At 44.7% G+C, this 71182-nt stretch overlaps 3 protein-coding genes across 4 annotated transcripts; all 3 read right to left on the reverse strand.

Annotated features, from left to right (window-relative positions):
* Positions 1–13394: 13394 nt before the first annotated feature.
* Positions 13395–18375, reverse strand: LOC124013652. Its single transcript, XM_046328021.1, has 17 exons — positions 18280–18375; positions 17927–18054; positions 17582–17725; positions 17428–17496; positions 17154–17330; positions 16827–16923; positions 16400–16623; positions 16069–16222; positions 15773–15984; positions 15464–15581; positions 15086–15291; positions 14872–14989; positions 14596–14765; positions 14058–14155; positions 13830–13945; positions 13559–13749; positions 13395–13484 (listed from the first exon to the last, which is right to left on the reverse strand). The coding sequence occupies exons 2-16, from the start codon at positions 17999–18001 to the stop codon at positions 13589–13591; spliced, it is 2139 nt and encodes a 712-aa protein (XP_046183977.1). The 5' UTR covers positions 18002–18054; positions 18280–18375; the 3' UTR covers positions 13395–13484; positions 13559–13588.
* Positions 18376–23309: 4934 nt separating this feature from the next.
* Positions 23310–28791, reverse strand: LOC124013651. 2 transcript variants are annotated; one of them, XM_046328020.1, is made up of 19 exons: positions 28634–28791; positions 28504–28559; positions 28294–28383; positions 27942–28069; positions 27594–27737; positions 27441–27509; positions 27167–27343; positions 26839–26935; positions 26414–26637; positions 26083–26236; positions 25789–26000; positions 25353–25470; positions 24994–25199; positions 24786–24903; positions 24510–24679; positions 23980–24077; positions 23750–23865; positions 23474–23667; positions 23310–23399 (listed from the first exon to the last, which is right to left on the reverse strand). In XM_046328020.1, the coding sequence occupies exons 1-18, from the start codon at positions 28654–28656 to the stop codon at positions 23504–23506; spliced, it is 2364 nt and encodes a 787-aa protein (XP_046183976.1). In that variant the 5' UTR covers positions 28657–28791; the 3' UTR covers positions 23310–23399; positions 23474–23503. The 2 variants fall into 2 exon arrangements, with proteins under 2 accessions (XP_046183976.1, XP_046183975.1); XM_046328019.1 differs by having other exon boundaries at positions 23310–23667.
* A 4517-nt stretch (positions 28792–33308) lies between these two features.
* On the reverse strand, positions 33309–58725 carry LOC124013855. The gene is made up of 14 exons (XM_046328410.1): positions 58654–58725; positions 57147–57272; positions 54251–54394; positions 54095–54163; positions 53824–53997; positions 53497–53593; positions 53096–53319; positions 52765–52936; positions 52468–52679; positions 46028–46114; positions 45730–45897; positions 45518–45635; positions 45272–45413; positions 33309–33753 (listed from the first exon to the last, which is right to left on the reverse strand). The coding sequence occupies exons 1-14, from the start codon at positions 58723–58725 to the stop codon at positions 33309–33311; spliced, it is 2250 nt and encodes a 749-aa protein (XP_046184366.1).
* Positions 58726–71182: the final 12457 nt, after the last annotated feature.

Raw genomic sequence — 71182 nt, forward strand, 5'->3', positions numbered from 1 at the left:
GTTGTGTGGGGGAATGAGTTTGTACGGTATTGCCGACTGATTGGAATGGACTATGTGCTTTAGTACATTTAGGAAGGCCTTTTACACTCATACAACACCAAGACATGAAGTTAGCAAAACGAGAGAGAAGAGATGCTCCATCTGGGTCTTTTGACGACATATATTGATAACATTGGGGTGCCACGAGGTGTGCTGGATGAGTTCAAGGCAAGAAATCAGATACTAGCAGGATTAGAGTCAAGCATTTTTTAGAGTCAAGCAATGTAGACTGGATTAATTATATTTATTATAATCAACAGCGCTTTATCAATTATTCCAGAGATGCGATTAAAGGTTTGGCAGAACAGACTGAAGCAACCAGCCTGATGGCTTGGCAGAATAGAATTGCATTGGATATGTTATTGGCTGAAAAGGAAGGGGTATGTGTGACCTTTGGGAACATGTGTTGTACTTTCATCCCGAATGGCACAGCTCCGGACGAATCAGTGTCCGAAGCCTCAGCTGTTTTGACCACCCTGGCTCACGGGTTGGCAGAAACTCTGGGGTGGATATTTCTCTGAATTAAATTGGGTTGACAGTATTTATGGAAAAATGTAGTGTTATGGGCCACCTTAACCTGTGTGACTGTGTTAGTCTTGTATGTACGTGGTTGATTGCGTGTATGTATGAAAGTTATTGTTTCCAGGACTATAGAGAGATCAATGACACTACAGATGGGGCCGTTATGGGCCAATTCCAGGTTCCGACCCGTGGCATATCTACAGAGGAAGTGGACGAATCTGGATCTGTCATTTGTGGGGAATTTATGTTTGATGAGGCTAGTGTTGAGATGAAGGGGAATTAGATTGTAATTTGTTTCCATGATTAAACTGTTTTTAATGAAGGTCGTGACGAAAATCCAGAAGGAAGAGTTATGATTCTGATGTAGGTTTAAAAACAGTTGGAGTTAAGGTTAGAATTGATTAATGAAATGTGACGAGTTGGATAAACATTTATAATTGATTTGTTGATTATTTGTCTATTCATATGATAATCTGATAAACCTATATAAAAAGGTTAGTTAAATTCGTTTATACTTATATTTTTATGATTAAATAAAACTAGATGTAGAATTGAATGTATAATATTTGATCAAAGGGAGGATTGATAGTGGAAAATATAGTTTAGATGATCAATTATGTATTCGTTAATGATTAGAAACCATTTATTCTAATACTATTATGTTATGATATGAAAAGTAAAGGTTATTGGTTAAGCTGTTACTGAAAATGTAAGCAGAACTAATTTGATTGTCTGTGCCTCTTGGGAAGGTCAAGGGGGAGAAAAAGCTTTTCAGACAAGATAAGAATGTTTGGGTTTTATTCCATTGTTGAGAGAAATCTGTATCTTTTAGACAGGTTGTAATGTCTGGTTTATGAGGGGAGTAGAAAGCATCTCCGGACCTAAACAAAAAAACAACGGGGCTATCGTGGGAAACTGATGATGTCATTTTGAGTTTATAACCTGTGGAAATCTGTGTATGGGCCAGTACTCTCTGGAATTAAAACGCTCTTTAACCTGGCTTTTAAGACTGGTCTCAATCTACTTCATGCATAATTAATGAACTTACAACTCATTAAATGAATTAGAAATGAGTGCTAATTGGTATTGAGTTCTAAATTGAGCAGCTGCTGAAAAATGAGCTCCTGTATTTATTGAGATTTAAATGTTTTTTTTTAGAGTGAAGTACATCGAAAAAATCAAGAGAAAACTGCAAGACTCAATAGAAGACAAAACAAGGAACAAACTAAACAAGACAGGCTTTTGAAAAATTTACTATTTTTTTCATAAAATTGTACAGTTATCTTAGCTAGGTGAATTGCTAGCAGAATTGTTTACTTGTTGCTAAGCAGTTGCTAGGGACTCTCCTGGAAGAAGCTAGCTAGCTTACAAAGAATAACAACAAAAAATATCTAGTTAACAGAAGAAAGGAAGACAAAATAAGGACAAAAGAAGGACAGAAGAAAAAGGAAAAGAAAGAGGACAACAAAGTGAAACAGTCAGCACTTCTATTGCAACTTCGTATTTCGTCGTCCTAACGTAGTCTACACTGCTATCTGCCCAGCAGCTAGCCAGCTAGCAAACGTCCACCGTCTACCGAATAGCAGCACTGTAGAAACTATTACACTCAACTGAACGACTTGATTAGTGTAGTGTTAGCTAGCTACATAGTTGTCTTTGCTGTCTTCGTATCCAAAATAATTGTGTAGTTTAGAGCGTGTAGTCTTAGAGTGATTATCTTAATTTACCGAGGTTAGCTAGCCAGCTATTTGTCGTCCTTAACGTAGGAGACTCTGCTAGCTAGCCAACAGCTAGCCAACGTCTACTGAATAGAACTTCCGCACTCAACAACCCGGTCGCATTCCGCTTCGCTCCACAGGTAGTATCACATTTTTCATTTCATTTCATTACAGCACAACGGTTTGATTTGTTTGATCGTAGCTAGCTACATAGCTAGCTACATAGCCGTCTGTGTATCAAAGATAATTGTGTAGTCTAGAGCGATTTTCTAGGTTAGCTAGCCAGCTATTGTCGTTCTTTTAACGCAACGTAACGTAATCAACACTGCTAGCTAGCCAGCTAGCCCCCAAATAGCAGCACTGTAGAAACTACTACACTCAACGGAACGACTTGATTAGTGTAGTGTCAACAACGCAGCCACTGTCAGCTAGCCTACAAAGTCAACAACGCAGCCACTGCCAGCTAGCCTACTTCAGCAGTACTGTATCATTTTTAATAATTTTAGTCAATAAGATTCTTGCTACGTAAGCTTAACTTTCTGAACATTCGAGACGTGTAGTCCACTTGTCATCCCAATCTCCTTGCATTAGCGTAGCCTCTTCTGTAGCCTGTCAACTATGTGTCTGTCTATCCCTGTTCTCTCCTCTCTGCACAGACCATACAAACGCTCCACACCGCGTGGCCGCTGCCACCCTAATCTGGTGGTCCCAGCGCACGACCCACGTGGAGTTCCAGGTCTCCGGTAGCCTCTGGAACTGCCGATCTGCAGCCAACAAGGCAGAGTTCATCTCAGCCTATGCCTCCCTCCAGTCCCTCGACTTCTTGGCACTGACAGAAACATGGATCACCACAGATAACACTGCTACTCCTACTGCTCTCTCTTCGTCCGCCCACGTGTTCTCGCACACCCCGAGAGCTTCTGGTCAGCGGGGTGGTGGCATAGGGATCCTTATCTCTCCCATGTGGTCATTCTCTCTTTCTCCCCTTACCCATCTGTCTATCGCCTCCTTTGAATTTCATGCTGTCACAGTTACCAGCCCTTTCAAGCTTAACATCCTTATCATTTATCGCCCTCCAGGTCCCCTCGGAGAGTTCATCAATGAGCTTGATGCCTTGATAAGCTCCTTTCCTGAGGACGGCTCACCTCTCACAGTTCTGGGCGACTTTAACCTCCCCACGTCTACCTTTGACTCATTCCTCTCTGCCTCCTTCTTTCCACTCCTCTCCTCTTTTGACCTCACCCTCTCACCTTCCCCCCTACTCACAAGGCAGGCAATACGCTCGACCTCATCTTTACTAGATGCTGTTCTTCCACTAACCTCATTGCAACTCCCCTCCAAGTCTCCGACCACTACCTTGTATCCTTTTCCCTCTCGCTCTCATCCAACACTTCCCACACTGCCCCTACTCGGATGGTATCGCGCCGTCCCAACCTTCGCTCTCTCTCCCCCGCTACTCTCTCCTCTTCCATCCTATCATCTCTTCCCTCTGCTCAAACCTTCTCCAACCTATCTCCTGATTCTGCCTCCTCAACCCTCCTCTCCTCCCTTTCTGCATCCTTTGACTCTCTATGTCCCCTATCTTCCAGGCCGGCTCGGTCCTCCCCTCCCGCTCCGTGGCTTGACGACTCAATGCGAGCTCACAGAACAGGGCTCCGGAAGGCCGAGCGGAAATGGAGGAAAACTCGCCTCCCTGCGGACCTGGCATCCGTTCACTCCCTCCTCTCTACATTTTCCTCCTCTGTCTCTGCTGCTAAAGCCACTTTTTACCACTCTAAATTCCAAGCATCTGCCTCTAACCCTAGGAAGCTCTTTGCCACATTCTCCTCCCTCCTGAATCCTCCTCCCCTCCCCCCTCCTCCCTCTCTGCAGATGACTTTGTCAACCATTTTGAAAAGAAGATCGACGACATCCGATCCTCGTTTGCTAAGTCAAACAACACCGCTGGTTCTGCTCACACTGCCCTACCCTGTGCTCTGACCTCTTTCTCCCCTCTCTCTCCAGATGAAATCTCGCGTCTTGTGACGGCCGGCCGCCCAACAACCTGCCCGTTCGACCCTATCCCCTCCTCTCTTCTCCAGACCATTTCCGGAGACCTTCTCCCTTACCTCACCTCGCTCATCAACTTATCCCTGACCGCTGGCTACGTCCCTTCCGTCTTCAAGAGAGCGAGAGTTGCACCCCTTCTGAAAAAACCTACACTCGATCCCTCCGATGTCAACAACTACAGACCAGTATCCCTTCTTTCTTTTCTCTCCAAAACTCTTGAACGTGCCGTCCTTGGTCAGCTCTCCCGCTATCTCTCTCAGAATGACCTTCTTGATCCAAATCAGTCAGGTTTCAAGACTAGTCATTCAACTGAGACTGCTCTTCTCTGTATCACGGAGGCGCTCCGCACCGCTAAAGCTAACTCTCTCTCCTCTGCTCTCATCCTTCTAGACCTATCGGCTGCCTTCGATACTGTGAACCATCAGATCCTCCTCTCCACCCTCTCCGAGTTGGGCATCTCCGGCGCGGCCCACGCTTGGATTGCGTCCTACCTGACAGGTCGCTCCTACCAGGTGGCGTGGCGAGAATCTGTCTCCTCACCACGCGCTCTTACCACTGGTGTCCCCCAGGGCTCTGTTCTAGGCCCTCTCCTATTCTCGCTATACACCAAGTCACTTGGCTCTGTCATAACCTCACATGGTCTCTCCTATCATTGCTATGCAGACGACACACAATTAATCTTCTCCTTTCCCCCTTCTGATGACCAGGTGGCGAATCGCATCTCTGCATGTCTGGCAGACATATCAGTGTGGATGACGGATCACCACCTCAAGCTGAACTCCGGCAAGACGGAGCTGCTCTTCCTCCCGGGAAGGACTGCCCGTTCCATGATCTCGCCATCACGGTTGACAACTCCATTGTGTCCTCCTCCCAGAGCGCTAAGAACCTTGGCGTGATCCTGGACAACAAACTGTCGTTCTCAACTAACATCAAGGCGGTGGCCCGTTCCTGTAGGTTCATGCTCTACAACATCCGCAGAGTACGACCCTGCCTCACACAGGAAGCGGCGCAGGTCCTAATCCAGGCACTTGTCATCTCCGTCTGGATTACTGCAACTCGCTGTTGGCTGGGCTCCCTGCCTGTGCCATTAAACCCCTACAACTCATCCAGAACGCCGCAGCCCGTCTAGTGTTCAACCTTCCCAAGTTCTCTCACGTCACCCCGCTCCTCCGCTCTCTCCACTGGCTTCCAGTTGAAGCTCGCATCCGCTACAAGACCATGGTGCTTGCCTACGGAGCTGTGAGGGGAACGGCACCTCAGTACCTCCAGGCTCTGATCAGGCCCTACACCCAAATAAGGGCACTGCGTTCATCCACCTCTGGCCTGCTCGCCTCCCTACCACTGAGGAAGTACAGTTCCCGCTCAGCTCAGTCAAAACTGTTCGCTGCTCTGGCTCCCCAATGGTGGAACAAACTCCCTCATGACGCCAGGACAGCGGAGTCAATCACCACCTTCCGGAGACACCTGAAACCCCACCTCTTTAAGGAATACCTAGGATAGGATAAAGTAATCCTTCTCACCCCCCCCTTAAAATATTTAGATGCACTATTGTAAAGTGGTTGTTCCACTGGATGTCATAAGGTGAATGCACCAATTTGTAAGTCGCTCTGGATAAGAGCGTCTGCTAAATGACTTAAATGTAAATGTAATGTAATGTATTGGCAATTAAAACATTAAAGGAATTTAGAATTCCTCTATCAGGCATCAAACCCCTCTAATCCTGATAAAGGAACCTCGCCCAGTTAGAGGGACATTTCTCCCTCCCTGGGTGAGGTTAGGAATATCTGAACCACTGTTTGTGATATTCCTACTGATATTTGGGGTGTCCCTGGGCACTTTCACATGGTTAATAGAACAACAAACACATACTAAAGCATCAACCCCTCTCACCCCAACCCCTATCCCTGATACATTCCTAGCACCACTCCCTTCAATCTCACACGCACCAAACATAGCACGACACCTACAGACCCACCATGCACACCAGACAAGGTTAGAAGCACCACCTTATGTATGTCCTTGCTTATTTGCCTAGCTTCGCTGCATACTAGAGGGGGACTCAAAAATTTGGTTCCTACCAAATTGTTTGGTTGCTTCATATTTTATTTATATTGTTCACGTCTAATAAGACGATAAGATTTGTTATATAAATAATCTAATATAAAGCGTTACTAGCTGACCAAAGCTCTGGTTAAACCGGATGCCCTCAGATAACTCTGGGCCCAGTGTCCTCAGTCAAGTTTAGAGCCTACGTGTAATAACATGATTATCCGAAGGACACACAGCTGCCATCACGCAAATATACTCCCCTGTAAACTACAAAGAGCAGCTTGCAACACTAACGAGCTTAGAAGTGCCAAGCTATCTCACTGACATTGACCCTTGCATGCACTCCTGCAAAGACAGGAAACACCTGAGCCTAAAGCAGACATTACCAATATCCATGCTTCCTTGACACACATACATTTCATGAGCACTGTTCACTCACACTCTACCCCCTACTGGTCGGGTGCCAAGAGCAAAGGACTTTGCTGTGCACCAATGGGGCTCCTGCTCTGGCTAGAGCAGGGCCCGCCTCCAACTCTTCAGGACCAGTCAGAAGACCAACACGACGAGACTCCACCTACATTATTCTGTGTATACATTCTGCTGTAAACTCTGGCTGAGCAGCCTAATTATTCTGACTCTTCACAGAGTCGCATTGCTTAGGTCCGTGCACGATAAACGGCAGGACAAGATATCTTTGACCAATAAACCGCCTTTTTCATACACCTGATTCCACTCTGTCCAGCGTCGTTGATTTGCAGTCCCTCTCCAGTATGAAACACTAACAAAGGCTTGGCATCATCTGTCTAACGATAACCCGATGACTCACTCCAATAGCGGTGCCATAGTCGATACATGGATTTCCATAGCCGACTATGCTCCAGCCAAGATCTGTTCTCTGAGCGAAAGGCTGATTTCCCTTACCAGACACAATTTCTCTTGGAAGGAGAGCCTGGGAGCAGTTGTAGCCAATTAAGAGACCGACATCACAGCTCTGTTGAGGAGCAATCTCCTCTGCATTGTGTTCAAGATGAGACCATGCTCTTGCAGTCTCTGGAGTAGGAATATGATCTCTGTTTGCATGAATAAACTCTCTCGAGTAGGTTTTGGCAGAGGGATTTTCTTCTCCAAGTAAAACCCTCCAACCTGCAAACCAGACAGCTTCTGGCAGGGCACAATGGTATTCCTTGAAGCCATTGTATAGAGTTTCAGTTGGACTGGGTCCTTCCTTGTATTGAGAGCCATTGTTGTCTCTTCAAGGATAAAAGTGGTGTCGCTCTGGGTGTCAAGAAGTGCATACACTGCCTTCAACAGCCAAAGCACAATTTATTCTCTTGAACAAACTTATGTCGCTCTGAGGCGGGCTTATCCGTGAACTTTTGTGGACACTGTGACCTCACTTCTCGCAGAAGACACAACTAGTAACAATAACTTTCTCATCAGAGTTAGTTGCTAATACCCTTGCTCCGGGGCTTTGAATCCTTGGTGTCTTAGGTTTTCCATCTTCGCATGGTTTCTTGCTCATACACTTGCATCCGCACCTTGGCAGCATTTAGTTTCTTGAGCACTTCTAGGTGCTCTACCTCTCTACGCTTGTCTTCTAGTGTCCTTCGTCTGGCAGCATTTTCTACCTCTAACTTGACTCGCAGCCTAGCTTCTTCTAAGCTGCGTTTCACAGCCTCAGCTTCTTGCTCCGCTGTCCTCTTCTTATCTTCATCTTCGAGTCTCTGAAGCTCTTCTAGTTGGCGTTGTTGCTTAACCATTACTTCTAAAGCTGCTTGGTTAGTAGAAACTTCCGCCGCAGCCTCTTGTCTCTTGACAGATGACACGCTTGAACGTCTGGAGTTGACCTTTGAGTTGCTTAGAGACTGGGAGGAAGCACTTGAGGGCTGATAGTTGATACTTGACTTATGTGAGAGTTCAGACATGCACAAGGAATTGCTGTCCTTCCAGTGCAGCTCTACCTGGTTACTTTGACCTTCTTCCCTGCCTTTTAAATTACACCTTACAGTCTTGATAATAGACATTGTCGCTGCTTCACAAGTATCAACTCTGCATCGTATATCATTGTCGGGAATGTCAATTTGACCCAAATTTACGTAGACAAGGTTTAGCTCTGTAGAGGTATGGCTAATCTTGATTAAGAGGTCTTCTAGTAGGTCTTCAGAGCAACAGCCTGTCGGTGACAGTTTTGCTTCCTTTACCAGAGCCTTCCACTTCTCATAGCTGACCCTGAAACGATGTTCGAGCTGTCTCCATCTTTCGTCGCTCAGTTCACTGCCCTTTTCAGTTAACCTCTCACCTTTTCGTGGCTCTTGTTGTGATATCTCATCAGCAGCCTCTGTATCATCATTCGCTGGCAGAAGTGACTCCACACCAGTCTGGGCCTCTTCCTGCTGCTCTGTTTGTTCTGATGAAGGCTTAAAGTTTGTGAGGTGTTCCTGCAGATGCTCAACTTGACCCACCCCATCTCTATCACCTATAGTGAAACTACCTCTTTCTGACATTCTAAATCAAATCAAATCAATTCTAGGTAAGGTTTGGATAAGTGAGTAGGTAATTTATTCTCTAATTCACTGTAATTTAAACCTTAGTACTGTAACGTCGGTATAGTGATTGGTGTGGAGTCAGACGCAGAGAGCAGAAGGTAGACAGGAAAAAACGCTTTAATGTCCTCAAGGAGAGTAACAGGGACAAACATGGGTGAAGCCCAAAACACAGGTGCAACAAAACCCAAAACCACTGTTACCAAAATACCGGACAGCGAAAACCCAAAAGAAAACAAACACCACAAATAATAAAGTAGAATAACCACAAGCCCGCACAAACACCAGCAGGCTAAACGAACTTAAATAACACCCATCCCAAAACCCCAACAAGGAACAGGTGAAAACAATTAGACAAAAACGAAAAGGAAAAAGGGATCGGTGGCAGCTAGTAGACCGGCGAAGACCACCGCCGAGCGCCACCCAAACAGGAAGGGGAGCCACCTTCGGTGGTATTCGTGACAAGTATGTGGTATAAACATGTATAATGCTTGTAACAAAGGCTTGAACAAACACCTCATTGGTTGCTTATTACAAAAGGGAGGAAATCAAACTTCACATTTATTATTCCTGGCATGAATTCACACTTCATCCTTAATTATTATAACGTTACCATCCTAACATACACGCTTCAACCTTTATGAACTACACCCGATGACATGAAAATTTAGCTAACACAGCGCGGGATTACCTTCCCTCCAAAAGTGTGTTGCTACAATAAGGATCCCGCTACAACAGAATTAGCTATGTAGTTCCGCTTGTCTTATCATTTCCCCCACACAGCGGACACGTAAACAATTCAAACAAAGGACAACGGCATAGACTTACAGGATAACTGTCAGTTACAAGTAGTGCACAGCGCTGCACCAGATCTTCAGTTTCTTGGCAATTTCTCACATGGAATAGCCTTCATTTCTCAGAACAAGAATAGACTGATGAGTTTCAGAAGAAAGTTATCCTGTAATCGAACCCACAAATGCTGAAGACCCAGATACTCAACGAGTCCAAAGAAGAGCAGTTTTATTGCTTCTTTAATCAGGATTTTTTTAAACAGTTTTCAGCTGTGCTAACATAATTGCAAAATGGTTTTCAAATGATAAATTAGCCTTTTAAAATGATAAACCTGGATTAGCTAACACAACGTGCCATTGGAACACAGAAGTGATGGTTGCTGATAATGGGCCTCTGTACACCTATGTAGATATTCCTTTAAAAATCAGCCGTTTCCAGACACAGTAGTCATTTACAACGTCTACCCTGTATTTCTGATCAATTTTATGTTATTTTAATGGACAAAAAAATATTTGATTTTCTTTCAAAAACAAGGACATTTCTATGTGACCCCAAATCTTTGAACGGCAGTGTATATATTGTGTATAGTTTTGTTGAGGTGTGGTTTTCTATAAGCCCATGGGCTTCCAACCACACCATTAAAAACATGCTTTTCTACCCTCTTAGGAGGACAAGGTGTTCACCTTTAACTTCAACTTGTTCATGACTAACAACAGTGGAGACAAGTTACACCATATCTAACACCTGGTCTCCTCTGCCCTAATCTCCAGAGAAGTTAGCTGTGAGCACATCACAGAGGTACTGATCTATGGTTCTATACTGAACCAAAATATAAACGCAACATGCAACGATTTCAAAGATTTTACTTAGTTAGTTTTTAAAAACCATTTTATTTTTACCTTTATTTAACTAGGCAAGTCAGTTAAGACAAATTCTTATTTTCAATGACGGCCTACCAGGGAACAGTGGGTTATAACTGCCTGTTCAGGGGCAGAAGGACAGATTTGTACCTTGTCAGCTCGGGGATTTGAACGTGCAACCTTTCAGTTACTAGTCCAATGCTGGAACCACTAGGCTACCCTGCCGCCCCATTTAAGGAATCCAGTCCATTGAAATAAATTCATTAGGCCCTAATTTATGGATTTCACATGAGTTCAGATATCCATCTGTTGTTCAGAGATGCCTTTAAAAAAAAGTAGGAGCGTGAATCAGCAAACCCATCAGTTTCTGGTGTGACCACCATATGCCTCAGTTGATCTGGCTGTTGATTGTGGCCTGTGGAATGTTGTCCCACTCCTCTACAATGGCCGTGCGAAGTTGCTGGATATTGGAGGGAACTGAAACACGCTGTCGTACACGTCGATCCAGAGCATCCCAAACATGCTCAATGGGTGACGTGTCTGGTGAGTATGCAGGCCAAGAAAGAAATGGGACATTTTCAGCTTCCATGAATTGTCTACAGATCCTTGCGACATTGGGCCGTGCATGACCATGCTGAAACACGGGGGGATGGCGGCTGATGAATGGCACAACAATGGGCCTCGGGAGCTCGTCACAGTATCTCTGCACATTCAAATTACCATTGATATCATACAATTGTGTTCATTGTCCGTAGTTTATGCCTGCCCATACCATAACCCCACGGCCACTCTGTTCACAACGTTGACATCAGCAAACCGCTCACCCACAAGATGTCTAACCATCTGCCCGGTTCATTTGAAACCTGGATTAATCCTTGTAAAGCACATCTCCAGCATGCCAGTGGTCATTGAAAGTGAGCATTTGCCCACTGGAGTTGGTTACAATGCCAAACTGCAGCCAGGTCAAGACCCTGGTGAGGACTACAAGCATACAGATGATCTTCCCTGAGATTGTATCTGACAGTTTGTGCAGAAATTCTTCAGTTGTCTTCAGGTTACACGTGGTCTGCGGTTGTGAGCCCGGTTGGACGAACTGCCAAATTCTGTAAAACGACATTGAACGCGGCTTATGGTAGAGACATGAAAATGTAATTGTCTGGCAACAGCTCTGGTGGAAGTTCCAGCAATCATTCAAATTGCACACTCCCTCATAACTTGAGACATTGTGGCATTGTGTTGACAAAACTGCACTATTTAGTGGCCTTTATCCCCAGCGGTTTAATCAGATTCTTGACATGCCACACCTGTTAGGTGGATGGATTCTCTCAAAGTTAAAATGCTCACTAACTGGTAAGATACATTTGTGCACAAAACGTGAGAAATAAGTTGTGTAAGGAACATTTCAGGGATCTTTTATTTCAGCTCATGAAACTTGGGACCAACACTTTACATGTTATATTTTATTTGAGTTTCAGTTCCTATATCCACAATGTATTTGTCTGAAAGTGGGTAAACTGCCTACCCTCTCAGCAGAGGCAATTCCACACAAACACATGCAAAACAGGTCACCTACATGAAATATGATACGAGTTCAATTAAAACAGACACCCTAGCTCATGAGCTGTCAATAAGTTGAATGCTTGGACTTCAGTCATGCGACAGAACACTTTCCTTACATTTGTAATAAAGCGTTTGAATTAGAAAATTGAGCTTACGATTCCTGGATCTCTGAAGCACCTAAATGCCTACGTTCTCATTGGTATCGCTTTAGGAATAGTTGTGCACACAAAATAAATAATGAAGCCTACGCCATTGCATAATCAAATGCTTCTAACCAAAAGCCAACTATAGGCCTACCATTGTTGGATGATCATTGGCATCTAGCTGAAGACTAGGTGTCTGGAGCAATTTGACCAGTCAAATGTGATTCTGATTATCAAATAAACTAAGCTGACACTGAAATAGCCTGTTAATGACACTTCCATCAATGAACAAGCTGGACCACCGTCAACTTTAAAGATTTTAAGTGGCTGAATCACTTCTACCAGGATATGACTTGTGCCAACTATTGTAGTGCAATCTAGACCTATGTCACGTTCTGATGGGACCAGTTACAATTTAGCATTTCAATAACATGCAACTTGACACTGGCTGATGCAGTGTGTTGTGTACGGTCAGAATTGGGGTACCTGTTAACAGCCTTAAAGCATCCAGGTAAAATGTGTATAACTTGTGTATGAGCCTTAAATTCAAGGCATAACTAAGTGGTCAGACATACTCATGACAAGTCAACTTAAATCTACCAACACCCTTTGCAGTTACATAAGACTGTGTTTCTATAGCATGTCATTGTTCTCTATAGCATATGTGCTCAGCTATGCAGGGTGTGCCATTTCAAGTGATGTACTACAAAGCTTGTCTACAGAGGCTTTATAAGTTATGGAACGATAAAGGGGAATCTGTAGTAGAGCCATTAATTTTGGAATACAACTTGCCTCGAGCTTGATTGACGCAATATCTAGTAACACTAGCCTCAACATGGTTAATTCTTTTTGATCTCATGGTCACGCCTTGCTACCAAAAAGCAGTCTATGAAGCTGAGTGCTTAAATTAGTCACGCCACATCCTGCAGCAGTTAACTGAAAGTGGCCACAGTTAGAACTGCTGATCACCCCTTAAAGGCCAACATGAGTCTCAAGTGACATTAAAGCGTCGCACACAAAGACTTTACCTAGCCAACTTAGTTACCAAACAGAGTCCTCACTTGTGATATAATCCCCAAACTGGATGCAGCCACATCCCATAACAATCAGGACAAGGTACAGAGTGTAAGAAACATTTATTAAGAAACAGACTTAATTATATTCACAAACACCAAACACTCCTGATTCAGTCAGTGGTTTCATTTGTTCCTGTGGAGAGAATAAAATGAAGCTAGATCTCATCTAGGAATATGACATATAGAACAGATCTTTCCATCTCATACCATTGTATGGAGAGTGACTGGGGTCTGGGCCTAAGTGGTTCCTTTAGGTTGGTTCATTTGCCAGCTGAAGACTTTGACGTATTTAGCCCTAGGGTTGATGCCAGGCATTTCCCTCCCAGGACTAAGGCCTGTGTTGGAAGTAGTTGTGGAGGTCAACGGTCTTCTGGTGGTGAGGGTAGTGGGCTGAAATGCTATGATTGGACAGAGAGTCAGGTGTAAAACGCTGTAGCAGTTACCACCCTCTTTAGCTGCACAACTACCGAACACTTACTTGTTACAGGAACTCTAGTTAAGATGGTGCCAACTCCTGGAGAGTCTGCATCAAACCGCCAATATGCAAACAGCTTGTATAGGTCACTCAATGGATAGACACACCGTACTGTAATCCTAAAAAGAGAGCTGAACATTAAAACCACAAGTGCCTGTAGTGAGAGTTAATGACTGACGTGAATATTTGTTTTAACCAATGAGGCAGTAGATTATTAGTGAAGTCACGTACACAGAGGCAGTATCCCTGGTTTTGACTGGTGCGTCCACCGATTGGCTCTTGTGCTCAACATTGATCTCATTTTCATAGGTAACATGTTGATGGTCAACCTAGATGACAAGAGGACATCACAAGCCTGAACATAATTCAATGAAAATCAAACTATTGCAAGCCATGTCTATAAACTAAATGGTTGTTCCCTTGTCAGGCCTCATTAAAAATATAGACACCTGTCAGTAAAAGTGAATATTAATTTAAATATTCAGCCTGTATGCCGACTGAGATTGAGGCTTGCTAATCTCGTGGACCGATCCTGCAACTGAACCAATGACAGGATGCATTGATAACAGCAGTTCCTGCGTTTATTTGGACACATCAGGATTGGGCAAATTCTAAGACATAAGTAACCAGAACTAAGTCATGCAGCTGAACAAATTAAGCAAGATGAGTTCTGGGTTACCAGATTAGATGCTGACAAACTTATTTGAAGTAGTCACTGGTAGGGCCAGTCACTTGAATGAGTCAAATTGTATGGGTTGGACAGTTATACCTGGACCCTGGTACCACAGGCGTGGAGTCCAAAGCTAAAGAGAACCCTGGTGCCATCTGTCTCTTGAGGCCTGCAGGTAGAGTCTAGGAGAAAGGTGCTGTTGGGTTCAGCTCCAGGGATGGCCAGAGTCACATCAGTAACCACTGTCACCACCCCTTCAGTGGAACACACTAGAGAAAGTTGTGTTAGAGCTGGGCTAGAACAAAGGGAATGATCAACACTAAACAGTCAGGCAATAAATTAAGTTGCAGGCAAAGATGAGGCACTAGTAGTTACCTATGACCTCAGTAGTCTGGAAGAGACAAGCTTTGGCCAAGGAGCTCTTGACCTCCAAGGTCTTAGGAAGTCGTGAGTGAATTTCAAATGAGCCGTAGAACTGCTTCAAATTGATGTCCTGGGAAAAAAAAGAGAAGGTACATTTTAAATAATTATAACTCCTACTTGAGCCAACGACAAGACAATTTAAGTACTTGACCAATGAGCATCTCACCTTATAAGTGTAGCCAACAGAGAAGAGGGGCACTTCCAGGGTCAGACTCTTGCTGTCATTCTGCATGATGTAGCCCCGCTTGGCTGCCAGATTTGAGTTCAGAATGTAAGGGCCAACACCCACCTCCCACAGGTAGTCAAATGGCTTATGGACCATCTGGAAACTGATGCTTTCCTCATTGCAGACGCCTTTGAAGACCGGAGGAACTGACGAAGAGAAAAATCGGCCCAATAGTTTAGTCAATAGTGCCAAGATGACATCAGGGGTAGATCGCTGGGCTGCGTCCACGTTAGGCAGTGGTCAGAACCTGAAGACTCGGAAGACAATCTTGAGAAATAGAATTCCATCCCAGGTCTCTTATAGTTCAAGTCAACTTACAGACATCATTGAACTGAGCCACGACTGAGGCCAGGTAGTAGTAAGGCTCCTCGTGAGGCATGATGACCAACGTGTAGTTGATGTCCATCGAGAACTGAAGAAGCCCCTCTGGAGAGTACTATGGATATGAACACTCATTGAGAAGCAAAATCTTATATCCACAAACTAGGGGTGAATCTCAGGTCCCCAAAACCAATTGGAGAAAGTTAAGGGGAGGAACCTTGGATATCCTCCAATGAAAGTCACGAGGAAATACTGAGAAAAACCACAGTAGTTCATTAAAGAGTAAACATATATATTTCTCTTTACCAGCTTGTGAACAGCAGCATCCTCAAATGGCAGCCTGAGAATGTAGGCATGAAGGTAACCATTGGGCTGGGGGACCTTGGTAATGACGAGGCCACTTTTAGTCGCCTCTAGTATGGTGAAGTTGTGACCATTGAGCGTCACAGCCACCAGGTCAACATCATAGTAGAGGTTCCCCAGGTAAACAGTAAACACACGATCCTCAAGGACTGTTTCTGTGGTGGGAGAAGGACAACAGGGTCATTAGCAATCATGACCATGAGCTGAAGAGCCACTTCGGATAGGCTAGTAGAACTTACGGTTAATGATGGTGAGGTGCTGGATCAGAAGGGGTGTGTTCATGGGCCTGTGGAGGCGGAGTCTGGTCTCCACACCACAGTCATCAAGAAAGATTTGTTCGTAGTAGAGATGGACCACATAAAACTCATGGTACATGTTACCCATCACAAAGCTCTGGAAGAGTTGAAACAGTTGTGAAGCATCTGCCATTAGGTTATATGGTACAAAGTAGAATATTCAAGGTGTACAGAGGACATGAGTGACTGAAGCCATTTGCAGCTGCTCTACATCAGAATACAAGGTAAGCGTCTCCATGTGAATGGTCAGATGGCGGCCTAGTACGTTACTGACTTTTCTGTATCCTCCGGCAGCGTTGAAAGGGATGCTTATCTGGACAGTGGTGTCACTGATGTCCAGGCTGTAGCCTCGCTCTGCTGTGATGGGCTCATCCAGGAGCTGCCCATCCACCCCCATTGAAATCTTGATGCTCTCCAACCCAGAGAGGCCAGAGACCAGCGGGGACAGCAGAGTGGGGGTCTGCCAGACCAGCCCCGCCCCATCATACATCCCTTCACCTGGAAAGAGATTACAAGTGTTAAGACCCTATGGGCAATTCTTCCTCTGCAACTGAGTGATCAAAACATTTCCCAGATCTGAAATAACTTCATAGGTGAAAGTATTATTTGCTTAACTGTGCCATCACTATTGCTTAAGACAAGCCAGTCCCTTCAGGTCTGAACAATGATAATGTGGAACCTGATAGTGCACTGGAACTTACTTGTGCTGCACGCAACAATCCAGTCCACCATCATAACCACCCATCTCTGCCTGGAGAACAGTATGGGATGGACCACCTCAACCACTGAACCATTGATCTGGAATTGAATAAAGGATGAAGTGTACTTGCCAACAGTACAAAAGGGGCATTTCAGTAGTCTAAATAAGTGGCTTCCTTCCCATCCTGCATAACCCTGGTTTTAAACAGTACGCAAAGTAAGACCCTCTTGGAATACAGCCACCAGTGTAGGTCGTTAATGTCAAATTAAGCAAGCCTGAAGACGACCAAGATAAAAGAAGCCATTGAACAGGACATTTAAATCCTCACCATGGAGACAGACCCCATGACAGACCGTGGTGTGTAGGGTGAGCGGAACACCAGTCTCCCCTGGGTGAGGTGGAACACGTAGCCCAGCTCCCGAGCCTCTGAGAATGACATGGGAATCAGCTGCTGCCCCTCCTGCTGGAACATCACCTGCCAGGTAGACGTGGCAGAGCTGTGGGCCTGATGGGGAACAAGAGACAGGGCATGCATGGTGGTATTGGGGACAAACTGGTGGAGCGCATCTAATTGACAATTTGCCAAATAGCCTTTAGCTTACTTTAGCAAGGGCAGCAGTCCAGGCATCCGTTGTACCAGACAGACAGGAAACGTCACTCCTCATTGACACCTACAGGGTAACACAACACTCTCCTATAAAAACACAAGCCCACCTCCACGAGCCCTGGATACAGTCTAGATCCATGCATAAGTACCTCCATATAGTTCTCCTCACAGCTGACTTCTCTGGGGGACCAGGGTAGAGGGAGGAAGCAGGTTGCATTCACAGTGTAGGTGGTTTCCACTCCACTTGCAGCAGTTGTGATCAAATTAAAGCTAAAAGTGAACACCTCATCGTCCTAAAACACAAAAGCAAGACCAACTGAGATACCTGGTAGTAATTTAACTAGAAAATATAGTTTAAAAGCCCTTCCCATGGGCACAGATATCAACTCAATGGCTACTCCACATTGGTTCAATGTAATTGAAATGTGGATTTAACCAGTGTGCCCATGGGTTGTGGCTTTGAAAAGACCACAATACACAGAAAATATATGAACCTGGTTGTCAGTGTGGCAGGAGAAGTAGGAGGCTCTGAGTTCAGCATGGCCAGGCAGAGGGAGGATACTGAACATGTAGCCACACTCTGACCCATACTGCTTAGTGATGGGGTGAACGCCATTAGCATCTGGATAGGGGTAAAGAACTGGGTCAAATACTAAATAAAAATCAGTTTATTCTCAAGTTGTCCAACAGGCACAGTGAGAGACTGAAAAATACTGCAGGGAGAGACTTCCTGTCAGCACCAGCTACCAAACCCTGGCCAAGACATGTTAATATGCCAAGTTCATGAGCTGACCAACCTGGTTTCAGACCCATTTTGCATCAGAATTAAGGTTAAAAGCCTACTTACCAACCGCTTCAAAGCGAGGTTCGTTCCCAGCAAATGAGAGTTGGGTTGTTACCAACAGGTATCGATCCCGGCATGCAGTCTCAATGGCCCCTATATAGACACAAGGTGAGAATGTGAAGGGTGGAAACTAAAAGATTCTGACCAACAATTCATACTAGTGTTCTACAGCTTGTATAAAGGCTAATCTGACTAAATTTAAGTTTCTTACCTGTTGGAAGGTCAGAACAGCTTACACTAGGCCATACAGACAGCAGCACTAATACTCTGTAAGAAAAACAATAGCACAGGTCAATAAAGGTTGCCAGCATCAAAACACTTACTCAAAACATTTAAGCCCACCACCAAACTTACCCCAACAAAAACCCAAAAGCCATTGCCACTGAGCAGTAAATGTGTCTAACCAGGAACAGCTAGTAAACTACACCTGCTAGTTAACACAACATCAACTATCACGTACTGACAATATCCTAGTCAAAACAGCAGTTGATGCGTAGTATGTTCTCTTTCTGGCACTTTTATATGGGGGTGGTGCTGTGATTGAGGTAATTAATTAGCTAATCGGGTCACATGGTTGGCCAGCGTGCCAGAGCCTAGGGGCGCAGCTAAATAGTCTGAAGTGGATTCCTCTACGCATCTCCTCTCCTTCCCCCTTTCTTAGGATGTTTTCCATCTCCACTGAAAAACAATATAAACGGATCATGTAAAGTGTTGGTTCCATGTTTCATGAGCAGAAATAAAAGATCCCAGACATTTTCTATCAAACTTTGTGCACAAATTTGTTTACATCCCTGTAAGTAAGCATTTCTCCTTTGAAAAGATAATCCATCCACTTGACAGCTGTGGTATATCACGAAGCTGATTAAACAGCATGATCATTACACAGGTACACTTTGTGCTGGGGACAATAAAAGGTCACTCTAAAATTTGTCACTCAACACAATGCCACAGATATCTCAAGTTTTGAAGGAGTGCAATTGGCATGCTGACTGCAAGAATGTCCACCAGAGCTGTTGCCAGAGAATTGAATGTTAATTTCTCTACCATAATCCGCATCCATCTGGCCTCACAACCACAGATCATGAGTAAGGCGTTGTGTGGGTGAGTGGTTTGCTGAACCGAGTGCCCATGGTGGCGGTGGGGTTATGGTATGGGCGGCATAAGCTACGGACAATGAAGACAATTGCATTTTATCTATGGCAATTTGAACCCACTCCGGGATGCTGTCCTTCTAGGCAGAGTTTCAAAGGATTAGCCATGTCTCATACTAGCCAATAAAAATAAAAGGTTAAGATGGGCAAAAGAACACAGACACTGGACAGAAGAACTCTGCCTAGAAGGCCAGCATCCCGGAGTCGCCTCTTCACTGTTGAGACTGGTGTTTTGCGGGTACAATTTAATGAAGCTGCCAGTTGAGGACTTGTGAGGTGTCTGTTTCTCAAACTATACACTATAATGTACTGTACTTGTCCTCTTGCTCAGTTGTGCACCGGGGCCTCCCACTCCTGTTTCTATTCTGGTTAGTGCCAGTTTGCGCTGTTTTGTGAAAGGAGTAGTGCACAGCGTTGCACCAGATATTCAGTTTCTTGGCAATTCCTCACATGGCATAGCCTTCATGTCTCAGAACAAGAATAGACTGATGAGTTTCAGAAGAAAGTTATTTGTTTCTGTCCATTTTGAGCCTGTAATCGAACCCACAAATGCTGATGCTCCAGATACTCAACCAGTCCAAAGAAGAGCAGTTTTATTGCTTCTTTAATCAGCATTTTTCTAAAACAGTTTTCAGCTGTGCTAACATAATTGCAAAAGGGTTTTCAAATGATCAATTAGCCTTTTAAAATAATAAACTTGGATTAGCTAACACAACGTGCCATTGGAACACAGGAGTGATGGTTGCTGATAATGGGCCTCTATGTAGATATTCCTTTAAAAATCAGCTGTTTCCAGACACAGTAGTCATTTACAACACCTATACTGTATTTCTGATCAATTTTATGTTATTTTAATGGACAAAAAATGTGCTTTTCTTTCAAAAACAAGGACATTTCTATATGACCCCAAATCTTTAAACGGTAGTGTATATATTGTGTATAGTTCTTTTGAGGTGTGGTTTTCTATAAGCCCATGGGCTTCCAACCACACCATTTAAATGTTTTATTTTAAATATATATTTTAATCTCCATTGTTGTTTATTTTCTTTGGTGCAAGTTGCTCAATGCTTTTCTACCCTCTTAGGAGGACACGGTGTTCACCTTTAACTTCAACTTGTTCATGACTAACAACAGTGGAGACAAGTTACACCATATCTAACACCTGGTCTCTTCTGCCCTAATCTCCAGAGAAGTTAGCTGTGAGCACATCACAGAGGTACTGATCTATGGTTCTATACTTTCAGTTCTAGTCCAACGCTGGAACTACTAGGCTACCCTGCCACCCCATTTAAGGAATCCAGTCCATTGAAATGAATTCATTAGGCCCTAATCTATGGATTTCACATGAATTCAGATATCCATCTGTTGTTCAGAGATGCCTTCAAAAAAAGTAGGAGCGTGAATCAGCAAACCCATCAGTTTCTGCTGTGACCACCATATGCCTCATGCGGTGCGACACATCTCATAGAGTTGATCTGGCTGTTGATTGTGGCCTGTGGAATGTTGTCCCACTCCTCTACAATGGCTGTGCGAAGTTGCTGAATATTGGAGGGAACTGAAACGCGCTGTCGTACACGTCGATCCAGAGCATCCCAAACACGCTCAATGGGTGACATGTCTGGTGAGTATGCAGGCCAAGGAAGAAATGGGACATTTTCAGCTTCCATGAATTGTCTACAGATCCTTGCGACATTGGGCCGTGCATGACCATGCTGAAACACGGGGGGATGGCGGCTGATGAATGGCACGACAATGGGCCTCAGGAGCTCGTCACAGTATCTCTGCACATTCAAATTACCGTTGATATAATACAATTGTGTTCATTGTCCGTAGCTTATGCCTGCCCATACCATAACCCCACAGCCACTCTGTTGACATCAGCAAACCGCTCACCCACAAGATGTCTACCATCTGCCCGGTTCATTTGAAACCTGGATGAATCCTTGTAAAGCACACATCTCCAGCATGCCAGTGGCCATTGAAGGTGAGCATTTTCCCACTGAAGTTGGTTACAATGCCAAACTGCAGCCAGGTCAAGACCCTGGTGAGGACTACAAGCATACAGATGATCTTCCCTGAGATTGAATTTCTGCACAAACTGTCAGATACATCAATTGCCTAAACCCACAGTTTCATCAGCTGTCCGGGTAGCTGGTCTCAGATGATCCCGCAGATGAAGAAGCCGGAGGTCATGGGCTGGCGTGGTTACACGTGGTCTGCGGTTGTGAAGCCGGTTGAACAAACTGCCAAATTCTGTAATGGTAGAGAAATTAAAATGTAATCGTCTGGCAACAGCTCTGGTGGACGTTCCTGCAATCATGCAAATTGCACACTCCCTCATAACTTGAGACATCTGTGGCATTGTGTTGTGACAAAACATCACCATTTAGTGGCCTTTTATCCCCAGTGGTTTAATCAGCTTCTTGACATGCCACACCTGTCAGGTGGATGGATTATCTCAGCAAAGTTGAAATGCTCACTAACAGGTATGTAAATAATTTGTGCACATAACATGAAATAAGATTTGTGTGGAACATTTCAGGGATCTTCTATTTCAGCTCATGAAACATGGGACCAACACTTAACGTTATCTATACTTTTGTTCATTTTCAGTCCCTATATCCATAATGTATTTGTCTGATAAAGTGGGTAAACTGCCCTCTGAGGCAATTTTACACAAACACATGCAAAACAAGTAGCCGACATTAAATATACGAGTTCAAACGTCGACACCCTAGTTCATGAGCTGTCCATTAGTCATGAGTTGAATGCGTGGCATTTTCACCGATCATGTGACAACCTTTCATTACATTGTTTTGTAATTAAATTTAGAATTAGGAAATATAACTTACGATTCCTGGATCTCTGAAAATACATACGGTCACATGTCTCACTGTGAGAATAGTTGTGTACACAAATCCAAAAATATAGGCCTATGCCATTGCATAATCAAATGCTTCCAACCAAAAGTAAACTATAGGCCTACAATTGTTGGATGAGCATTGGTATCTAGCTGAAGGCTAGTTGTCTGGAGCAATTTGACCAGTCAAATGTGATCCCTGATTATCAAATCAACTAAGCTGACACTGAAATAGCCTGTTAATGACACAGCCATCAATGAACAAGCTGGACCGCCGCCAACTTTAAAGATTAATTGGCTGAATCACTTCTACCAGGATATGACTTGTGCCAACTGTCGTAGTGCAATCTAGACCTGTCACGTTCTGATGGGACTAATTACAATTTAGCATTTCAGTCACACAACTTGACACTGGCTGATGCAGTGTGTTGTGTAAGGTCAGAATTGGGGTACATGTTAACAGCCTTAAAAGCATCCAGGTAAAATGTATATAACTCTACTGTATGAGCCTTAAATTCTAGGCATAACCAAGTGGTCAGACACTCATTCTAACACCCTTTGAAGTCAGACATTCAAACAGCATGGTAAAAAAAGCAGCAATAGCCTTATATTGTTCTGTCTACAGAGGCTTTAAGTTCTAGGATGAGTAGGAGTCATCTGTAGTTACCCATTGATTTGGACTAATATAGCTTAATACCACGAGCTTGCTCTACTCCATTTCTAGTAAAACTAGCCTCAACATGGTCACACCTTGCTGCCAAAATGCAGTTTATGGATCCGTGTGCTTAGATTCAGGCCCCATCCTGCAGCAGTTGACCAAAAGTGGCAGGGTGGCCACAGTTAGAAATGCTGATCACCCCTTAAAGGCCAACATGTGTCGTAAGTGACTGAGATGAAAGATTCAAATGCGTCACACAAAGACTTTACCTAGCCAACTTAGTTACCAAACAAAGTCCTCACTTGTGATATAATCCCCAAACTGGATGCAGCCACATCCCATAACAATCAGGACAAGGTACAGCTTGTAAGAAATTTGTTTATTAAGAACCAGACTTATTTATATTAAAAAACACCACAAACACTCCTGATTCAGTCAGTGGTTTCATTTGTTCCTGTGGAGAGAATAAAATGAAGCTAGATCTCATCTAGGAATATGACATGTAGAACAGATCTCTCCATCTCATACCATTGTATGGAGAGTGACTGGCGTCTGGGCCTAAGTGGTTCCTTTAGGTTGGTTCATTTGCCAGCTGAAGACTTTGACGTATTTAGCCCTAGGGTGGATGCCAGGCATTTCCCTCCCAGGACTAAGGCCCGTGTTGGAAGTAGTTGTGGAGGTCAACGGTCTTCTGATGGTGGGTGGAAAGGTGGGCTGAAATGCTATGATTGGACAGAGAGTCAGGTTTAAAAAGCTGTAGCAGTTTTACCACCCTCTTTAGCTGCACAACTACCGAACACTTACTTTTTACAGCTTCTCTAGTCAAGATGGTGCCAACTCCTGGAGAGTCTGCCTCAAACCGCCAATATGCAAACAGCTTGTATAGGTCACTCAGTGGATAGACACACCGAACTGTCACCCTAAAAAGAGAACTGAACATTAAAGCCACAAGTGCCTGTAGTGGGAGTTAATGGCTGACGTAAATATTTTTAATTCAACCAATGAGGTAGTACATTATCAGTGAAGTCACGTACACAGAGGCAGTATCCCTGGTTTTGACTGGTGCGTTCACAGATTGGCTCTTGTGCTCAACGTTGATATCATTTTCGTAGGTAACATGCTGATGGTCAACCTAGATGACAAGAAAACGTCACAAGCCTGAACATGATTCATTGAATATCAAACTGTTGCAAAAAACGAAAGTCGTTCCCTTGTCAGGCCTCATGAGAACTATAGACACCTGTCAGTCAAAGTCTGAATATTCATTTAAATATTCAGCCTGTATGCTGATGGTTTGAGATGGAGGCTTGCTGATCTCGTGGACCGATTCTGAGTCTGAACCAATGACTACAGCAGTAGTTCCAGCGTTTATTTGGACACATCAGGATTGGGCAAATTCTAAGACACATGTAACCAGAACTAAGTCATGCAGCTGAACAAATTAAGCAAGATGAGTTCTGGGTTACCAGGTTAGATGCTGACAAACTTATTTGAAGTAGTCACTGGTAGGGCCGGTCACTTGATCATTTGAACGATTCAAATTCTATGGGTTGGACAGTTATACCTGGACCCTGGTACCACAGGTGTGGAGTCCAAAGCTAAAGAGAGCCCTGGTGTCATCAGTCTCTTGAGGCCTGCAGGTGGAGTCCAGGAGAAAGGTTCCATTGGGTTCAGCACCAGGTATGGCCAGAGTCACATCAGTAACCACTGTCACCACCCCTTCAGTGGAACACACTAGAGAAAGTTGTGTTAGAGCTGGGCTAGAACAAAGTGAATGATCAACACTAAACAGTCAGGCAATAAATTAAGTTGCAGTCAAAGATGAGGCACTAGTAGTTACCTATGACCTCAGTAGTCTGGAAGAGACAAGCTTTGGCCAAGGAACTCTTGACCTCCAAGGTCTTAGGAAGTCGTGAGTGAATTTCAAATGAGCCGTAGAACTGCTTCAAATTGATGTCCTTGGAAAATAAGAGGGTACATTTGAAATAATTAGAACTCCTACTTGAGCCAAAGAGCCAATTTAAGTACTTGACCAATGAGCATCTCACCTTATAAGTGTAGCCAACAGAGAAGAGAGGCACTTCCAGGGTCAGACTCTTGCTGTCATTCTGCATGATGTAGCTCCGCTTGGCTGCCAGATTTGTGGTCAGAATGTAGGGGCCAACACCCACCTCCCACAGGTAGTCAAATGGCTTATGGTCCATCTGGAATCTGATGCTTTTCTCATTGCAGACGCCTTTGAAGACCGGAGGAACTGACGGAGAGAAGATCGGCCCAATAGTTTAGACAGTGGTAGATCACTGGGTTGCGTCCACGTTAGGCAGTGATCAGAACCAGAAGGCTCGGAAGCCCACCTTGAGAATTATCACTTCCAGCCCCGGTCTCCTAATAAAGTTAGTCAACTTACAGACATCATTGAACTGAGCCACGACTGAGGACAGGTAGTAGAAGGGCTCCTTTTGAGGCATGATGACCAACGTGTAGTTTATGTCCATCGAGAACTGAAGAAGCCCCTCTGGAGAGTACTATGGATATGAACTCATTTAGAGGGGGGGTGGGAAACACTTCCTCCCTTCCTTGGTTTCACAGTACTAACACATGTGTTGTCAGTTCCTCTTTATCACACAAACAATGTTCACACTGTCTCACAATATTGTAGTATTATGTCTAAACACATCGTCAAAGCTTCTGTAATTGTTAGGGTGAAATACTTCAGTCAGAACTGTTAATGTCATTCAGATTCTCTTATTACTTTAAACATAAATTCCCTTATCAAGAAGTCATGAGGAAATACTGAGAAACCACAGTAGTTCATTAGAGAGTAAAAATAAGTATCTCTTTACCAGCTTGTGAACAACTGCATCCTCAAATGGCACCCTGAGAATGTAGGCATGTAGGCTACTATTGGGCTGGGGGACCATGGTTATGACGAGGCCACTTTTATTCGCATCTAGTATGGTGAAGTTGTGACCATTGAGCGTCACAGCCACCAGGTCAACATCGTAGGAGAGGTTCCCCAGGTAAACAGTAAACACACGATCCTCAAGGACCGTTTCTGTGGTGGGAGAAGGACAACAGGGTTAGCAATCATGACCATGGAGCTGAAGAGCCACTTCGGATAGGTTAGTAGAACGTACGGTTAATGATGGTTAGGTGCTGGATCAGAAGGGGTGTGTTCATGGGCCTGTGGAGGCGGAGTCTGGTCTCTACACCACAGTCATCAAGAAAGATTTGTTCATAGTAGAGATGGACCACATAGAACTCATGGTACATGTTGCCCATCACAAAGCTCTGGAAGAGTTGAAACCGTTATGAAGAATCTGCCATTAGGTTATATAGTACAAAGTAGAATATTCAAGGTGTACAGAGGACATGAGTGACTGAAGCCATTCGCAGCTTCTCTGCATCAGAATACAAGGTAAACGTCTCCATGTGAATGGTCAGATGCCAGCCTAGTACGCTACTGACTTTTCTGTATCCTCCGGCAGCGTTGAAAGGGATGCTGATCTGGACAGTGGTGTCACTTATGTCCAGGCTGTAGCCTCGCTCTGCTGTGATGGGCTCATCCAGGAGCTGCCCATCCACCCCCATTGAGATCTTGCTGCTCTCCAACCCAGAGAGGCCAGAGACCAACGGGGACAGCAGAGTGGGGGTCTGCCAGACCAGCCCTGCCCCATCATACATCCCTTCATCTGGAAAGAGATTACAAGTGTTAAGACCCTGAGCAATTCTTCCTCTGCAACTGAGTGATCAAAACATCTCCCAGATCTGAAATAATACTTCCACCTATGAAGTTATTTGCTTAACTGAGCCATCACTATTGCTTAAGACAATCCAGTCCCTTCAGGTCTGAACCATGATAAAGTAGAAAGTGATATTGCACTGGAACTTACTTGTGCTGCACGCAACAATCCAGTCCACCATCATAACCACCCATCTCTGCCTGGAGAACAGTATGGGATGGACCACCTCCACCACTGAACCACTGATCTGGAATTGAATAAAGGATGAAGTGTACTTCCCAACAGTACAAAAAGAGGCATTTCAGTAGTCTAAATAAGTGGCTTCCTTCCCATCCTGCATAACCCTGGGTTTAAACATTACGCAATGTAAGACCATCTTGGAATACAGCCACCAGTGTAGGTCGTTAATGTCGAATTAAGCAAGCCTGAAGACAACCAAGATAAAGGAAGCCATTGAACAGGACATTTAAATCCTCACCATGGAGACAGACCCCATGACAGACCGTGGTGTGTAGGGTGAGCGGAACACCAGTCTCCCCTGGGTGAGGTGGAACACGTAGCCCAGCTCCCGAGCCTCTGAGAATGACATGGGAATCAGCTGCTGCCCCTCCTGCTGGAACATCACCTGCCAGGTAGACGTGGCAGAGCTGTGGGCCTGATGGGGAACAAGAGACAGGGCATGCATGGTGGTATTGGGGACAAACTGGTGGAGCTCATCTAATTGACAATTTGCCAAATAGCCTTTAGCTTACTTTAGCAAGGGCAGCAGTCCAGGCATCAGTTGTACCAGACAGACAGGAAACGTCACTCCTCATTGACACCTACAGGGTAACATAACACTCTCCTATAAAAATACACAAGCCCACCTCCACGAGCCCTGATGCATGGATCTAGACTATCAGTACCTCCATATAGTTCTCCTCACAGCTGACTTCTCTGGGGGACCAGGGTAGAGGGAGGAAGCAGGTTGCATTCACAGAGTAGGTGGCTTCCACTCCATTCGCATCAATTGTGATCAAGTTAAAGCTAAAAGTGAACACCTCATCGTCCTAAGATACCAAAACAAGACCGTCAACTGAGATACCTGGTAGTAATTTAACTAGAAAATATAGTTTAAAAGCCCTTCCCATGGGCACAGATATCAACTCAATGGCAACTCCACATTTGTTCAATGTAATTGAAATGTTGATTTAACCAGTGTGCCCATGGGTTGTGGCTTTTAAAAAACCACAATGCACAGAAAATATATGAACCTGGTTGTCAGTGTGGCAGGAGAAGTAGGAGGCTCTGAGTTCAGCATGGCCAGGCAGAGGGAGGATACTGAACATGTAGCCACACTCTGACCCATACTGCTTAGTGATGGGGTGAACGCCATTAGCATCTGGATAGGGGTAAAGAACTGGGTCAAATACTAAATAAAAATCTGTTTATTCTTAAGTGGTCCAACAGGCACAGAGAGACTGAAAAATACTGCAGGGAGAGACTTCCTGTCAGCACCAGCTACCAAACCCTGGCCAAGACATGTTAATATGCCAAGTTCATGAGCTGACCAAACCTGGTTTCAGACCCATTTTGCATCAGAATTAAGGTTAAAAGCCTACTTACCAACCGCTTCAAAGCGAGGTTCGTTCCCAGCAAATGAGTGTTGGGTTGTTACCAACAGGTATCGATCCCGGCATGCAGTCTCAATTGCCCCTATATAGACACACAAGGTGAGAATCTGAAGGGTGGAAAATAATTGATTCTGACCAACAATTTATACCAGTGTTCTACAGCTTGTATAAAGGCTCATCTGACTCAATTTAAGTTTCTTACCTCTTGGAAGGTCAGAACATCTTACACTAGGCCATACAGACAGGAGTACAAATACTCTGTAAGAAAAACAATAGCACAGGTCAATAAAGGTTGCCAGCATCAAAACACTTAAGCCCACCACCAAACTTACCCCACCCAACACCCAAAAGCCATTGCTCCGTAGAAGTGTCTAACCCTAGCCAGGAACAGCTAGTAAACTACACCTGCTAGTTAACACAACATCAACTATCACGTACTGACAATATCCTAGTCAAAAGAACAGTGGATAAGTAGCATGTTCTCTGGCACTTTTATATGGGGGTGGTGCTGTGATTGAGGTAATTAATTAGCTAATTGGGTCACATGGTTGGTCATCTTGCCAGAGCCTAGGGGCACAGCTAAATAGTCTGAAGTGGATTCGTCTCCTCATCTCTTCTCCTTCCCCCTTTCTTCGGATGTGTTTTCCATCTCCACTGAATAACAATATAAACGGGTCATGTAAAGTGTTGGTTCCATGTTTCATGAGCAGAAATAAAAGATCCCAGACATTTTCCATACGAACGAAAAGCTTTCTATGTGCACAAATTTGTTTACATCCCTGCTAGTGAGCATTTCTCCTTTGCCAAGATAATCCATCCACTTGACAGCTGTGGCATATCAAGAAGCTGATTAAACAGCATGGTCATTACACAGGTACACCTTGTGCTGGGGACAATGAAAGGCCACTCTAAAATGTGTCACACAACACAATGCCACAGATATCTCAAGTTTTGAAGGTGAGTGCAATTGGCATGCTGACTGCAAGAATGTCCACCAGAGCTGTTGCCAGAGAATTGAATGTTCCTTTCTCTACCATAAGCCGCATCCATCCGGCCTCACAACCACAGACCATGAGTATGGCGTTGTGTGGGCGAGTGGTTTGCTGATGTTAACGTTGTGAACCGAGTGCCCATGGTGGCGGTGGGGTTATGGTATGGGCGGCATAAGCTACGGACAACGAACACAATTGCATTTTATCTATGGCAATTTGACCCCACTCCGAGATGCTGTCCTTCTAGGCAGAGTTTCAAAGGAAAAGCCATATCTCAGACTGGCCAATAAAAAGAAAAGATTAAGATGGGCAAAAGTACACAGACACTGGACAGAAGAACTCTGCCTAGAAGGCCAGCATCCCGGAGTCGCCTCTTCACTGTTGAGACTGGTGTTTTGCTGGTACTATTTAATGAAGCTGCCAGTTGAGGACTTGTGAGGTGTCTGTTTCTCAAACTATACACTCTAATGTACTGTACTTGTCCTCTTGCTCAGTTGTGCACCGGGGCCTCCCACTCCTGTTTCTATTCTGGTTAATGCCAGTTTGCGCTGTTTTGTGAAGGGAGTAGTGTAGTTCCCTACGGTAACCACAAGCACAACCGCTCCTTGATTTTAACTGGCCGCTTTATCCTGTAGATTTAGTCAGAATTATCACCTTCCGTGAGAACTATAAAGTAAATGAAAAATACAGTTAAGCACACTCTTACATCCTCCTTATCTTACGAGTGACATATTAGCTTGGTATAACTCTGAAGTGCTTACATACATAAATAGTTTAGCCGGTGCTATAACAGTATCAGATTAAACACATGAATAATGGTAAAATACCTCATTGGCTGCTTATTACAGAAGGGAGGAATCAAACTTCACATTTATTATTCCTGGCATTAATTCACACTTCATCCTTAATTATTATAATGTTACCATCCTCACATACACGCTTCAACCTTTATGAACTACACCCGATGACATGAAAACTTAGCTAACACAGTGCGGGATTGCCTTCCCTCCAAAAGTGTGTTGCTACAATAAGGATCCCCGTTACAACAGTATTAGCTATGTAGTTCCGCTTGTGTTATCATTTCCCACACACAGCGGACACGTAAACAATTCAAACAAAGGACAACGACATAGACTTAAGGGTTAACTGTCAGTTACACTCCCACCAATCACTGGTGATTTCTGTGAAAGGGGTCTGCATGTTTCTTGATCGGCTTCCAGGAGGGTGACTGTCTTATGGACGGGCCTCTCCAGATAGGCTGGTTTGGTGATGTGTTTACCTCTCTCATCCAGGGTTGAGGCACTGATCAGTAACTTGAATCGTCTCACCCGTCCATCCTGTCCCGGGTACACTTCTGTAACGTTTGCCAATTTCCACTGGTTGCGTGTTACAATATCATCTTGCAAGATGACAATGTCATTAATCCTTGCGGTTCTTCTCTCTTTATTCCATTTCTGTCTGTGTTGGAGGTTTAGGAGGTACTCTTTCTTCCACCTTGTCCAGAATTCATTGGCTAAGGATTGTACTCTGCACCATCTCTTGCGGAGATAAAGATCTTCCTTGATGAACTGTCCAGGTGGCGGTAAGATAACTGTGGTCTTCATTGTCAAGATATGATTTGGTGAGAGGTTCTGGACCTAATGGATCATTCAGATATACCCTAGTTAGGAGTCTACTATTTAAAATTGCCATGACTTCATAGAGAAAGATACGCAGAGAAGCGCTGTCAAGTCTTCCGTCTGACTGATCAAGAATGGATGTTAAGACACTTCGTATCGTGCGGATTTGTCTTTCCCAAACACTTGTGACTTAATGATAGGGTGTTCATGATAAACTCACATCCAAGTTCCTTCAGTCCTGTTTGATCCATTTCTTTCAGGGCGTCCACAAACTCGCGTCTTGCACCAATGGAGTTGCTGCCTTGATCACGTCTGATTTGACGAACATTACCACGTATGAATGAACACAGGGAATTGATAAAAGCGTCGGTGGTTAAGTCATCAAGCAGGAGTAGGAGCCCATAACGCTTTAACTCTCTTCTTCCGTCCTTGGCATAGAAAGGTCCAAAGCAGTCCATCCAGCAGTATGTGAAGATCTACCATCCTTTGCCCTTCTGTACATCATCTGAATTTCCTACATTTCACACATTTGTAGATGTGAGAGGAAACTGCATTGCTGCATCCTCGGATCCATCGCAGCTCATTGATAGTCATTCCACGTCATTGGTGTCGTACTCTTTCATGATAGCCACTTGTCAGTGCTGCTCGTCAAGCACTATCTCTTGGCAGGATTGCAAGATGCTTCACATGGGAATGAAGAGTTGCATGAGCCAAGCGACCTCCCACCCTGAGGATACCTTGCTCATCCAGAAATGCAACTTGCTTGCTTTGGTCTTGATGTCTTTCTGGTGCCTAAGGTTGTGTATCTTATGGGAGAAGGCTGCTTCTTGAACCATCTTTATAATGGTGAGCTCTGCCTCTCTCCTTTCTTCTATGCTTGTAGCTTCACTGGACCTCAATTTTAAGCCCATGGCTTCTTTGACACGTCGTTTGAGCCTGGCAATAGCTTTTACCACTCTTGCCCAGTCTGAGAACATGTGAAGGTGATCTAGTAAGGATCTTTCTTCCTTTGCCTGGGTATCATGGACCAGGGATTTCTGCAGCTCTGGATCATTGTCTGAGAACTCTTCCCCCTTGACTTGTCCTTTTGGAAGTTCTTCTTGTCAAAGAAAGTCTGGACCTGTGAACCAGTTGGAAGCCATGAGCTGTTCTGATGTGAGACCTCTGGAAGCATGATCCGCAGGATTCTCTTCAGAGGTCACATATCTCCATTGTTTGGGATCTATGCTTTGCTTAATGCATTGAATATGGTTAGCTACAAAGACGTGGAATCCTCTGGCTTCATTGTTGATGTAGCCAAGAACTACCTTCGAGTCTGTCCAGAAGTATTCCTGTAGACCTTGTATATCTAGCTCCCTTTTGAGCATGTCACTTTTTCGAACAGCTACCGCCGCTGCTGAAAGTTACAGTCGTGGTATGATCGTAACCTTGGAAGGGGCGACTCTCGACTTCCCCATAACTAGGGAGCAATGAACTTCTCCTGCTGTGCTGATTGTTCTGAGGTATGAGCACTCTCCATAACTTGAGGTACTAGCGTCGGAGAAGTGATGGAGCTCATTACTCTGCACCTCCTTGAAAATTGATGGCAAGTAGCCTCGTTGGATCCTTACTTCAGACAAGTTTTGTAGACCTTGGAGCCAGAATTCCCACTGGGAACTGGGGTCATCCCGGTCAATCTTGTCACGACACATCTGCTGCAAGATCTGCTTCCCTGCCAGAATAAAGGGTGCCACAAAGCCAAGTGGATCATATACAGAGGCTACTGTAGACAACACTCCTCTTCTTGTGAGTGGGCGTTCCTTGACAACTACTCTAAACTGGGACTTGTCTGATGTGACACACCACAGTACACCAAGCGCTCTCTCCTTATGTGTGGTTCACCCAGGTCTTCGGCACCCTCGGCACGTTCTTCCTTGGGAATTATGGCTATAACTTCCTTGCTGTTAGAGATAAACTTGTGCAACCGAAGTTTGCAGATGCTGCAAAGCTCTCTTGCTTCTTTCACCAGCTGGGCCGCTTCAGCTTCAGACGATACGCTTGTCAACCCATCATCAACATAAAAGTTCCTTTCTATGAACTGGATAGACTTCTCGCTGAAGCTTCCTCGTCCTTCGGCAGCAAGATGTTTGAGACCATAGTTGGCGCAACCAGGAGATGAAGCTGTGCCGAATAAGTGGACCTTCATACGATACACTGTGTGTTGAGACTCGATCTCCGTTGTCCCACCAAAGGAACCATAGATAATCTTGGTCTTCTGCTTTCACATAAAACTGGTGGAAAATGTGCTCTACGTCACACATGATTGCAACTGAACCCTTACGAAAATGACAAAGGACGCCCAGCAATGTGTTTGTCAACTCTGGACCGCTAAGGAGATGGTCATTCAAGGACGTCTCTCAAAACTTAGCTGAGCAGTCAAAGACGACTCGTATCTTCCCAGGCTTTTGTGGGTGATAAACCCCATGGTGCGGGATGTACCATGCTGGATGCTTGTTAATTTCCTCTTTGGAGACATTCTCAGCATCTCCACAAGCTATGGTCTCTTCCATGAATGCTGTGTAGTCCTTGTAGCACTGCTTGTTTCTCCTTAGCCTCCTTTCCAGGCACTTGAGACGGTGAACTGCACATGTTTTATTGTTCGGCAGGTTGGGTCTTTCTTCCTTAAACGGCAGCGGTATTTCATAATGTCCATTGTCCTTGCGTCTGATGCCCGCTTTCATTTTTGTCAGGAACCGGATATCCTCTTGAGATATGAGGTCCTCTTCTGCAGCGCTCTCGTTGAAGTCAGATTCAAGCGTCTTGATAATGTCCAGTGCTGTGATTACCTCTCTTACACGTGTACTACAAACATAGTGTACTTGATTTGTGAGGTTGGAAGAAGATTGAACGCTTGGCATCATCTGTCTAACGATAACCCGATGACTCACTCCAATAGCGTCGCCATAGTCGATACATGGATTTCCATAGCCGACTATGCTCCAGCCAAGATCTGTTCTCTGAGCGAAAGGCTGATTTCCCTTACCAGACACAATTTCTCTTGGAAGGAGAGCCTGGGAGCAGTTGTAGCCAATTAAGAGACCGAAATCACAGCTCTGTTGAGGAGCAATCTCCTCTGCAATGTGTTCAAGATGAGACCATGCTCTTGCAGTCTCTGGAGTAGGAATATGATCTCTTTTTGCAGGAATAAACTCTCTCGAGTAGGTTGTTGGCAGAGGGATTTTCTTCTCCAAGTAAAACCCTCTAACCTGCAAACCAGACAGCTTCTGGCAGGGCACAATGGTATTGCTTGAAGCCATTGTAGAGAGTTTCAGTTGGACTGGATCGTTCCTTGTGTTGAGAGCCTTTGTTGTCTCTTCAAGGATAAAAGTGGTGTCGCTCTGGGTGTCAAGAAGTGCATACACAAGAACTTCACGATCTTGCTCACTTGTGGTTGACACCCATACTGGAATGATTGTGGAGGTGTGAGTGTTGTTAATGTCCCTTACAACTCTGTTAGATATGGCCTCAATTGACACTCTTGTCCCCTTATCTTGTGGGGGCTCTGTCTTCCTATCCCTTAACCTTTCTTTAGTACGATCTTCATGCAGGCAGAATGGATGCCTTCTCTGACACGTGTCGCAGGTTTTCCTGTTTTCACAATCTTTCGAGCGACGCCCAGGCCTTAAACAGCCAAAGCACAATTTATTCTCTTGAACAAACTTATGTCGCTCTGCGGTGGGCTTATCCGTGAACTTTTGTGGAGACTGTGACCTCACTTCTCACAGAAGACACAACTAGTAACAGTAACTTTCTCATCAGAGTTAGTTGATAATACCCTTGCTCCGGGGCTTTGAATCCTTGGCGTCTTAGGTTTTCCATCTTCGCTTGGTTTCAAAGCATGAAGGGATGTCACAGGATTGCAAGCGATCTGTCATGTTTGTCATTTATTATCATGTCTTGTCCCTGTGCTCCCCATGCTATTCGTTTCCCTCTGCTGGTCTTATTTGGTTCTTTCCCTCCTATCCCTCTCTCTCCCCCTCCCTCTCTCACTCTCTCGCTCTCTCTTCTCTCTATCGTTCCGTTCCTGCTCCCAGCTGTTCCGATTCCCCTAATCATCATTTAGTCTTCCCACACCTGTTCCCGATCCTTTCCCCTGATTAGAGTCCCTATTTATTCCTTTGTGATCCGTTCCTGTGCCGTCGGTTCCTTGTATTGTATTCACCATGCTGTGATTGCGTTTCGCCCTGTCCTGTCGTGTTTTTGCCGTGATTGTGTATCACCCTGTCCTGTCGTGTTTTGTGCCTTCATCAGACGCTGCGTGTGAGCAGGTGTCTCAGTCGACTACGGCCTGCGCCTGAAAAGCGACCTGCAGTCTGTGGCCGCTTCTCCAGTTGTTTTCCCTCTACAAATCTAGAGGATTTCTGTTATTCCGTTTTGGACTTTAATAAACTCTGTTTCTGTTAAGTCGCGTTTGGGTCCTCTTTCACCTGCATGACAGAAGGAACCGACCAAGGAATGGACCCAGCGACTTCAGACGCTCGTTACACTGCCGTCGAGATCCAAGGAGCCATGCTCGGCAGACACGAGCAGGAATTGTCCGCTGCTCGCCATGCCGTGGAGAACCTGGCCGCTCAGGTTTCCGACCTCTCTGGACAGTTCCAGAGTCTACGTCTCGTGCCACCTGTTACTTCCTGGCCTGCCGAGCCTCCAGAACCTAGGGTTAATAACCCACCTTGCTACTCCGGGCAGCCCACTGAGTGCCGCTCCTTTCTCACGCAGTGTGAGATTGTGTTCTCTCTCCAACCCAACACATACTCTAGAGAGAGAGCTCGGGTTGCTTACGTCATTTCACTCCTTACTGGCCGGGCTCGAGAATGGGGCACAGCTATCTGGGAGGCAAGGGCTGATTGCTCTATCAAATTCCAGAACTTTAAAGAGGAGATGATTCGGGTTTTTGACCGTTCAGTTTTTGGTGGGGAGGCTTCTAGGGCCCTGGCTTCCTTATGCCAAGGTGAACGGTCCATAACGGATTATTCCATTGAGTTTCGCACTCTTGCTGCCTCTAGTGAGTGGAACGAGCCGGCGCTGCTCGCTCGTTTTCTGGAGGGACTCCACGCAGTGGTTAAGGATGAGATTCTCTCCCGGGAGGTTCCTTCAGATGTGGACTCTTTGATTGCTCTCGCCATCCGCATAGAACGACGGGTAGATCTTCGTCACCGGGCTCGTGGAAGAGAGCTCGCATCAACGGTGTTTCCCTGCTCCGCATCGCAACCATCTCCCTCCTCTGGCTTTGAGACTGAGCCCATGCAGCTGGGAGGGATTCGCATCTCGAATAAGGAGAGGGAACGGAGGATCACCAACCGCCTGTGCCTCTATTGCGGAGTTGCTGGACATTTTGTTAATTCATGTCCAGTAAGAGGCCAGAGCCCATCAGTAAGCGGAGGGCTACTGGTGAGCGCTACTACTCAGTCCTCTTCATCTAGATCTTGTACTACTATGTCGGTCCATCTACGCTGGACCGGTTCGGGTGCTACATGCAGTGCCTTGATTGACTCTGGGGCTGAGGGTTGTTTCATGGACGAAGCATGGGTTCGGAAACATAACATTCCTTTCAGACCGTTAGACAAGCCTACGCCCATGTTTGCCTTAGATGGTAGTCATCTTCCCAGTATCAAATTTGAGACACTACCTTTAACTCTCACAGTATCTGGTAACCACAGTGAGACTATTTCTTTTTTGATTTTCCGTTCACCGTTTACACCTGTTGTTTTGGGTCATCCCTGGCTAGTATGTCATAATCCTTCTATTAATTGGTCTAGTAATTCTATCCTATCCTGGAACGTTTCTTGTCATGTGAAGTGTTTAATGTCTGCCATCCCTCCCGTTTCTTCTCTCCCTACTTCTCAGGAGGAACCTGGCGATTTGACAGGAGTGCCGGAGGAATATCATGATCTGCGCACGGTCTTCAGTCGGTCCCGAGCCAACTCCCTTCCTCCTCACCGGTCGTATGATTGTAGTATTGATCTCCTTCCAGGGACCACGCCTCCTCGAGGTAGACTATACTCTCTGTCGGCTCCCGAACGTAAGGCTCTCGAGGATTATTTGTCTGTGTCTCTTGACGCCGGTACCATAGTGCCTTCTTCTTCTCCGGCCGGGGCGGGGTTCTTTTTTGTTAAGAAGAAGGACGGTACTCTGCGCCCCTGCGTGGATTATCGAGGGCTGAATGACATAACGGTTAAGAATCGTTATCCGCTTCCCCTTATGTCATCAGCCTTCGAGATTCTGCAGGGAGCCAGGTGCTTTACTAAGTTGGACCTTCGTAACGCTTACCATCTCGTGCGCATCAGAGAGGGGGACGAGTGGAAAACGGCGTTTAACACTCCGTTAGGGCATTTTGAGTACCGGGTTCTGCCGTTCGGTCTCGCCAATGCGCCAGCTGTTTTTCAGGCATTAGTTAATGATGTTCTGAGAGACATGCTGAACATTTTTGTTTTTGTCTATCTTGACGATATCCTGATTTTTTCTCCGTCACTCGAGATTCATGTTCAGCACGTTCGACGTGTTCTACAGCGCCTTTTAGAGAATTGTCTCTACGTAAAGGCTGAGAAGTGCTCTTTTCATGTCTCCTCCGTTACCTTTCTCGGTTCCGTTATTTCCGCTGAAGGCATTCAGATGGATTCCGCTAAGGTCCAAGCTGTCAGTGATTGGCCCGTTCCAAGGTCACGTGTCGAGTTGCAGCGCTTTTTAGGTTTCGCTAATTTCTATCGGCGTTTCATTCGTAATTTCGGTCAAGTTGCTGCCCCTCTCACAGCTCTTACTTCTGTCAAGACGTGTTTTAAGTGGTCCGGTTCCGCCCAGGGAGCTTTTGATCTTCTAAAAGAACGTTTTACGTCCGCTCCTATCCTCGTTACTCCTGACGTCACTAGACAATTTATTGTCGAGGTTGACGCTTCAGAGGTAGGCGTGGGAGCCATTCTATCCCAGCGCTTCCAGTCTGACGATAAGGTTCATCCTTGCGCTTATTTTTCTCATCGCCTGTCGCCATCTGAGCGCAACTATGATGTGGGTAACCGTGAACTGCTCGCCATCCGCTTAGCCCTAGGCGAATGGCGACAGTGGTTGGAGGGGCGACCGTTCCTTTTGTCGTTTGGACAGACCATAAGAACCTTGAGTACATCCGTTCTGCCAAACGACTTAATGCCCGTCAAGCTCGTTGGGCGTTGTTTTTCGCTCGTTTCGAGTTTGTGATTTCTTACCGTCCGGGTAGCAAGAACACCAAGCCTGATGCCTTATCCCGTCTGTTTAGTTCTTCTGTGGCTTCTACTGATCTCGAGGGGATTCTTCCTTATGGGCGTGTTGTCGGGTTGACAGTCTGGGGAATTGAAAGACAGGTTAAGCAAGCACTCACGCACACTGCGTCGCCGCGCGCTTGTCCTAGTAACCTCCTTTTCGTTCCTGTTTCCACTCGTCTGGCTGTTCTTCAGTGGGCTCACTCTGCCAAGTTAGCTGGTCATCCCGGTGTTCGAGGCACTCTTGCGTCTATTCGCCAGCGCTTTTGGTGGCCGACTCAGGAGCGTGACACGCGCCGTTTCGTGGCTGCGTGTTCAGACTGCGCGCAGAAGAAGTCTGGTAATTTTTTTTTCTGCTTCTGCTCCTGGTCTTGCTGGGTCTCAGTCTGTTCCCTGCCATCGCATCTCTCCTGTTCTTGTCCCTGCCCTTGCTGTGTCTCAGTCTGTCCCTAGTTCTCATTTTTTTTTTAGAGTAGTACCCTAGTTTCCCTTTTTATCGTTTTTCGTTACGGTCCTGAGGAGAGGAGTTGGGTTCTTTCTCGGGACGTGCTGGACCGTTTGATCTATGATTTCCTCCGTTGCTGCCAGTGTTCCTCCTCGAGAGCGCCAGGAGGCGCTCGGTGAGTGGGGGTACTGTCATGTTTGTCATTTATTATCATGTCTTGTCCCTGTGCTCCCCATGCTATTCGTTTCCCTCTGCTGGTCTTATTTGGTTCTTTCCCTCCTATCCCTCTCTCTCCCCCTCCCTCTCTCACTCTCTCGCTCTCTCTTCTCTCTATCGTTCCGTTCCTGCTCCCAGCTGTTCCTATTCCCCTAATCATCATTTAGTCTTCCCACACCTGTTCCCGATCCTTTCCCCTGATTAGAGTCCCTATTTATTCCTTTGTGATCCGTTCCTGTGCCGTCGGTTCCTTGTATTGTATTCACCATGCTGTGATTGCGTTTCGCCCTGTCCTGTCGTGTTTTTGCCGTGATTGTGTATCACCCTGTCCTGTCGTGTTTTGTGCCTTCATCAGACGCTGCGTGTGAGCAGGTGTCTCAGTCGACTACGGCCTGCGCCTACCCGAAGCGACCTGCAGTCTGTGGCCGCTTCTCCAGTTGTTTTCCCCTCTACAAATCTAGAGGATTTCTGTTATTCCGTTTTGGACTTTAATAAACTCTGTTTCTGTTAAGTCGCGTTTGGGTCCTCTTTCACCTGCATGACACGATCTTTGCTTCTCTCGTGAGAAACTTCACAAACTGACTGAAGCTTGGAAAGGTCTCAGTTTCTTATAAGATGTCTATGACCTTTCTATTCCATCTTGAAGTTAGCCAATCTGGAAGTTTAGCGAGGATCTTATGGTTTTCATTACAGTCATTAAGCACCTCCAGGCCCTTATTCTGAGACATAGCAGCCTCACAGCTGCGAAGAAAGTCTACAAGGTATCTAAGTTCAAAACTGTCCTTGGATCCTATCTTAGGCCATGCATTGAGCTTATCTCTGAAGGACTTGGCGATGAGGAATTTGTTTCCGTATCTTTCTTCAAGAATGGTTCACGCAGCATGGTCGGCTGACTCAGTTCATACCATAAAGTAACTTTCGATGACCTTCTTGGCAGGCCCACCGATATTTTTTCTTAAGTAATATATCTTCTCATTTGCTGATATGTTCTTCCTGTCTATCAGAGTCTGAAAAGAGACCTTCCAGTCAGTGAACGAGAGTGGTTCTCCATTGAATGTTACTGGTTCTGGTATGGAGAGGCGGCTTTCCCTGATTGATTCCGCTAGCAACCTGAACATGGTCTTGGTGCCATCTTCTTGTTGTGTGCTTGTCACAACCTGTTGTGGTGAAAGACTGTGAAATGAGCCACTTCTGTGCATGACTTCTTTCACAGATTTGCAGTTAGAGAGTAGTTCTCTCTTCTCGTCCTCTGAGTTTTCATCTTGCTCATACACTTGCATCCGCGCCTTGGCAGCATTTAGTTTCTTGAGCACTTCTAGGTGCTCTAACTCTCTACACTTGTCTTCTAGCGTCCTTTGTCTGGCAGCATTTTCTACCTCTAACTTGACTCGCAGCCTAGCTTCTTCTAAGCTGTGTTTCACAACCTCAGCTTCTTGCTCCGCTGTCCTCTTCTTATCTTCATCTTCGAGTCTCTGAAGCTCTTCTAGTTGGTGTTGTTGCTTAACCTGTTAAGTCGACCCTCTACTTTTTCGAACATTCTGTTAAAAATCGCGCAACATTTCAGCGCCCTGCTTCTCAGGCCAGGAATATAGTATATGCATATGATTAGTATGTGTGGATAGAAAACACTCAGACGTGTATAAAACTGGTTAAATCACAGCTGTGACTATAACAGAACGTGCGTTTCATCGAAAAGTGCAGGAATATCTGATCACTGAAAAAGGAAGTAAATATCCATCCGCGACTTCAAGGAATTGTTCAAAGTGAATCGAATTAAATGAGGTCGAGGTTGCAGTGCCTACAGCTTCCACACGTTGTCTAGAGTCTTGTCATTTGATTCACAATTGATTCTTGGTCTAACCAAATCAAGGGAATCGATTCCCTCCGGTCTCCGGCCGGATGTTTTGGTTAAGCTCTCTCCAAGACATTTTTTCGAAACAGACACCTATAGAATTGACATCGCCTCCTGATGAATTTTATTGCTTATTAACGTGTACTAATACCTAAAGTTGCATTACAAAAGTATTTCGAAGTGTTTTGTGAAAGTTTATCGTCGACTTTTTGAATTAAAAAAAAATGACGTTACGTTATGAAACGCTATTTTTTTCTGTTTATCACACAGTCTTCATAGATCGATATCTAGGCTATATATGGACCGATTTAATCGAAAAAAAAGACCCAATAGTGATTATGGGACATCTAGGAGTGCCAACAAAGAAGATGGTCAAAGGTAATGAATGTTTTATATTTTATTTGTGCGGTTTGTGTAGCGACGACTATGTTAATTATTTTGTTTACGTCCCCTGCGGGTCTTTTGGGGTGTTACATGCTATCAGATAATAGCTTCTCATGCTTTCACCGAAAAGCATTTTAAAAATCTGACTTGTTGCCTGGATTCACAACGAGTGTAGCTTTAATTCAATACCCTGCATGTGTATTTTAATGAACGTTTGAGTTTTAACTAATACTATTAGCATTTAGTGTAGCGCATTTGCATTTCCAGAGCTCTAGATGGGACGCCTGCGTGTAGGACCAAGAGCTTAACCATTACTTCTAAAGCTGCTTGGTTAGTAGAAACTTCCGCCGCAGACTCTTGTCTCTTGACAGATGACACACTTGAACATCTGGAGTTGACCTTTGAGTTGCTTAGAGACTGGGAGGAAGCACTTGAGGGCTGATAGTTGAGACTTGACTTATGTGAGAGTTCAGACATGCACAAGGAATTGCTGTCCTTCCAGTGCAGCTCTACCTGGTTACTTTGACCTTCTTCCCTGCCTTTTAAATGACACCTTACAGTCTTGATAATAGACATTGTCGCTGCTTCACAAGTATCAACTCTGCATCGTATATCGTTGTCGGGAATGTCAATTTGACGCAAATTTACGTAGACAAGGTTTAGATCTGTAGAGGTATGGCTAATCTTGTTTAAGAGGTCTTCTAGTAGGTCTACAGAGCAACAGCCTGTCAGTGACAGTTTTGCTTCTTTTACCAGAGCCTTCCACTTCTCATAGGTGACCCTGAAACGATGTTCGAGCTGTCTCCATCTTTCGTCACGCAGTTCTCTGCCATTTTCAGTTAACCTGCGGACCCTCTCACCTTTTCGTGGCTCTTGTTGTGATATCTCATCAGCAGCCTCTGTATCACCATTCGCTGGCAGAAGTGACTCCACACCAGTCTGGGCCTCTTTTTTTTCACCAGTCTGCTCTGTTTGTTCTGATGAAGGTTTGAAGTTTGCGAGGTGTTGCTGCAGATGCTCAACTTGACCCACCCCATCACTATCACCTATAGTGAAACTACCTCTCTCTGACATTCTAAATCAAATCAATTCTAGGTAAGGTTTGGATAAGTGAGTAGGTAATTTATTCTCTAATTCACTGTAATTTAAACCTTAGGACTGTAACGTCGGGATAGTGATGGGTGTGGAGTCAGAAGCAGAGAGCAGAAGGTAGACGGGAAAAAACACTTTAATGTCCTCAAGCACAGGAACAGGGACAAACATGGGTGAAGCCCAAAACACAGGCGCAACAAAATCCAAACCCACTGTTACCAAAATACCGGACAGCGAAAACCCAAAAGAACACAAACACCACTAACGTAGAATAACCACAAGCCCGCACAAACACCAGCGGGCTAAACTAACTTAAATAACACCCATCCCAAAACCCCAACAAGGAACAGGTGAAAACAATTAGACAAAAACAAACGAAAAGGAAAAAGGGATCGGTGGCAGCTAGTAGACCGGCGACGACCACCGCCGAGCGCCACCCGAACAGGAAGGGGAGCCACCTTCGGTGGTATTCGTGACAAGTACGTGGTATAAACATGTATAATGCTTGTAACAAAGGCTTGAACAAACACCTCATTGGTTGCTTATTACAAAAGGGAGGAAATCAAACTTCACATTTATTATTCCTGGCATGAATTCACACTTCATCCTTAATTATTATAACGTTACCATCCTAACATACACGCTTCAACCTTTATGAACTACACCCGATGACATGAAAATTTAGCTAACACAGCGCGGGATTACCTTCCCTCCAAAAGTGTGTTGCTACAATAAGGATCCCCGCTACAACAGAATTAGCTACGTAGTTCCGCTTGTCTTATCATTTCCCCCACACAGCGGACACGTAAACAATTCAAACAAAGGACAACGGCATAGACTTACGGGATAACTGTCAGTTACAAGTAGTGCACAGCGTTGCACCAGATCTTCAGTTTCTTGGCAATTTCTCACATGGAATAGCCTTCATTTCTCAGAACAAGAATAGACTGATAAGTTTCAGAAGAAAGTTCTTTGTTTCTGGCCATTTTGAGCCTGTAATCGAACCCACAAATGCTGATGCCCCAGATACTCAACGAGTCCAAAGAAGAGCAGTTTTATTGCTTCTTTAATCACCATTTTTTAAAACAGTTTTCAGCTGTGCTAACATAATTGCAAAAGGCTTTTCAAATGATAAATTAGCCTTTTAAAATTATAAACTTGGATTAGCTAACACAACGTGCCATTGGAACACAGGAGTGATGGTTGCTGATAATGGACCTCTGTACGCCTTTGTAGATATTCCTTTAAAAATCAGCCGTTTCCAGACACAGTAGTCATTTACAACGTCTACCCTGTATTTCTGATCAATTTTATGTTATTTTATTGGACAACAAAAAATTGCTTTTCTTTCAAAAACAAGGACATTTCTATGTGACCCCAAATCTTTCAACGGTAGTGTATATGTTGTGTATAGTTTTTTGTTGAGGTGTGGTTTTCTATAAGCCCATGGGCTTCCAACCACACCATTTAAAAAAATGCTTTTCTACCCTCTTAGGAGGACAATGTGTTCACCTTTAACTTCAACGTGTTCATGACTAACAAAAGTGGAGACAAGCTACACCATATCTAACACCTGGTCTCCTCTGCCCTAATCTCCAGAGAAGTTAGCTGTGAGCACATCACAGAGGTACTGATCTATGGTTCTATACTGAACCAAAATATAAACGCAAGTTGCTGGATATTGGGAGGGAACTGAAACGCGCTGTCGTTCACGTCGATCCAGAGCATCCCAAACACGCTAAATGGGTGACATGTCTGGTGAGTATGCAGGCCAAGGAAGAAATGGGACATTTTCAGCTTCCATGAATTGTCTACAGATCCTTGCGACATTGGGCCGTACATGACCATGCTGAAACACGGGGGGATGGCGGCTGATGAATGGCACGACAATGGGCCTCAGGAGCTCGTCACATTATCTCTGCACATTCAAATGACCATTGATATAATACAGTTGTGTTCATTGTCAGTAGCTTATGCCTGCCCATACCATAACCCCACGGCCACTCTGTTGACATCAGCAAACCGCTCACCCACAAGATGTCTACCATCTGCCCGGTTCATTTGAAACCTGGATTAATCCTTGTAAAGCACACATCTCCAGCATGCCAGTGCCATTGAAGGTGAGCATTTGCCCACTGAAGTTGTTTACAATGCCAAACTGCAGCCAGGTCAAGACCCTGGTGAGGACTACAAGCATACAGATGATCTTCCCTGAGATTGAATTTCTGCACAAACTGTCAGATACATCAATTGCCTAAACCCACAGTTTCATCAGCTGTCCGGGTAGCTGGTCTCAGATGATCCCGCAGATGAAGAAGCCGGAGGTCATGGGCTGGCGTAGTTACACGTGGTCTGCAGTTGTGAAGCCTGTTGAACAAACTGCCAAATTCTGTAAAACGAAGGTGAACGCAGCTTATGGTAGAGAAATTAAAATGTAATTGTCTGGCAACAGCTCTGGTGGACGTTCCTGCAATCATGCAAATTGCACACTCCCTCATAACTTGAGACATCTGTGGCATTGTGTTTTGACAAAACATCACCATTTATCCCCAGTGGTTTAATCAGCTTCTTGACATGCCACACCTGTCAGGTGGATGGATTATCTCAGCAAAGTTGAAATGCTCACTAACAGGTATGTAAATAATTTGTGCACATAACATGAAATAAGCTTTGTATGGAACATGTCAGGGATCTTCTATTTCAGCTCATGAAACATGGGACCAAAACTTAACGTTATCTACACTTTTGTTCATTTTCAGTCCCTATACCCACAATGTATTTGTCTGATAAAGTGGGTAAACTGTAAACTGAGATGGAGGCTTGCTGATTTCGTGGACCGATTCTGAATCTGAACCAATGACGGGATGCATTGATAACAGCAGTAGTTCCAGCGTTTATTTTGCAGATTATTTGGACGCATCAGGATTGGGCAAATTCTAAGACAAATGTAACCAGAACTAAGTCATGCAGCTGAACAAATTAAGCAAGTTGAGTTCTGGGTTACCAGGTTAGATGCTGACAAACTTATTTGAAGTAGTCACTGGTAGGGCCAGTCACTTGATCATCTGAATGATTCAAATTGTATGGGTTGGACAGTTATACCTGGACCCTGGTACCACATGTGTGGAGTCCAAAGCTAAAGAGAGCCCTGGTGTCATCAGTCTCTTGAGGCCTGCAGGTGGAGTCCAGGAGAAAGGTTCCGTTGGGTTCAGCGCCACTGTCACCACCCCTTCAGTGGAACACACTAAAGAAAGTTGTTAGAGCTGGGCCTGAACAAAGTGAATGATCAACACTAAACAGTCAGGCAATAAATTAAGTTCCAGTCAAAGATGAGTCACTAGTAGTTACCTAGGACCTCAGTAGTCTGGAAGAGACAAGCTTTGGCCAAGGAGCTCTTGACCTCCAAGGTCTTAGGAAGTTGTGAGTGAATTTCAAATGAGCCGTAGAACTGCTTCAAATTGATGTCCTGGGAAAAAAGAGAAGGTACATTTTAAATAATTAGAACTCCTACTTGAGCCAACGACAAGCCAATTTAAGCGCTTGACCAATGAGCATCTCACCTTGTAAGAGTAGCCAACAGAGAAGAGGGGCACTTCCAGGGTCAGACTCTTGCTGTCATTCTGCATGATGTAGCCCCGCTTGGCTGCCAGATTTGTGGTCAGAATGTAGGGGCCAACACCCACCTCCCACAGGTAGTCAAATGGCTTATGGTCCATCTGGATGACGAACTGACGAAGAGAAGATCGGCCCAATAGTTTAGTCAATAGTGCCAAAATGACATCAGGGGTAAACAGTGGTAGATCGCTGGGCTGCGTCCACGTTAGGCAGTGATCAGAACCAGAAGGATCAGAAGCCCACCTTGAGAATTATCACTTCCAGCCCAGGTCTCTTAAGACTCCCCATCCCGGATCCGGGATCGTGACTACAGCTCAAGCTCATTACCATAACGCACAATGCGCAAAAATATTCCTAAAAATATTTAACCTCCACACATTAACAAGTCCAATAGCTCAAATGAAAGATAAACATCTTGTTAATCTACCCAGCAAGTCAGATTTCTAAAATGTTTTAAGGCGAAAACATAGCACATATTTATATTAGATAACCACCGAAACATTTTGTCCCAGAAAAAAATAAATTTAAAGTAGGATTAAAAAAATAAATATTTCACTAACCTTTTGAAAATCTTCATCAGATGACAGTAATATTGTTATGCAGGTGAATGAGGACCCAAAGGCGACTTAACAGAAACAGAGTTTATTCCAACGATTAATCCTGAATTCTTTCATTGGTAATGTCCAAACAGGAATAACTGAAATCCTCTAGACAGTAGAGGGGAACAACAGGAGATGCGACCACAGACTGCAGGTCGCTTCGGGTTGGCGCAGGCCGTAGCTGATAGAGACACCTGCTCACACGCAGCATCTGAAGAAGGCAAAAACACGACAGGACGGAACAAGGACACAGTACAGCAAACAAGGATCCGACAAGGACAGAAGCGGAAACAGAGGGAGAAATAGGGACTCTAATCAGAGGGCAAAATAGGGGACAGGTGTGAAAGAGTAAACGAGGTAGTTAGGAGAATGAGGAACAGCTGGGAGCAGGAACGGAACGATAGAGAGAGAGAGAGAGAGGGAGAGAGATAGAGAGAGGGAAAGAACCTAATAAGACCAGCAGGGGGAAACGAATAGAAGAGAAAGCACAGGGACAAGACATGACAATCTATGACAGAATATGACAGTACCCCCCCCACTCACCGAGCGCCTCCTGGCGCACTCGAGGAGGAACCCTGGCGGCAACGGAGGAAATCATCGATCAACGAACGGTCCAGCACGTCCCGAGATGGAACCCAACTCCTCTCCTCAGGACCGTACCCCTCCCAATCCACTAAGTACTGGTGACCACATCCCCGAGAACGCATGTCCATGATCTTCCGTACCCTGTAAATAGGTGCGCCCTCGACAAGGACGGGGGGGGGGGGAGACGAACGGGGGTGCGAAGAAAAGGCTTGACACAGGAGACATGGAAGACTGGGTGGACGCGACGAAGATGTCGCGGAAGAAGAAGTCGCACTGCGACAGGATTAACAACCTGAGAAATACGGAACGGACCAATGAACCGCGGAGTCAACTTGCGAGAAGCTGTCGTAAGGGGAAGGTTACGAGTGGAAAGCCACACTCTCTGACCGCGACAATACCTAGGACTCTTAATCCTACGTTTATTGGCGGCTCTCACAGTCTGCGCCCTATAACGGCAAAGTGCAGACCTGACCCTCCTCCAGGTGCGCTCACAACGTTGGACAAAAGCCTGAGCGGAGGGAACGCTGGACTCGGCAGGCTGGAACGAGAACAGAGGAGGCTGGTACCCAAGACTACTCTGAAAAGGAGATAGCCCGGTAGCAGACGAAGGAAGCGAGTTGTGAGCGTATTCTGCCCAGGGGAGCTGTTCTGCCCAAGACGCAGGGTTTCGAAAAGAAAGACTGCGTAATATGCGACCAATCGTCTGATTGGCCCGTTCTGCTTGACCGTTAGACTGGGGATGAAAACCGGAAGAGAGACTGACGGAAGCACCAATCAAACGACAGAACTCCCTCCAAAACTGAGACGTGAATTGCGGACCTCTGTCCGAAACGGCGTCTAACGGGAGGCCATGAATTCTGAACACATTCTCAATGATGATTTGTGCCGTCTCCTTAGCGGAAGGAAGCTTAGCGAGAGGAATAAAATGAGCCGCCTTAGAGAACCTATTGACAACCGTTAGAATCACAGTCTTCCCCGCTGACGAAGGCAGACCGGTAATAAAGTCTAAGGCGATGTGAGACCATGGTCGAGAAGGAATGGGAAGCGGTCTGAGACGACCGGCAGGAGGAGAGTTACCTGACTTAGTCTGCGCGCAGTCCGAACAAGCAGCCACGAAACGGCGCGTGTCACGCTCCTGAGTAGGCCACCAAAACCGCTGGCGAATAGAAGCAAGCGTACCCCGAACGCCGGGGTGGCCAGCTAACTTGGCAGAGTGAGCCCACTGAAGAACAGCCAGACGAGTAGAGACAGGAACGAAAAGAAGGTTACTAGGACAAGCGCGCGGCGACGGAGTGTGAGTGAGTGCTTGCTTTACCTGTCTCTCAATTCCCCAGACAGTCAACCCGACAACACGCCCTTCAGGGAGAATCCCCTCGGGGTCGGTAGAAGCTACAGAAGAACTGAAAAGATGGGATAAAGCATCAGGCTTGGTGTTCTTAGTACCCGGGCGATAAGAAATCACAAACTCGAAACGAGCGAAAAACAACGCCCAACGAGCTTGACGCGCATTGAGTCGTTTGGCAGAATGGATGTACTCAAGGTTCTTATGGTCAGTCCAAACGACAAAAGGAACGGTCGCCCCCTCCCTGATGCGCACGAGATGGGAAGCGTTACAAAGGTCCAACTTAGTAAAGAACCTGGCTCCCTGCAGAATCTCGAAGGCTGACGACATAAGGGGAAGCTGATAACGATTCTTAACCGTTATGTCATTCAGCCCTCGATAATCCACGCAGGGGCGCAGGGTACCGTCCTTCTTCTTAACAAAAAAAAACCCCGCTCCGGCGGGAGAGGAAGAAGGCACAACGGTACCGGCGTCGAGAGAAACAGACAGATAATCTTCGAGAGCCTTACGTTCGGGAGCCGACAGAGAGTCTACCCCGGGGAGTGGTCCCCGGAAGGAGATCAATACAACAATCATACGACCGGTGAGGAGGAAGGGAGGTGGCTCTGGACCGACTGAAGACCGTGCGCAGATCATGATATTCCTCCGGCACAACTGTCAAATCACCAGGTTCCTCCTGAGAAGAGGGGACAGAAGAAACAGGAGGGATAGCAGACATTAAACACTTCACATGACAAGAAACGTTCCAGGATAGGATAGAATTACTAGACCATTTAATAGAAGGATTATGACATAACAGCCAGGGATGACCCAAAACAACAGGTGTAAAAGGTGAACGAAAAATCAAAAAGGAAATGGTCTCACTGTGGTTACCAGATACTGTGAGGGTTAAAGGTAGTGTCTGACATATGATACTGGGGAGGAGACTACCATCCAAGGCGAACATGGGCGTGGGCTCCCCTAACTGTCTGAGAGGAATGTCATGTTTCCGAGCCCATGCTTCGTCCATAAAACAGCCCTCCACCCCAGAGTCTATTAATGCACTGCAGGAAGCTGCCGAACCGGTCCAGCGTAGATGGACCGGCAAGGTAGTACAGGAACTTGACGGATAGGACAGAGTAGTAGCGCTTATCAGTAGCCCCTGCTTACTGATGAGCTCTGGCCTTTAACTGGACATGAAATGACAAAATGACCAGCGGAACCGCAATAGAGACAGAGGCGGTTGGTGATTCTCCGTTCGCTCTCCTTAGTCAAGATGCGAATACCCCCCAGCTGCATGGGCTCAACACCTGAGTCAGTGGGGAAAGATGGTAGTGTCGGGGAGAGGGGGGACACAGTTAACGCGAGCTCTCTTCCATGAGCTCGGTGACGAAGATCTACCCGTCGTTCTATGCGGATGGCGAGTTCAATCAAAGAATCCACGCTGGAAGGAACCTCCCGGGAGAGAATCTCATCCTTAACCTCAGCGTGGAGTCCCTCCAGAAAACGAGCGAGCAACGCCGGCTCGTTCCAGTCACTGGAGGCAGCAAGAGTGCGAAACTCTATAGAGTAATCCGTTATGGATCGATCACCTTGACATAGGGAAGACAGGGACCAGGAAGCTTCTTTCCCAAAAACAGAACGATCAAAAACCCGTATCATCTCCTCCTTAAAGTTCTGATACTGGTTAGTACACTCAGCCCTTGCCTCCCAGATAGCCGTGCCCCACTCCCGAGCCCGTCCAGTGAGGAGAGATATGACGTAGGCGATACGAGCAATACGCCTGGAGTACGTGTGGGGCTGGAGAGAGAACACTATATCACACTGGGTAAGGAACGAGCGACATTCAGTGGGCTCCCCAGAGTAGCACGGTGGGTTATTAATTTTGGGCTCTGGAGACCCGGAAACCCAGGAGGTAACCGGTGGATCGAGGCGGAGATTGTGAATCTCCTCCGAGAGGCCGGAGACTTGGGCGGCCAGGGTCTCAACGGCATGTCGAGCAGCAGACAATTCCTGTTCGTGTCTGCCTAGCATCGCTCCCTGGAACTCGACAGCAGAGTAGAGAGAATCCGTAGTCGCTGGGTCCATTCTTGGTCGGATCCTTCTGTTATGTAGGTGAATGAGGACCCAAAAGCGACTTAACAGAAACAGAGTTTATTCCATCGATTAATCCTGAATTCTTTCATTGGTAATGTCCAAACAGGAATAACTGAAATCCTCTAGACAGTAGAGGGGAACAACAGGAGATGCGACCACAGACTGCAGGTCACTTCGGGTTGGCGCAGGCCGTAGCTGATAGAGACACCTGCTCACACGCAGCATCTGAAGAAGGCAAAAACACGACAGGACGGAACAAGGACACAGTACAGCAAACAAGGATCCGACAAGGACAGAAGCGGAAACAGAGGGAGAAATAGGGACTCTAATCAGAGGGAAAAATAGGGGACAGGTGTGAAAGAGTAAACGAGGTAGTTAGGAGAATGAGGAACAGCTGGGAGCAGGAACGGAACGATAGAGAGAGAGAGAGAGAGAGGGAGAGAGATAGAGAGAGGGAAAGAACCTAATAAGACCAGCAGGGGGAAACAAATAGAAGAGAAAGCACAGGGACAAGACATGACAATCTATGACAAAACATGACAAATATTACATGTTACACAGTACATTTAATTTTTTTCCAATAATATGCCATTTATATCCATAAATCTCGGTTTACAATGACGACATTTCAAAAAATGCTTCTCAAATGTCCGGAGAAATGATGATAGCTCCGACAGATAACGTCAGATAACAAGCAATAAACATGACTAAATATACATGTTCTACACATATTTACAAAGATACACTTCTTCTTAATGCAACCGCTTTATTACATTTATTTTTAACGTTACAGACATCGTTCACTGGGCTATACTATGAGTCAGCGCTCAGATATTAGCACTATGTCTCCTCTACGTTTGGAGTCCACAGAAACCCCAAATAACCACATAAATATTCCCTTACCTTTGATGTTCTTCCATCTGAAGACGTAGAAGGAGTCATACTTACCCAATACATTGTTTGGTTTCACGTTGTGTGTCCCTGTATTAGCATATGCTAACAGCTTCAGTTGAAATGCGTAAAAAATGACTTCTGGTCCAGCACTCTTGCGCATCAAAACTTCCAATTTACATATTATATGTCGATTAAACTGGTCAAACGATGTGCAAAATCGAGCTTTATGATGTTTTTAGCATGTAGAACAAAGAGCAACGCTAACAGACAATCCGGCTTGAAATGCTGCATCATGGAAAAAGACGTTCTCCAAATCGGCCGCGCGCAAGAGTGCATGATTTTCAGAGGGACACGAGCAATTTCGCCTGCCAAACGTGCAGGGCTCGTGGGATTCTCACAATGAACGCGCCACTTGAAAGCTGACATCGCGCTGAAGAGATAGAGACTGTTCCTGGATCTGTAGCTCCCTGGGAAGGGTGGGGGCCATGATGTCAAAGTTGACCCAACTTTTCTCTTCACAAGAGAGAGTTTGGGAGAAAGGCTGCCCTGGCAGTTCTGCTTTACATAGAGACATAATTTAAACGGTTTTAGAAACTTTAGAGTGTTTTCTATTCAATAATAATTTTTATATGCATATATTAGCAATTTTGGGAAAAAATATTTTCAGTTTACTATGGGTACGCACTTTCTCCAACAGGGGCAGTATAGAGGGGGAGTCATAAGAGGTTAAATTAATAAAGTTCAAGTCAACTTACAGACATCATTGAACTGAGCCACGACTGAGGCCAGGTAGTAGAAGGGCTCCTTTTGAGGCATGATGACCAACGTGTAGTTGATGTCCATCGAGAACTGAAGAAGCCCCTCTGGAGATTACTATGGATATGAACTCATTTAGAGGGAGGGGGGAACACTTCCTCCCGTCCTTGGTCTAACAGTACTAACACATGTGTTGTCAGTTCCTCTTTATCACACAATGTTCCCACTGTCTCACAATATACTAGTATTGTGTCTAAACACATCGTCTGAGCTTCTGTAACTATTAGGGTGAAATACTTCAGTCATAACTCTTAATGTCATTCAGATTCTCTTATTACTTTAAACATAAATTCCCTTATCAAGAAGCCATGAGGAAATACTGAGAAAAACCACAGTAGTTCATTAGAGTAAAAATAAGTATTTCTCTTTACCAGCTTGTGAACAACGGCATCCTCAAATGGCACCCTGAGAATGTAGGCATGTAGGGTACTATTGGGCTGAGGGACCATGGTTATGACGAGGCCGCTTTTATTCGCCTCTAGTATGGTGAAGTTGTGACCATTGAGCGTCACAGCCACCAGGTCAACATCATAGGAGAGGTTCCCCAGGTAAACAGTAAACACACAATCCTCAAGGACTGTTTCTGTGGTGGGAGAAGGACAACAGGCTCATTAGCAATCATGACCATGGAGCTGAAGAGCCACTTCGGATAGGCTAGTAGAACTTACGGTTAATGATGGAGAGGTGCTGGATCAAAAGGGGTGTGTTCATGGGCCTGTGGAGGCGGAATCTGGTCTCCCCACCACAGTCATCAAGAAATATTTGTTCATAGTAGAGATGGACCACATAGAACTCTTGGTACATGTTGTCCATCACATAGCTTTGGAAGAAATGAAACCACTATGAAGCATCTGCCATTAGGTTATATGGTACAAAGTAGAATATTCAAGGTGTACAGAGGACATGAGTGACTGAAGCCATTTGCAGCTGCTCTACATCAGAATACAAGGTAAGCATCTGCATGTAAAAGGTCAGATGCCGGCCTAGTATGCTACTGACTTTTCTGTATCCTCCGGCAGCATTGAAGGGGATGCTGATCTGGACAGTGGTGTCACTGATGTCCAGGCTGTAGCCTCGCTCTGCTGTGATGGGCTCATCCAGGAGCTGACCATCCACCCCCATTGAGATCTTGATGCTCTCCAACCCAGAGAGGCCAGAGACCAGCGGGGACAGCAGAGTGGGGGTCTGCCAGACCAGCCCCGCCCCATCATACATCCCTTCATCTGGAAAGTGATTACAAGTGTTAAGACCCTGTGAGCAATTCTTCCTCTGCAACTGAGTGATCAAAACATGTCACAGATCTGAAATAACTTCATAGGTGAGAGTATTATTTGCTATTGCTTAAGACAATCAGACCTGATCCTTGATTATGTGGAACCTGATATTGCACTGGAACTTACTAGTGCTGCACGCAACAATCCAGTCCACCATCATAACCACCCATCTCTGCCTGGAGAACAGTATGGGATGGACCACCTCCACCACTGAACCATTGATCTGGAATTGAATAAAGGATGAAGTGTACTTGCCAACAGTACAAAAGGGGAATTTCAGTAGTCTAAATAAGTGGCTTCCTTCCTACCCTGCATAACCCTGGTTTTAAACATTAGGCAATGAAAGACCCTCTTGGAATACAGCCACCAGTCTAGGTTGTTAATGTCAAATTAAGCAAGCCTGAAGACAACCAAGATAAAAGAAGCCATTGAACAGGACATTTAAATCCTCACCATGGAGACAGACCAGACAGACCGTGGTGTGTAGGGTGAGCGGAACACCAGTCTCCCCTGGGTGAGGTGGAACACGTAGCCCAGCTCCCGAGCCTCTGAGAATGACATGGGAATCAGCTGCTGCCCCTCCTGCTGGAACATCACCTGCCAGGTATGCATGGCAGAGCTGTGGGCCTGATGGGGAACAAGAGACAGGGCATGCATGGTGGTATTGTGGACAAACTAGTGGAGCTCATCTAATTGACAATTTGCCAAATAGCCTTTAGCTTACTTTAGCAAGGCCAGCAGTCCAGGCATCCGTTGTACCAGACAGACAGGAAATGTCACTCCTCATTGACACCTACAGGGTAACATAAGACTCTCCTATAAAAATACACAAGCCCACCTCCACGAGCCCTGGATACAGTCTAGATCCATGCATCAGTACCTCCATATAGTTCTCCTCACAGCTGACTTCTCTGGGGGACCAGGGTATAGGGAGGGAGCAGGTTGCATTCACAGAGTAGGTGGCTTCCACTCCATTCGCATCAATTGTGATCAAGTTAAAGCTAAAAGTGAACACCTCATCGTCCTAAGATACCAAAACAAGACCTTCAACTGAGATTTTTATTTATTTTTATTTTATTTCACCTTTATTTAACCAGGTAGGCAAGTTGAGAACAAGTTCTCATTTACAATTGCGACCTGGCCAAGATAAAGCAAAGCAGTTCGACAGATACAACGACACAGAGTTACACATGGAGTAAAACAAACATACAGTCAATAATAAAGTATAAACAAGTCTATATACAATGTGAGCAAATGAGGGGAGAAGGGAGGTAAAGGCAAAAAAGGTCATGGTGGCAAAGTAAATACAATATAGCAAGTAAAACACTGGAATGGTAGTTTTGCAATGGAAGAATGTGCAAAGTAGACATAAAAATAATGGGGTGCAAAGGAGCAAAATAAATAAATAAATTAAATACAGTTGGGAAAGAGGTAGTTGTTTGGGCTAAATTATAGGTGGGCTATGTACAGGTGCAGTAATCTGTAAGATGCTCTGACAGTTGGTGCTTAAAGCTAGTGAGGGAGATATGTGTTTCCAGTTTCAGAGATTTTTGCAGTTCGTTCCAGTCACTGCCAGAGGTCCGGACAGCAGACCCTCCGATTTGACACACAGAACTCTATCAGAGAAGTAGTTGGTGAACCAGGCGAGGCAATCATTTGAGAAACCAAGGCTGTCGAGTCTGCCGATGAGGATGTGGTGGTTGACAGAATGGTTGACAGAATCGAAAGCTTTGGCCAGATCAATGAATACGGCTGCACAGTAATGTTTCTTATCGATGGCGGTTAAGATATCGTTTAGGTAGTATTGATGGCGGCTAAGATATCGTCCTGGTAGTAATTTGACTAGAAAATAGTTTAAAAGCCCTTCCCATGGGCACAGATATCAACTCAATGGCTACTCATTTATATTACATTTAAGTCATTTAGCAGACGCTCTTATCCAGAGCGACTTACAAATTGGTGCATTCACCTCATGACATCCAGTGGAACAGCCACTTTACAATAGTGCATCTAAATCTTTTAAGGGGGGGGGGTAGAAGGATTACTTTATCCTATCCTAGGTATTCCTTAAAGAGGTGGGGTTTCAGGTGTCTCCGGAAGGTGGTGATTGACTCCGCTGTCCTGGCATCGTGAGGGAGTTTGTTCCACCATTGGGGGGCCAGAGCAGCGAACAGTTTTGACTGGGCTGAGCGGGAACTGTACTTCCTCAGTGGTAGGGAGGCAAGCAGGCCAGAGGTGGATGAACGCAGTGCCCTTGTTTGGGTGTAGGGCCTGATCAGAGCCTGGAGGTACTGAGGTGCCGTTCCCCTCACAGCTCCGTAGGCAAGCACCATGGTCTTGTAGCGGATGCGAGCTTCAACTGGAAGCCAGTGGAGAGAGCGGAGGAGCGGGGTGACGTGAGAGAACTTGGGAAGGTTGAACACCAGACGGGCTGCGGCGTTCTGGATGAGTTGTAGGGGTTTAATGGCACAGGCAGGGAGCCCAGCCAACAGCGAGTTGCAGTAATCCAGACGGGAGATGACAAGTGCCTGGATTAGGACCTGCGCCGCTTCCTGTGTGAGGCAGGGTCGTACTCTGCGGATGTTGTAGAGCATGAACCTACAGGAACGGGCCACCGCCTTGATGTTAGTTGAGAACGACAGGGTGTTGTCCAGGATCACGCCAAGGTTCTTAGCGCTCTGGGAGGAGGACACAATGGAGTTGTCAACCGTGATGGCGAGATCATGGAACGGGCAGTCCTTCCCCGGGAGGAAGAGCAGCTCCGTCTTGCCGAGGTTCAGTTTGAGGTGGTGATCCGTCATCCACACTGATATGTCTGCCAGACATGCAGAGATGCGATTCGCCACCTGGTCATTAGAAGGGGGAAAGGAGAAGATTAATTGTGTGTCGTCTGCATAGCAATGATAGGAGAGACCATGTGAGGTTATGACAGAGCCAAGTGACTTGGTGTATAGCGAGAATAGGACCTAGAACAGAGCCCTGGGGGACACGAGTGGTGAGAGCGCGTGGTGAGGAGACAGATTCTCGCCACGCCACCTGGTAGGAGCGACCTGTCAGGTAGGACGCAATCCAAGCGTGGGCCGCGCCGGAGATGCCCAACTCGGAGAGGGTGGAGAGGAGGATCTGATGGTTCACAGTATCGAAGGCAGCCGATAGGTCTAGAAGGATGAGAGCAGAGGAGAGAGTTAGCTTTAGCAGTGTGGTCAGAGCACAGGGTAGGGCAGTGTGAGCAGAACCAGCGGTGTCGTTTGACTTAGCAAACGAGGATCGGATGTCGTCGACCTTCTTTTCAAAATGGTTGACGAAGTCATCTGCAGAGAGGGAGGAGGGGGGGGGAGGAGGATTTAGGAGAGAGGATAAGGTGGCAAAGAGCTTCCTAGGGTTAGAGGCAGATGCTTGGAATTTAGAGTGGTAGAAAGTGGCTTTAGCAGCAGAGACGGAAGAGGAAAATGTAGAGAGGAGGGAGTGAAAGGATGCCAGGTCCGCAGGGAGGCGAGTTTTCCTCCATTTCCGCTCGGCTGCCCTGTTCTGTGAGCTCGTGGTGCATTGTGGTCTTTTCAAAGCCACAACCCATGGGCACACTGGTTAAATCAACATTGGTTCAATGTAATTTAAATGTTGATTTAACCAGTGTGCCCATGGGTTGTGGCTGAAGGTGGCTGCCACTCTAAAGTTAAAAGTGAACACCTTGTATGGTACAAGATTCAAGGTGTACAAGATCATTCAAGGTGAACATAGGACATGAGTGAACCACAATGCACAGAAATACTATGAACCTGGTTGTCAGTGTGGCAGGAGAAGTAGGAGGCTCTGAGTTCAGCATGGCCAGGCAGAGGGAGGATACTGAACATGTAGCCACACTGACCCATAGTGCTTCGTGATGGGGTGAACACCATCAGCATCTAGATAGGGGTAAAGAATTGGGTCATATCAAATTATTTAAATATGCTGAAGTCCAATACTAAATAAAAATCAGTTTATTCTTAAGTGGTCCAACAGGCACAGTGAGACTGAAATATACTGCAGGGAGAGACTTCCTGTCAGCACCAGCTACCAAACCCTGGCCAAGACATGTTAAGATGCCAGGTTCATAAGCTGACCAAACCTGGTTTCAGGCCCATTTTGCATCAGAATTAAGGTTAAAAGCCTGCTCACCAACCGCTTCAAAGCGAGGTTCTGTTAGAGGAATTCTAAATTCCTATATGTTTTGTAGCCAAAATCAAATTCGCACTCTCTCTATTTCATTAATGAGTTGTAAATTAATTAATTATGCATGAAATAGATCGAGACCCGTCCTAAAAGTCAGGTAACAGCGTTTATTACAAGAGAGTACTGCCACATACACATTTTTCCACAGGTTATAAACTGAAAATGACGTCAGCGTTTTCTAAATGTTATCTCTTTCACCGGTAGAGAGGCCCTATAGTTCTCGAGCCTTCGCTCCACGCCTGAAGTCAAGGTTAGTCAGTATAAATCAGCATTCTAGACAGTCTGGAGATAGTACATTCATTTGTACAAGGAACAGACCGTCATTGTTACTAAACTCCTGACTACATTATATACAATTGGGAATGGGAGCAAGAGAGAAAATTCATATATGTACAGTACATTATAGCATTTGGACTAGTCAGTTCTGATTGGAATGTATACATAATTAGTCATTTCAACCATAATTTCCTCCAACAGGTTCGTTCCCAGCAAATTGGAGTTGGGTTGTTACCAACAGGTATCGATCCCGACATGCAGTCTCAATGGCCCCTATAATGACACAAGGTGAGAATCTGAAGGGTGGAAACTAAATGATTCTGACCAACAATTCATATCAGTGTACTATAGCTTGTATAAAAGGCTCATCTGACCCAATTTAAGTTTCTTATCTCTTGGAAGGTCAGAACATCTTACACTAGGCAATAGCACAGGTCAACAAAGTGTGCCAGCATGAAAACACTTATTCAAAACATTTAAGCCCACCACCAAACTGACCCCAACCAACACCCAAAAGCCATTGCTCCGTAGAAGTGTCTAACCCTAGCCAGTAACAGCTAGTAAACTACACCTGCTAGTTAACACAACATCAACTACCACGTATTGACAGTATCCTAGACAAAAAAAAGGACAATAAAAGACCACTCTAAAATTTGTCACACAACACAATGCCACAGATATCTCAGGTTTTGAAGGAGAGTGTAATTGGCATGCTGACTGCAAGAATGTCCACCAGAGCTGTTGCCAGAGAATTGAATGTTAATTTCTCTACCATAAGCCGCATCCACCCGGCCTCACAACCACAGACCTTGTGTACGTCTCCTTGTGGGCAAGTGGTTTGCTGATGTTAACGTTGATAAGAGTGCCCATGGTGGCGGTGGGGTTATGGTATTGGCGGCATAAACTACGGACAACGAACACAATAACATTTTATCGATGGCAATTTGAGTGCATAGAGATACCGTGATGAGATCCTGAGGCCCGTTGTAGTGCCATTTATCCACCGCCATCACCTCCTGTTTCAGCATAATAATGCACAGCCCCATGTTGCAAGGATCTGTGCACAATTCCTGGAAGCTGAAAATGTCCCAGTTCTTCCATGGCCTGCATACTCACCAGACATGTCACCCATTGAGCATGTGTGGGATGATCTGAATCGATGTGTATGACAGTGTTTTCCAGTTCTCGCCAATATCCAATAGCTTCGCACAGCCATTGAAGAGGGGTGGGACAACAACCTGATCAACTCTATGTGAAGGAAATGTGTTGCGCTGCAGGAGGCAAATGGTGCTCACACAAGATACTGACTGGTTTTCTGATCCACCCCCCTATTTCTTTTGAAGGTATCTGTGACCAACTGATCCATATCTGTATTCCCAGTCATGTGAAACCCATAGATTAGGTCCTAATTTAATTATTTTAATTGACTGATTTTCTGTAATTCAGTAAAATCTTTGTTGCATTTATATTTTTGTTCAGTATACATAGTCTATGCTTGATATTTATACATGACATTTCATATTCATGGTACAGAATAATCCTTCACTCTGTCTGAGTTTACACAGGCAGCCCAATTCTGATGTTTTTTTTCCACTAATTGGTCTTTTGACCGATCATATTAGATCTTTTCACATCAGATATTTTTCAGAGCTGATCTGATTTGTAAAAAAAAAATCTAAATTGGGCTGCCTGTGTAAATGCAGCCTTTTTGGTGAGTTTAGTGACCCAAGTCAAGAGTTATATTTTCACTTGGCAATGGGCTCATTATATGAAATACATTTAGCTGGGATTTTAGCCAACTTCACAAATTTGCAAACATGTTTTCATGTTTTATTGGGCATTCAACCGAGCATCTTCCCTGTAACAGCAATCAAAGCTCCCATCACAACTATCGCCACACCCACATACTGCCCACTGCCCTGACCTCTGTTGGAGACTAGTGTATTAAATAGGCAGCAGAGGTTAGAGGGCAAAGGTTGAGTTGACAGGGTGTTCAATAGAGACAGTGACGATGTCATTAGCAGGGTAGGGACACTGAACGGTCAGCCTGAAACAAAACACAATTGTTAAGAGAACGGAACATTTGAATGTTAGTGTGTAAATAGTGTGTGTGCGTGCATCCATGTGTGTTGTTACCTGTAGGGAGAGTCTTGCGGATGAGGCCCTCCCTCACCCTCCCTTTGGCAAATCAGGCCATGACTATCTACCTGCTTCCTGTTTACAGACAAAATCTCAAAACAGGAAGTACCAATGACGTGCTCAATACAGAAGTGGTCTGTTGAAGCAGACAAGGCTACAAGACTGTTTTGCTAGTACAGACTGGAATATGTTCTGGGATTCATCCAATAGCATCAAGGTGTTTACAGAGAATGGTGCGACCCCCCCAACAAATGGGGAATGGAATTAAAACATTTTCAGGGGGGGTCTCTCAGTTGGTTGAGGGGCAGCTCTCGGGGAACTTTTGGAAGGGGATCTTGGGGGGCTGGTCGCCTGGCAGTTGGGCACTTGGGCCGATGGCTGATGGGGACCTAAACCAGCGATCTGTTTTTTAGCCTTGTGGGAGATCTGTCAACGTGCCCTTGTTTCGGGTGGTGACCCTGGTTGCTTCTGTGGGTCACTCTGGAAGATGGCTAATGTGATGTAGATGTTGTGCAGCTTCACTGCAAGTAGATATAATTTTTTTATTGAATAGTACAACATAAAGAAAAATAATTACAAAAAAAGATTCGTGCAAGCTAATATACGGGCCACAAACAGGCAAATAACTGTGCAGCACAAAAGTGGTGTGCAAAACGGCATCTCGGAACGCACAACTCATCGTTGCTTGTCACAGATGGGCTAATGCAGCAGACAACCACACCGGGTTCCACTCATATCAGCTAACATCAAGAAGAACTGTGGGCACGCAACTACCAACACTGAACAATTGAGGAGCGGAAAAACATTGCCTGGTCCGACAAATCCCGGTTCCATCATGATGACAGAGTCCCGATTTGGTTTAAGCAGCATGAGTCATTGTTCCCATCCTGTCTGTTGACAACAGTGGTGTAATGCTGTGGTGGATGTTTTCCTGGCACACGTTAGGTCCAACACCGTTCACCTGATGACCGAGGTCAGCCTGCAGGCGCCCGGCCTGCCACAAGGAGTCGCTAGAGCGTGATGAGCCAAATCAAGCCCGCCCGGCCAAACCCTCCCCCTGGACAATGCTGGGCCAATTGTGTGCGACCCTACGGGACCCCCGATCATGATCGAACCCGGGTCTGTAGTAGCGCCTCCAGCACTGTGATGCAGGAGGTGCTTTTAGCGGGCTCTCTTATATGCATCCATGTCCTATTCCCTCTGCTCTCGGTGATGCATTTTCTTCTTTGACGCACCTTATGTCTAAACTTCTTTACAGTGAAATGATCTTGATTGGTGATCTCAACTGGTTGGTTAAAGCCGGTGTCTGATGGTTTAAAAATGTTTTATAATTCTATGAATCTTACCCAGTTGATTAACTTACCCACTCGCCCAAATCTTAAATGCCCAGATAAATCTACCCTGATTGATTTGATATTAACAAATGTTCCACATAAATATTCTGCGGTTGGTGATTTTTGTAATGATTTAAGTGACCATTGTGTTGTTGTTGCTGTTAGAAATATGAAGGTTCCTAAGACAAACCCACGTTTTATTCGTAAGAGAAATTTGAAGTGTTTTAATGAGCAGGCTTTCTTTCATGATTTGTTTTATTTTGACTGGAGCAAGATTGAGCTTACCCCTGATGTGGAAACTGCCTGGATATTCTTTCACGATGTTTTTTTCCAAATAGTAAACAAACATGCCCCATTCCGCAGGTTCAGGGTTAAAGGGCGGGATAACCCATGGTTTTCTTCTGAGCTGTCTTGTATTATTCACAACTGTAATCTAGCCTGGGCTAAAGCAAGGAAATCATGTTCTGTTGCTGGTTGGCTTATTTTTAGGCACTTACGAAACAAGTGTTATTTTCTTCTCAGGAAGGCCAAGTCTGAATATTTGATGTATTTTACCACTGATAACCTGAATGACCCTAGAACGTTTTGGAAGGCTATTAAGTCTATGTCTGGTAACAGTAATGTTAATTAATGAATTACCGTCATGTGTTTTGAAGGACTCTGTTGCTGTATATGACAAAACTGAAATGCTGAATTGTTTCAAAGAACACTTTGTATCATCTGGTAGGCTGTTTGATTCAGTGTCCTCTGTCTCTGTACAACCCTGTGTGGATGAACCAGTGTCCTCCGTCTCTGTACAACCCCTGTGTGGACTAACCAGTGAGAGCTGGTCAAACGCTTAGCTTTTTGCCATTCTCAGTGCAGGTGGTACATAAAGCCCTGAAATACTTAGATCAGAGAAAGCCTGCAGGTCCTGATCTTTTGGATCCCTGCTTTTTAAATCTGGCAGCTGATTTCATAGCTGAACCACATATCTGTTCAATCTAACCCTGGAATGTAATGAAATTCCAAAAATCTGGAAATCAGCAATTGTCCTACAACTCTTTTAAATAATTATAGACCAATCTCAAAGCTGTCACCCCTGGTGAAAATACTTGAAAACCTTGTGAGTGAACAGCTAAAAGAGTTTTTATTTATTAACTCTATATTATCAATGTACCAATCAGGCTTCAGGAAGAAGCATAGCACAATTACAGCAGCCATGAAGGTTTTAAATTATATCACTGAAGCCCTTGACAAAAACAGCACTGTGTCTCACTTTTTATTGATCTCTCTAAGGCTTTTGATACAGTTAATCATGCTATACTAAAGGCAGAGATTGTCGAGTGTAGGTCTTTCAGAGCATGCAGTTGCATGGTTTGCTAACTATCCGTCAGATAGAACTCAATGCACTCAATTTGATGGTCTTATGTCTGTTAAATTGTCTGTCTTTAATGGTGTGCCCCAAGGCTCTGTACTTGGTCCTCTCATTCACTATTTATTTAATAAATGATTTAGACAAAAATGTCCAAAATGCATTTTTATGCTGATGATACTGTTATTTACTGTTGTACCTAGTCTCTTACAAAACCTTTCCAGAACATGCAAACTGCTTTTTATACTGTTCAACAATTGAAGCTTATCCTCAATACTGACAAAACTAACCTAATGGTGTTTTTTAAAGCAAGAAATAGACCTCCTTTCACCTATTACTACCTGTCAGGGCAAGGAAATTGAGGTTGTAACCTCCTATAAATATCTTGGAATATTAATTGTTGACGGCCTCTCTTTTAAATTGCATATTCAACAACTTACAAAAAAATGTAAACTGAAAATGTGATTTTATTTTAGGAATAAGGTGTGTTTTTCTTTTGAAGCCAGGAGGCGGCTAGTATCAGCTACATTTATGCCTTTACTAGACTATTGGGGATACTTTATATACCAATGCTTCTGCTCAGTGTTTGAGATCAATTAACACTCTTTACCATGGCACTTTGAGATTTATTTTAAACTGCAAAACCCTTACGCACCACTGCACTTTGTATACCAGGGTTGGCTGGCCTTCTCTAGTCACTCGTAGGCTCAGTCACTGGTATACTTTTATTTATAAAGCCATTTTGGGTTTACTACCATTTTGTTTGTACATTTTTATTGTTCAGAAATGTGGGTACTCTTCATTCGTTGGACTTTATCCTGCTAACTGTTCCAAATGTCCGAACTGAATTTGGTAAAAGGGCTTTTATGCGCCATCGTCTTGGAACGCCTTACAAAACACTTTTAAACTGGAAGAACTTGTCCCGACTGGTATTTTTAAATCACTGATGAATGATCTTGAGACTGATTCCCTGACCTGTCAATGTTAATTTGTTTTTGATTTTTGTTATACTCTTGTGAAGTCTATGGTTTTTACTAGATTACTTGTAGTTTATGTCTGTAATTTTTCTAATGACTTGATGCTACCTAGCTTGGCCAGGATGCTCTTGAAAAAGATGTTAAATCTCAATGAGCCCTTCCTGGTTAAATAAGTTTAATAAAATAAAAATTCCTTGTAAGCGGTAGATTAGCCTTTAACCCAGCACTGATATTGTCTGTAATTCATGGTTTATTTTGGATACATTCGTAGTCACTGTAGGGATGACAGTCTGCACTTATTGAAGCCTGTGACTTTTGGTGGTAAACTCAATGTCTGCGTGTCGTCATCACAGGAGGCTTCTGAGTAAAAGAAGACTCGTCTTGAATAGAGCAAATGAAACAGCTGGAAACCATGTATTGGATACCATTCTGCTCCAGCCATTAACACAAGCCAGTCCTCTCCAAATAAAAAGGTGCCACCAACCTCCTGTGAGTCATGTATATCGTCCTAAGGTCATGATTGTGTTGCTCATATTTGGTTTAATTATTTTATATTGGATGAACCCCGAAACATATCCCAATCTGTGCTAGCGAAAATCTTGTAGCCTCACGTTTGTCGTCCTACCACTTCCGTATTGAGCGCATCACTGGCACTTCCTGTTTGAGCTTTTCTTTGTAAAACAGAATCACGTTTAGATTTGCTGAAGGACCTTATGCGTAATGACTCGGGATGATCCAGCTGGGTCTGTGAAGCACCGTAGGAGAGAACGTCTTTGTTCTGGGGCAGGTAGCCTAGTGGTTGCAAGCTTGAATCTGAGCTGACAAGGTTAAACTTTATTTTTAAAGTCGTTCTGCCCCTGAACAACGCAGTTAACCCACTGTTCCTAGGCAGTCTTTGAAAATAAAACTGTTAACCAACGTAATTAAAAATATAAAAAACTTGTCCCAGATTGCTCTGTGGGAGGGAGGGGAGAAAGGCCAAGAATCAGACAACTCCGTCTGTCCGCACACTGGAATCCACACCCATGCCCACTTCATCCACCCAGCAGACTTATGACCTGATGCCCAGCCACAAGCATTCCAGTGATCCTACACTCAGGCCACCTTGAAGTATTGGCCCTTTCCACTGCTAGGCTTACCCATATTGCCAGCCACTATCGTCCACTAGTGCAATTTCAGTTTACTTGACACCAATATAACAACCTTAGTGTTCAGGCTACTGTGTGGCTATGGCCACAAACACCCTAAAGAAACAGAACTGTTGGGACTAGAGATAAAAGGAAATTCCTGGTCATAACTTGGGGCGGTTTCCACTGGCACTTAAAGGGTCAAATAGCTGGCTCCAAAAAAATGCTCAACTTCACGCTGGGTCAAGGGGCGGTAGGGTAGCCTTATGGTTAGTGTTGGACTAGTAACGAAAGGTTGCAAGTTCAAATTACCCGAGCTGACAAGGTACAAATCTGCCGTTCATTGAAAATAATGTTCTTAACTGACTTGCCTAGGTGTTGGAGGAAATTATAGTTGAAATGATTAATAATGTATACATTTAAATTAGAACCAATTATTCTAATACTATTATGTTATGGGATGAAATATATGGGTTCTTGGTTAAGCTGTTACTGAAAATGTAAGGAAAACGAATTAATTGTCTTTACCTTGTAGGTTTAAGGGAGCAGGATGATGTATCTTTTCTGACAGATAAGAATGGTCCTTGATATTCCATTAGTGGAGAAAAGTACATCTTTTAGACAGTTTGGAATGTAGTTTTATGAGGGGAGTAGAAGTAGGTCTCCAGACCTAAAGACAGAGAGAGTGTGTGAAACTGATGACGTCATTTTATGTTCTCTCTTTAAAATGTAATGTTCTTTGTATTTTGGGTCAGTACTCTCTGGAATTAAACGCTGTTACCTGGCTTTTAAGACTGGTCTCGATCTACTTCATGCATAATTAATGAACTTACACCTCATTAATGAACTAGAGAGAGTGCAAAATTGATTTTGGCTGTAAAACATATAGGAATTTAGAAATTCCACTAACAATTGGTCCTTCGATCCCGGATCTAAATACCCCTCCCTGTTATCTGGAGGTAGTACGCTGAAAATCGTGCATGGACAAGTTTTTGACTCGTTTTACTAAAGACCTGACCTCTGAATTGAGGTTAAAATTAAAACAGGCCTGCGTATTATCACAGAGGACAGAGACAGTGCCTAGATTCAAATGAACAATGCTTTCCCAGCCGGCAGCAGGTAAAGTAGCCTTTATTCTCGATTCTGGGGGGATTTGAGCTCTTTAATTGATGTCCTGAAATTTTCAGAATTCATCAATAATGGGAGCTTTGCTATTCCCACAGGGTTTGTATGACCATCATACACTGGGTTTTGTATAACCGATATACACTGGGTTTGTATGACCATCATACACTGGGTTTTGTATAACCGATATACACTGAAGCAGGTTCGAAAATAACCTGCGGTAATGTGCACTACCTAAAATAAAATAAATTTAATCATGAGAGGCACACCCGCTCGAGATTAAGACGGGATATTAAATAGGTACTGGGGGATAGGACGGTGAGCTTGTACAAATACTGGACATAGGGAGACGGCAAGAATGCGCAAGATAACTGGATTGGTCATTTGAATACTGTCACAGTATTGATCATCGTTCCGATTCAACTAATACTACGGGAAATATCCAAATAAGGAGGAGAGGGAATTTAAATCTAAAGAAATGAGATAAAAGCCATATCTATAGACAGGATAGTTCCATGTGAGAGGGGAGTCTAACAATTAGTGGCGTGAGATAACGATTATTAGCGTTCTTTAAAAGCCCCCTGACACAACCGGAAAATAAGATATTAACAAGGGATTTACAAACCCTGGGCTTATAGTTGTAAGGTCAGACCTAATATCGGATTCAAAAGTCAAAGCTATTGAAGATTTCCATAAAAGAGACACACAAACAGTCAGAAAAGGAAGGTAGAAATTCCTCAAAAGAAGTGTCGAAAAACTAGCGGGAGATTACCGTAATACGAGAACAAAGAGAATGTAAGGGAATACCCCCCTGTATTGGACAGAAATGAATGGCAAGTCATTGGCATCGGACAAACCATATACACATTGGCCAATACCACCCAATTCGGCGTTGATTCATGCAAAGTGTATTGCAAATGCCATATGGCAATTGCCAGTTGTAACACTTTAAAAATCCAACAGGGGGCGAATCCGCTCCACCGGGGTTTTTCATATTGGAAATGTAACCCAAGTCAACGTCCAAAAGCAAAATTTTGAAAAAATGAATTTTTTGTCAAAAACTTATCACCCCTTAAAAAAGTGCTTTCTGGACCGTTTTTTGAAATTCTTTCGATTTTTTTTGTCAATTACACATGTGTAAGAACTGTATGAATATACTTTTGTCCAATTTTATTATCATATTTTTTAAATATATTTTTTTTTTAATTGTGCATAAGGAATTTTTTTGGGGCCAAATGCCATAAGAAATTTGACATGCTCAAAAATCCTGCAGAAATGCCAAATTGACTGGCCTGATGAACTCGGGATGGCCGGGCAGTGATAGTTGTTCCTTTCCATCACTCGTTGTGTTGACTTCATCATGTCCATTTGGTGATGTTTTTTCACTATAGAATCATATTGCAAATGCACGTGCATTTGCAATATGTTTCAATGTGCATTTACCATATGAAATTTGACAGGCTCAAAAATGCAAAATTGACTGGTCTGATGAACACAGGATGGCCGAGCAGTGATAGTTGTACATTTCCATCACTCGTTGTGTTGATTTCATCATGTCCGTTAGGTGATGTTTTTTCACTATAGAATCATATTGTAAGTGCACATGCATTTGCAATATGTTTCAATGTGCATTTACCATATGAAATTTGACATGCTCAAAAATGCAAAATTGACTGGCCTGATGAACACAGGATGGCCGAGCAGTGATAGTTGTACCTTTCCATCACTAGTTTTGTTGATTTCATCATGTCCATTTGTTTATGTTTTCTCACTTTTGCAAAGTCACTGTGCATTTGCAATATGGTTCAATGGGCATGTACCATCACGATTTTGTCATGCTATAAAAATGCTGCAGGAATGCAAAATTGACTGGCCTGATGAACACAGGATGGCCTGGCAGTGATAATTGTTCCTTTCCATCACTCGTTGTGTTTATTTAATCATGTCCATTTGGTGATGTTTTTTCACTATAGAATCATATTGCAAATGCACGTGCATTGTTGTGCAACTGGTAACCCAAAAATAAAAATATGGTTGTAAATACATTTACCTGGACTCCTATTGTCCATGCCCGCTATGGGAGCACCCTACTACGGCCCTCTATCTATGGGGTCCGTCCTGAGTGCTTTATGGACTGTTTAAAATATTCTGATGGATACACATGTTGTGCAACTGGTGATTGAAAATAGGCACCTGGTAACCCCCCAAAAAATATGCTTGTAAATGCATTTACCGGACATTCTGATATTATGTCATGTTTTGTCATTGGTTATCATGTCTTGTCTCTGTGCTTCCCTTCTATTCGTTTCCCTCTGCTGGTCTTATTAGGTTCTTTCCCTCTTTCTATCCCTCTCTTCCCCTCCCTCTCTCCCTCTCTCGCTCTCTCTCCCTATCGTTCCGTTCCTGCTCCCAGCTGTTCCTCATTCTCCTAACTACCTCATTTACTCTTTTCACACCTGTCCCCTATTTTGCCCTCTGATTAGAGCCACTATTTCTCCCTCTGTTTTCCGCTTCTGTCCTTGTCGGATCCTTGTATGATGTTCGCTGTTCTGTGTCCTTGTCTCGCCCTGTCGTGTTTTACCTTCTTCAGATGCTGCGTGTGAGCAGGTGTCTTAGTCTGCTACGGTCGGTACCTTCCCGAAGCAACCTGCAGTCTATGGTCGAGTCTCCAGTCAGTCCTCGCTACTGACGAGTGGATTTCAGTTCTCCTGTTTTGTTTTCTCCTTGATAATATCCAGGATTATTACTTTTGTCAAATACTGGAATAAAGACTCTGTTTTCGTTAAGTCGCTTTTGGGTCCTCATTCATCAGCATAACATATTAATGCTCGGTATGGGAACACAGGATGGCCGGGCAGTGATAGTTGTTCCTTTCCATCACTCGTTGTGTTGACTTCATCATGTCCATTTTGTGATGTTTTTTCACTATAGAATCATATTGCAAGTGCACGTGCATTTGCAATATGGTTCAATGGACAATTACCATGTGAAATTTGACATGCTCAAAAATCCTGCAGAAATGCAAAATTGACTGGCCAGATGAACTCGGTATGGCCTGACAGTGATAGTTGCTCCTTTCCATCGCTCGTTATGTTGACTTCATCATGTCCATTTTGTGATGTTTTTTCACTATAGAATCATATTGCAAATGGGCAAGAGTCACCAGCAAGTCACCGTCCATCAGTACAATTACATATCATTCTGACACCAAACTGATACAAACTGACACTAAACCCACTTTTTCCAACCTGTTTAGTAGCCAACTATCACATACTTCAGAGCTGGCCCAAAATTCACAACGCCTTTGGTTCAAACCATAAAAAAACATAAAACACGTAGTTACGTTCTAGCTGCGGGTCCATTTCTTATGTTACGTGTAGGCCTAGCTGAGGCGACCCCGAATCCCAAGTTTCGGCTCGATCGGTCCTTCGGTGCCCGAGTAAAACCGTAATTGGTGCTGAAAATCCACTTTTTTCCATGCCTTGCTATGGGGTCCTTGAATGAGCTATCGGACAGAAACGTTGGGGTCCGTCTCTATGGGCCGAGCCGGTTTCAATGCACCTAGTCTTGTGTCTCTGAGACTTTTCTAAATGTCGCCATTTTCGTAATGGTCTAAATGAATTGAAGTCATTGCAAATGTACGAGGCTATTTCTCGGTCCGAGAACCTTCTAGAGCCACCTAACTCACCACGCACTATCGACCCGAGGTCTAGAACAGGTTTCTAAAGTTTCGAAACTCTAGGTCTGACGGTTCTTTTTAGCTCGAACAAAGCTAACTATTGGAGGCACTGTCTGTCTCTACAAACCCCAATACGTCCCTCCTTCCAAGTTGTGTGTCTGTGTGATTTAGTTTTCCCTTGAAATTTTATGGGAAAACGACTGATTTACAGTTCATGGGGGTTGCCTAATCACACATATGAAGTTTTGGACAGATCTGACTTTTTTAACCCTCGAAACAGCCCCTGAGACACCAATTAAGGCACTTCCGGTTGGCACAGGAAGCTATAAGTCAACACATATCCTCACTGGGGTATGCTTTTACAGAATGCTGAGTTTTAAGTCCTTACGTTAAGAATTGACTGATCTACACAGGGTTGAATGCACTGTCTATCAAACTGCAGGCAGGTAATGGAAAAAAGCACTTTTAGGGTGATTTTAACCACTTCCGGTTGGTCCAGGAAGCTTAGAATCAACACAGGTAGACCTCATAGTGATCTGATGGACTGTCATAGAAGACAGGTTCATACGGAATTCATAACCCATATAGACTTCAGGTTGAATTTAGGGGTGCAGGCAATGTATTCCTATGGGGAGAGAAGTCAATGCAAACTCTTTGATGTAAACACCTTCTTTTAACTGTTAAGGGTTAATGCCACAGGGTCAAGGTTAGGCTTGCATGGATCGGGAGGACCTTAGGAACGTACCTGAGGTCGAATTGTGCTTCTCACTCTAACGGTTCTCTCACTGTCACCCAAAAGCAAATGACATTGAGGGCCAGGCTTCATTTTGGTTCTGCTTTTTTCAAGGTCACTGCACTCAGAGCGAGCTACGGTCAAGCGGGGCGTCTCGTTGAACTCTGCACAGTCTGGAGACTATGGTGATGCCATTTTTTGTGTTGATTTCAGAATGCCATTTTGGTGATGGTCCCTCTCTGTTTAAACATACTGCAAATGTACAAAAGTCAACTAGCAAGTCAGTGTCCATCAGTCAATTAGATGTCATGAAGTTTTGGAAAATGTGACTTTTTAATGACACCATAATTATCCTCACTGTATTTTGACACCAAACTGATACCAATTGACACCAAACCCACTTTTTCCAACTCATTTAGAAGCCAACTATCATATATGTCAGAGCAGGCCCATAATTCACAGCGCCTTTAGTTTAAAACATAATAAAAACGTAAAACACATAGTTACGTTCTAGCTGCGGGTCCAGGTCGGACATTATGTGAAGGCCTATGTGAGGCGATTTTAATCCCGAGTTTCGGCTCGATAGGTCCTTCGGTGCCCGAGTAAAACCCTAATTGGTGCTGAAAATCCACTTTTTTCCATGCCTTGCTATGGGGTCCTTGAATGAGCTATCGGACAGAAACGTTGGGGTCCGTCTCTATGGGCCGAGCCGGTTTCAATGCACCTAGTCTTGTGTCTCTGAGACTTTTCTAAATGTCGCCATTTTCGTAATGGTCTAAATGAATTGAAGTCATTGCAAATGTACGAGTCTATTTCTCGGTCCGAGAACCTTCTAGAGCCACCTAACTCACGCACCACG

This window comes from Oncorhynchus gorbuscha, linkage group LG25, assembly GCF_021184085.1.
Source record: "Oncorhynchus gorbuscha isolate QuinsamMale2020 ecotype Even-year linkage group LG25, OgorEven_v1.0, whole genome shotgun sequence".
In the NCBI taxonomy this organism is placed as follows: Eukaryota; Metazoa; Chordata; class Actinopteri; order Salmoniformes; family Salmonidae; genus Oncorhynchus; species Oncorhynchus gorbuscha.

What these genes read in the sequence shown, in the direction of transcription:
- LOC124013652 (XM_046328021.1), bottom strand. Translation starts at nt 18,001, where the DNA reads ATGTTCAGTATCCTCCCTCTGCCTGGCCATGCTGAACTCAGAGCCTCC. An exon ending in TCATGGGGTCTGTCTCCATG is followed by an intron (nt 16,924 to 17,153) that starts GTGAGGATTTAA and finishes ATTCAATTCCAG; the next exon opens with ATCAATGGTTCAGTGGTTGA. An exon ending in CTGTTGGCTACACTTATAAG is followed by an intron (nt 14,990 to 15,085) that starts GTGAGATGCTCA and finishes TTTTTTTCCCAG; the next exon opens with GACATCAATTTGAAGCAGTT.
- LOC124013651 (XM_046328020.1), bottom strand. Translation starts at nt 28,656, where the DNA reads ATGGCTTTTGGGTGTTGGGTGGG. An exon ending in GATTGTTGCGTGCAGCACAA is followed by an intron (nt 26,638 to 26,838) that starts GTAAGTTCCAGT and finishes ATCTCTTTCCAG; the next exon opens with ATGAAGGGATGTATGATGGG. An exon ending in GGCTCAGTTCAATGATGTCT is followed by an intron (nt 25,200 to 25,352) that starts GTAAGTTGACTA and finishes TCTCTCCGTCAG; the next exon opens with TTCCTCCGGTCTTCAAAGGC.
- LOC124013855 (XM_046328410.1), bottom strand. Translation starts at nt 58,725, where the DNA reads ATGGGCACTCTTATCAACGTTAACATCAGCAAACCACTTGCCCACAAG. An exon ending in CTGCCGGAGGATACAGAAAA is followed by an intron (nt 52,937 to 53,095) that starts GTCAGTAGCATA and finishes GATGCTTCATAG; the next exon opens with TGGTTTCATTTCTTCCAAAG. An exon ending in CTGTTGGCTACTCTTACAAG is followed by an intron (nt 45,636 to 45,729) that starts GTGAGATGCTCA and finishes CTTTTTTCCCAG; the next exon opens with GACATCAATTTGAAGCAGTT.